General features: G+C 44.4%; 1 protein-coding gene across 1 annotated transcript; it reads right to left on the bottom strand.

The window, feature by feature from the left end:
• Nucleotides 1-34,522: 34,522 nt before the first annotated feature.
• Nucleotides 34,523-70,710, bottom strand: SDC1 (syndecan 1). Its single transcript, XM_088480290.1, has 5 exons — nucleotides 70,556-70,710; nucleotides 39,812-39,890; nucleotides 38,409-39,427; nucleotides 37,136-37,247; nucleotides 34,523-35,422 (listed from the first exon to the last, which is right to left on the bottom strand). Exons 1-5 carry the CDS (start codon nucleotides 70,610-70,612, stop codon nucleotides 35,256-35,258), a joined length of 1,434 nt encoding a protein of 477 aa, XP_088336416.1. The 5' UTR covers nucleotides 70,613-70,710; the 3' UTR covers nucleotides 34,523-35,255.
• Nucleotides 70,711-72,089: the final 1,379 nt, after the last annotated feature.

Here is a 72,089-nt window from a genome sequence, read left to right as displayed (position 1 = left end):
AAACACAGGAAACCAATCGCTATTGTTGCCAGATACAGTATATCATCCCTGCAATAAGTAATAACCAATCACAATGATGACCGTTAAAGTTTGTTTATAATAACACTAACAGTTTTATTAAGGTGACGCCTCCACTTCTCTGCCCTCACAGCCATAGGGAGAGTTGCTATACTGCAATATTATTTCACTACTTATCAGGGTATTTAGGGGTATTTACAGCATTTTAGCAAGTTAGGACCCACGAATTTGTGTTACAGTGTGACAAACTAATTACACTTTTGAAAGGATATATATATATATAGATATATATAGATATGGAAAAGGTGAATCAACATATGGTTCACCTATAGGGAGTGCTTAAATGTGGATAATAGATGTATGAAATATATCTCACAGCTGCTACCCAATATTAGCCTCTAATTAAGCAAATAAGTTATATAGAAATGGAAAAGGTGAATCAACATATGGTTCACCTATAGGGAGCGCTTAAATGTGTTTTTTTGTTTCTATATATATAGATATAGAGTATACTGTAATATATATATATATATTATATACATATATATATATATATATTTATAGACCATATCACGTTTCCAGAACATTAATACTTTTAACACTGAAATTAAGACGAATAGTCACTCTGCCACACACGGTCATAAAACACCCGTGGCAATGAACGGGATAAGAACATAGACATTATCATAGCCATTCTCTATTGTTTTGAGACAGGGTATTTATTAATGACTATATAAAATGTATTCTATAGAGGTGACATTATACTGAGGCATTAATTAAACCACCAACATGTTTTATTTATTATTACCATAAGAAGCAAAGGAACGAGTGAGGCAGGGAGTATGGTGATTATAACCCAAACATTATTATACAAGTTGCCTGATTCAGAACCGCATGCAAATGCCGATGTTTATGCAGATTGAGCGATTGTTGACCGTGCGCATGCCCGAAAGCCGGACTGCATACGTGCATCTTTTGAATACGATTGCGCTAGCGCAGAGGATTCACTCGCAAACTGAGTGTCAGGTAGTCAGCGCTTGCGGGAGGTAACGGGGTGGCTAGATAAACGCAGGGGTGTTGGCAACATTTAAACAGTATTTTTTGGGAGTACATAAATCAGCCACTGCGTCCTTGCTAGCAGCCCTCTGCGTTTCTGGAGACCGTCTGTGTCTGCGGCCGCTTAGACTTAGAAGGCTGATAAACGCCTGTTCTGCGTTCGATGTTTCCGATATTTCCGGTTTTGTGCATGAGTGGTGGATGTCAGATGCTTTCAGAGGGCGTCTCTAAGAACTGGACGGTGAGTGAGTCATTGGCAAATTTTTGTAATTGCGATCCGCGAGAGAACTCAGCTGCCATCTGAATCAGGCCCAATATTAAGTACAAAGACGGGTTATGGCAACATTTCCCTCTATCTTCTTTTATGGAATATTCCCCTATATACTGTATGTTCTGGATATAATTGTTACATTCTGGTTGCACAAGTAGTAGGCGTTTCGTACCCCCAATACAGCGCATGGACTGAGGCATAATATTTTGAAAGCATTACATATAGCACCACAAATCCACATCAGAGTCACTTGTGTTACATAAAATAGCCCAGTCTGAGAGGTGTGTTTGCACAGCTGTGGTTAATGTGTGACTAATGGTATTGTTAAGTATTTCTTACAGTAGAACCACTCCTTGCTGGAGCCTGGTACAGTGTAACCGACAGTAACCTGGAGCTTGTGGAAATGTTCCTATGTAAGTGTGTATAAGACAGTTTCATTGCAACAGCTATCAGATGTGATATTCCTGTATGAAGGCTTTCCATACACGTGTATAACACAGCCCTATCTTACTCTACACATAAGCTAACCAAACACACTATGAGGGAGCAAAGGTGGCGACTTGTAGCAGATAGCAACAGAAACCTGGAGGCAGAAGTGTATTTTGTATTGAAAGTCCGCTTATCGCTACAGCTGTGCTTCACGGCAAGAGACTTCTAACACTGGGAAGGTGCCAAAACACATCAACGCGTATTCTCCTATCGTGTATAAGAACAGAAGGGCTCTGAGTTTTATTCTTTTATTTTTTATAATCATTTCTGGTATTTTTGTTTTGGAACAATAACCACAAATCGAAATCCTGTCCCGCAGCAAGAAAATGAGTCTCAGCTTGGGGTACACACTAGACAATAAACTGGATGATTTGATGATTTTAGACGAATTGGAACGACAGATCTTCCACATCGTCTAGTGTGTACGCACCACAGCCGTAACTAGGGTAGTGCGACCAGTGCCATGGCACAGGGCACCGCAGAGCTGGGGGGCGCTGTTTGGGCCTGTCAATTTTCCTGTTAATTATCACTCTCACTTGTAGCTTCCCCTTCTTTTATCCCCAGCATCTCCGGGCTGCCCCAGGAGTACCCCTATCTCTTCCCTGGCCCTTCCCAATGAAGCCATGGCCCTTTATCAGGTGCACTATCTTATGTCCTTATCTAAAAAGGGGGGGAGCCAATGCTCTCTCTGGCACAGGGCACCAAAAACTCTAGTTACGGCTCTGGTACGCACTATTGCGCACTCCCGTGTGCATCGTTCATCGCATCGTCTGATCTGCTGTAAATGCGCGGCAGATCAGACGATATCTTTATCACCAGGAAATTAGATTTCTACTCTGTCTTATTTATCAAATGTAGAATTTCTCTATACAACAATGGCGGTTGGCTTGGTATACCTGGGAAGCAGCTTACATTACTACATGGCAGAAAGTACCAGAAACTAGAGATGTGCGCTGGACCATTTTTGCTGGATTTGGATTTGCCAAACCGCCGTGACTGGTTTTGGATTTGCATTTTTATCACAAATTGCCAAAAAAAGAAGCTAAATTCTCATAATTCGGGCCTTTTAATGCACCTAGATTATTATTAGCCTCAATAACATTAATTTCCAGTCAATTTTGAACACCTCACAGCTGCGTGGAGTCAGACCGCTTTTACGCACACGCTCTGGGGTACTACAGCGCATACATACCTGCTCTCCTGGTGGATGGCCGGGAGTCTCCCAAACATCGGGTGGTGCTCCCGGCCCCCAGCAAAGTAGGCAAATCTCCCTGCTGCCGTCACCCCCCTGCATCACCTCGGACTCACAGCCTCAGCAGCACAGCCCCTTAGTGATGGACACAGCCTCAGCAGCACAGCCCCTTAGTGATGGACACAGCCTCAGCAGCACAGCCCCTTAGAGATGGACACAGCGACAGCAGCACAGCCCCTTAGAGATAGACACAGTGACAGCAGCACAGCCCCTTAGAGATGGACACAGCCTCAGCAGCACAGCCCCTTAGTGATGGACACAACACCAGCAGCACAGCCCCTTAGTGATGGACACAGCCTCAGCAGCACAGCCCCTTAGTGATGGACACAGCCTCAGCAGCACAGCCCCTTAGTAATGGACACAGCCTCAGCAGCACAGCCCCTTAGAGATGGACACAGCCCCAGCAGCACAGCCCCTTAGAGATGGACACAGCGACAGCAGCACAGCCCCTTAGAGATGGACACAGTGACAGCAGCACAGCCCCTTAGAGATGGACACAGCCTCAGCAGCACAGCCCCTTAGTGATGGACACAACACCAGCAGCACAGCCCCTTAGTGATGGACACAGCCCCAGCAGCAAAGCCCCTTAGTGATGGACACAGCCCCAGCAGCACAGCCCCTTAGTGATGGACACAGCCTCAGCAGCACAGTCCCTTAGAGATGGACCCAGCCTCAGCAGCACAGCCCCTTAGTGATGGACACAGCCCCAGCAGCACAGCCCCTTAGTGATGGACACAGCCTCAGCAGCACAGTCCCTTAGTGATGGACAGCCTCAGCAGCACAGCCCCTTAGCGATGGACACAGCACCAGCAGCACAGCCCCTTAGTGATGGACACAGCCTCAGCAGCACAGTCCCTTACAGATGGACACAGCCTCAGCAGCACAGCCCCTTAGTGATGGACACAGCACCAGCAGCACAGCCCCTTAGTGATGGACACAGTGTCAGCAGCACAGCCCCTTAGTGATGGACACAGCGTCAGCAGCACAGCCCCTTAGTGATGGACACAGCCTCAGCAGCACAGCCCCTTAGTGATGGACACAGTCTCAGCAGCACAGCCCCTTAGTGATGGACACAGCACCAGCAGTACAGTCCCTTAGAGATGGACACAGCCCCAGCAGCACAGCCCCTTAGTGATGGACAGCCTCAGCAGCACAGTCCCTTAGAGATGGACCCAGCCTCAGCAGCACAGCCCCTTAGTGATGGACACAGCCCCAGCAGCACAGCCCCTTAGTGATGGACACAGCCTCAGCAGCACAGTCCCTTAGTGATGGACAGCCTCAGCAGCACAGCCCCTTAGCGATGGACACAGCCCCAGCAGCACAGCCCCTTAGTGATGGACACAGCCTCAGCAGCACAGCCCCTTAGTGATGGACACAGCACCAGCAGCACAGCCCCACAGCCTCAGCAGCACAGCCCCTTAGTGATGGACACAGCACCAGCAGTACAGTCCCTTAGAGATGTACACAGCCCCAGCAGCACAGCCCCTTAGTGATGGACAGCCTCAGCAGCACAGTCCCTTAGAGATGGACCCAGCCTCAGCAGCACAGCCCCTTAGAGATGGACACAGTGACAGCAGCACAGCCCCTTAGAGATGGACACAGCCTCAGCAGCACAGCCCCTTAGTGATGGACACAACACCAGCAGCACAGCCCCTTAGTGATGGACACAGTCTCAGCAGCAAAGCCCCTTAGTGATGGACACAGCCCCAGCAGCACAGCCCCTTAGTGATGGACACAGCCTCAGCAGCACAGCCCCTTAGTGATGGACACAGCCTCAGCAGCACAGTCCCTTAGAGATGGACCCAGCCTCAGCAGCACAGCCCCTTAGTGATGGACACAGCCCCAGCAGCACAGCCCCTTAGTGATGGACACAGCCTCAGCAGCACAGCCCCTTAGCGATGGACACAGCCCCAGCAGCACAGCCCCTTAGTGATGGACACAGCACCAGCAGCACAGCCCCTTAGTGATGGACACAGCCTCAGCAGCACAGCCCCTTAGAGATGGACACAGCCTCAGCAGCACAGCCCCTTAGTGATGGACACAGCACCAGCAGCACAGCCCCTTAGTGATGGACACAGCGTCAGCAGCACAGCCCCATATTGATGGACACAGCGTCAGCAGCACAGCCCCTTAGTGATGGACACAGCCTCAGCAGCACAGCCCCTTAGTGATGGACACAGCCTCAGCAGCACAGCCCCTTAGTGATGGACACAGCACCAGCAGTACAGTCCCTTAGAGATGTACACAGCCCCAGCAGCACAGCCCCTTAGTGATGGACAGCCTCAGCAGCACAGTCCCTTAGAGATGGACCCAGCCTCAGCAGCACAGCCCCTTAGTGATGGACACAGCCCCAGCAGCACAGCCCCTTAGTGATGGACACAGCCTCAGCAGCACAGTCCCTTAGTGATGGACAGCCTCAGCAGCACAGCCCCTTAGCGATGGACACAGCCCCAGCAGCACAGCCCCTTAGTGATGGACACAGCCTCAGCAGCACAGCCCCTTAGTGATGGACACAGCACCAGCAGTACAGTCCCTTAGAGATGTACACAGCCCCAGCAGCACAGCCCCTTAGTGATGGACAGCCTCAGCAGCACAGTCCCTTAGAGATGGACCCAGCCTCAGCAGCACAGCCCCTTAGTGATGGACACAGCCCCAGCAGCACAGCCCCTTTGAGAGAGACACAGCCTCAGCAGCACAGCCCCTTAGTGATGGACACAGCCCCAGCAGCACAGCCCCATAGTGATGGACACAGCCTCAGCAGCACAGCCCCTTAGAGATGGACACAGCCCCAGCAGCACAGCCCCTTAGAGATGGACACAGCCCCAGCAGCACAGTCCCTTAGCGATGGACACAGCCTCAGCAGCACAGCCCCATAGTGATGGATACAGCCCCAGCAGCACAGCCCCTTAGTGATGAGCACAGCCCCTTAGAGATGGACACAGCCTCAGCAGCACAGCCCCTTAGTGATGGACACAGCACCAGCAGCACAGCCCCTTAGTGATGGACACAGCCCCAGCAGCACAGCCCCTTAGTGATGGACACAGCCCCAGCAGCACAGCCCCTTAGAGATGGACACAGCGACAGCAGCACAGCCCCTTAGAGATGGACACAGTGACAGCAGCACAGCCCCTTAGAGATGGACAGAGCCCCAGCAGCACAGCCCCTTAAAGATGGACACAGCCTCAGCAGCAGAGCCCCTTAGAGATGGACACAGCCCCAGCAGCACAGCCCCTTAGAGATGGACACAGCCCCAGCAGTACAGCCCCTTAGAGATGGACACAGCGACAGCAGCACAGCCCCTTAGAGATGGACACAGTGACAGCAGCACAGCCCCTTAGAGATGGACACAGCCTCAGCAGCTCAGCCCCTTAGTGCGGGACACAGCCCCAGCAGCACAGCCCCTTAGAGATGGACACAGCCCCAGCAGCACAACCCCTTAGAGATGGACACAGCCTCAGCAGCACAGCCCCTTAGTGATGGACACAGCCCCAGCAGCACAGCCCCTTAGAGATGTAGACAGCCTCAGCAGCACAGCCCCTTAGTGATGGATACAGCCCCAGCAGCACAGCCCCTTAGTGATGGATACAGCCCCAGCAGCACAGCCCCTTAGTGATGAGCACAGCCCCTTAGGGATGGACACAGCCCCAGCAGCACAGCCCCTTTGAGAGGGAGAAGTGTGACAGGACTGGAGTGAATGGCGCTGAGTCCCGGCCGCCGCTCCTTATATGGCATCCAAAATCCGTGAGAAGCCGAAGCCAGGAGGATGACGTTCGACCTGACATTTGGCATGAAATCACGAGCAAGGACTCAGATGCGGTCCGGATTCAAGGTTATCCGGGCTACTCATCTCTACTAGAAACTTGAACATTTTAGAAAAAAAGTTCAAAAATGTTTGCAAAAATATACGTAATATATATATCCATACATGAGTGCTTGGCATGCGATGTAGTCATTTTATCAACATACAATGTCAACATCTGAATGTCGACATTCACAATGTCGGTACTGACATGTGACTGTTGACAGCCAGAATGATTGAACAAGATTTTAGCGTTAGGGTTAGGCTTACAGTTTGTTTTACCATAAAATTCCATAGTTGACATGCCGACTGATGACATGTGAAATGTTGACCTTCCGAATGTTGACGTTCAAGCCATGTCAACATTCAGATTTTTGACATGATATCCCACACCCGCTTGGCATTGTATTTTTATGTGACTGGTAGCTGTATGCATAGCGGAATAGTAATTAACATTACTGCCTCACAGCATGTTGGTCAATTCCCAAGGCCCTATATGTGTGGAGTTAGTATGTTCTCCCCATGTTTGCATGGGTTTCCTCCCACAACGCAAAAAGATACTGGTAACTGCATTGTCTTCTGCCGGAAAATGAACCCATGTGTATACAGTATGGTTGCCCATTTGATAGTTAACATAGGGGAAGATGTATCAAGCCTTGGAGAGAGATAAAGTAGTAACTAATCAGCATCTAACTGCCATTTAGCAAGCTGTGCTTGAAAGATGACAGGAGCTAATTGGTTGGTACTTTATCTCTCTCCAAGATGTGATACATTTCCCCCATAGATTTTAAACTCCACTAGGGCCCCGGAGTAAGTGACTGAAAAAATATCTGCAAAGCGCTGCAGAATATGTGCGTGCTGAATAAATAGCTGTTAAATAAATAAATATTACAGTATTTATTGTTATCTGCCATTTCCTGAAAAAAGGTAGCCAAGTAATATTATTGCAATGTCTGTCAGCGGGATTGCTGACAGGAAAACTGTTGTGAGTAAAGCTGCATACACCCACAACGAATTTTTTAATGATTATCGTTAAACGATATCGTTTAACGATAATTGATGGCAAAAATCGTTCACTTTCTGAGTCAAACGATGAACGATTATCGTTCATGCGCGTTCACGTTTGTAGTTTGTCGTTTGTAGTTTGTCGTTCAGTCAGACTTGTCAACTCAACGATTTTCATTAAGGGAATATGCAAAAATCGTTTGTAGTTCATAAAAATTGTTCATGACATTTAGCAAATGAACAACTTTAGTAAATGATTTTAGTAAATTTTTTCAAGGGAAAAAATCGTTTACTCAAATCATTCATTAAAAAAATCGTTGTGTGTGTATGCAGCTTTAATGGAGCATACACACGGTCAGATTTGTCAGACTTGTCAGATTTGTCAGATGAACGACTGAACGATTGGACGATTTGAACGATTTTACCAAAGTTTTGAACGATTTGAACGATTGAACGATTTTTGACTGCATTAAAATGAATGGAATCGTCCAAGTCTGACTGCAAACCCATCAGATGTCAGATATCGTTATCTGACAAACGGGAACGCGCATCGTTGATCGTCCATCGTTCAGGCATGTCAGATATGAACGATTTTCCTTCAGATATGAACGACTGAACGATTTTTAAATCGTTATCGTTCATATCTGAAGGAAAAATCTGATCGTGTGTATGCACCATTAGGAATACTTTCTCTGCCACAATCACATTTTAATCTGATATATCTTCATTTCTGAAGAGCTTTGTAAACTTTTAAGATGGCCGCCTGCAGCACTATTGTCTGCTCAGTTGTGCAATTGGCCTAATATCACAGTTGTGTGAGGCCCTAAAATTAGTCTAATGCTCTATTAATAAGCCAACCAAAATCAATGGGATTATTGTCAGGCATGTTGGGAAAAATGATCAGAAGATGCCAGTAATAGGCGGCCTGTGCGTGCAGACTAACATTCGGACCATGTTAACAGACACCCAGCCCCTCGGGCCTTGGGCCATATGGCAAGATTTCAGTCAACTTGGCCACCGACGCGTGAGGCGAAAATGGAGTCTGACTCTATATTTATGACTGTTGTTTGTCATTCACTATTACTACTATAATCCCCCTTTTTTTTTTTTTGTAAATGTATTTTATTGAATATTTCAATATAAGAGACAAATACATAAAACATAACTATAACAAAAACAAAAAGGCGTTACTGATGGAGAAATCCTGTGGAACAACATGTCTCAAAATAGAGATAATGCAGATTCCAAAACAGATTCAATACAACATAAAGACATCAGGCTTTTACAAATGTCAAGAATAACAGAGCAATGGATTTCTATAAAGTTGTTACCATAAAGCACAATAACTAATTGTAAAGCATACAATCTCTCATCAGCAAAAATCATACATAACAAATAAACTTAGACTGTACTAGACAAACCGAACAAGACAAGATAGGGAAGGAAAACTACAATAGGAGAGCAGGGAAATGGGGGAGGGAGTATAAAATGTGGTCGCTATACAGATGAATAGTCTCCAGTATGTGTATGAGAATTCATTTGTTAGGATTACTGAACATTTCTAAGATGGAACCAATTAGTATTTTCAAAAAGGCTTAATATGCGATTCAGAGTGAAAGTATGTAGTGATTTTATAGATTAATTTCTTGTAGAACCTTAATACTCCTTTTTCAACCTCTGGTAGTGTTGCTTGTCTTTCAAAATAATGAATTTTTTTAAATAACATAATCTTAACTATTTCCAGCAGAGGGGTTTTTTTAGAAGTTCATTTCAGCAGAATCATCTTCCTTGCAATGGTAACTATAATTCTTAAAATAGGTAGCAAATGCATAAGGGGTTGTAAGGACTGCCAGTTCCGAAAATCTGCACATAAGAGTGCTAAAGATCTAGAGATAGGTGAAGTCTATAGGACAAATTTATAAAATTGATAACTTTGTACCAAAAACGCTTCATTTTTTAACAACTCCAGAAGTGCTTATTGAGCTGTTCATTTTGAACTTTGGCCATATTCTTCCGCAACTATATGTATACGTTGGCCTTGAGAAATATAAGCCCTATGGATAGTGCGAAAATGTACTTCCTGGAGGTTGGCAGAGGGGAGATATATTAAAGGAAGTTCCATTGAGGTCAACAGTTCTGCCGAAACGAAGTTCTCAGGGAAATCTTGTAACCATTTATCATTCAACATTTTTTCATAATTTTGTTCTATTAACAGTCATAAGATCCCAATTAATGAATTTTGTTTTATATGGAATGGATGACACACAAAATAATAATAATAGGATAACACCATCATTATTTGATATACAAATAGGAGTAGTTATATAATTTATATAATATCTTACTTGTAAAAACATATAAAAATGAGTATTCGGAAGGCCGAAAGCTGTTTTTAACATTTGAAAGGGGAAGAGCTCTCCTCCTGGATCGAAGACATCTTTGATTGCAATAATACCCTTGGATTTCCATAATTTGAATTGAGCGTTTTCAAAAGCTGGAGAAAAACAGGGATTACCACCTAAGGGAATATACTTAGAGGAAGTGTGCTTCCCAGAATCAAGTTTATTAATTTTTATCCAGGAAAAATAAGTGTCCTTAACAAGATTATTACATTTTACTATTGTAGGCAATATGGCTCCAAGAGAGAATTGGGAAACCAAGGCTTCTTCAATACACAAATTAGTAAAAGTAGACCGGTTTAAAATCCAGTCAGAGATATATCTAAACAAAATAGCATACATAAACAATTTAATATTGTGAATGGCCAACCCTCCTTCACTTCTCTTCAGACACAACTTGGACATTGAGATCCTGGCCTTTTTCCCAGACCACAAAAATTTTGAGAATATTTTTGAGCAGTAAGTCAAATCCGAGGTGAGACTCAAAGGTATCATTTGTATAATATACGACAATTTGGGAAAGATAACACTTTTTATAACTGCCGCACGACCCAACAAAGACAGGCGTAAGGAAGCCCAATCCTCTAACTGTTTGGTAATTTTTTTTAGTAGAGGGGAGAAATTAGCTTTCTATAAATCAGACAATTTGGAGGGAATGTGTGTTCCTAGAGATTTCGTAGGAGATGATAAAAATTTTAACTGATTTAACTGGGTGCGAATTGATTGTGGAATAGGTACTCCACCTAAAGGTAACATTTCAGACTTCTAAATTTATCTTATAGCCCGTAAAAGCTTCAAATAGCGAGATAGTATGAAGGAGATTAGGGATTGAAGGGAGTGGGTCTGATATAAAAAGCAGCATGTTATCTGCAAATAGGGTAAGTTTGATTTCTTCATTATTAATTGATATTCCCTTAAAGGATGAATTTGAGAGCAGAGCAACAGCTAACGGTACTATGACTACTGCAAAAAGAAGAGACAAGGGGCATCCCTGGCGTGTTCCCCTGTGAATATTAATTGGCGCAGATCCATTACACAGGATTTGTGATTGGGAGCTAGTGTATATTGTCTCTATAAGAGTAATAAATTCGATTGGGAAGCCGAAGCGAGAAAGGGACTCAAACAAATGGTCCCAAGAGACCATATCAAAAGCCTTTTCAGCGTCTAAGGCCATCAAAACATGGGCATCCGAATGGGCTTTAGATTCTACCCAATGCGCTGCAGCTAAGACTTTCCTGATATTACAAGTTGAATGGCGACCCCAGATAAATCCCGTTTGATCTTGGTGAATAAAATTAGGAAGAAGCATTTTAAGACGATCAGCAATATTTTGGTAAAAATTTTTAGAATCGACATTTAATAAAGATATTGGTCTATACGACCCAGATAGTTCCACGCCCCTTCCCGGCTTCGGCAACATAGTAATAAGGGCTGAATTGAAACATTGGGGAATTTTACTGTTCTCCAATATATAATTAAAGACATTGGTAAGTGCTTCACTGGCTCGGCCCGAAAGTATCTTATGAAAATCGCCGGTGAATCCGTCTGGACTCGGGGCTTTGGAAGGTTTCAAATGTGAAATACAAGTTTGTACCTCTAATTGAGTAAAGGGGGCTAATAAAGTGGTTGTTTTAGTGGGATCAAGTGTGGGTAATGAAGTTGTTGTCCAAAATAGGTCTTTCGCTGCTGAATCTAAGTGAGGTTTAGTGTATATGTTGTCATAAAAGCCTTGTAATATAGCTAGAGTTTGTATACTGTAAGTGGTTCTAGAGCCATCATCCCGTCTCAGTGATTGGATTATAGGAGTTGTACGTGAACTACGCTAAAGATTTGAGAGAAGTTTACCCACCTGATTACCATGTTTATGAAATCTAAAATCTTTTTGAAAAGAATATCTGTCACCATAAAATTGAAGAATTTCATCGAAATGTTGTTTGGTAAGCGAGTACGCCAACTTTGTTTGGGGGGAGGAGGATTGTTTATAATTTTGGTATGAGACAGTAAGGTTTTGCGGGGCCGTGCGAAACTTCTCGGTTTATTGTTTACGAGATTGGGTAATGTATGAATTATAGAGCATCTAATCACAGATTTTGCTGTTTGCCAGAAGAGAAGCAGGTCAGGATGCGTGGCGTAAATGATCAGTTTTATATTCCTCCCAGAAAGATTCCACCTTGCTGCGGAATTTGAGAGAATTTGCCAAGTGGGTTGGAAATCGCCACTGTCGATATGTTCCTCGGTCTATTGTAGTTGCAAAAGAAAACCATACCAATACATGATCTGATACGCTTACTGGTTCAATTTCAGTGGATATAATTCTTGAAAATAATAAATCCGACAAAAATAAATAATCAAGTACCCTGAGCTGCTGATAGACAGGTGAATTCTTTGTCAGTGGGGTGTTTGGCCCTCCATACATCAATAGTATGTAGCTGGGAATTAAGCCAAGTAATACCATTTCTAGGAAGATGAGAACCAGTAGGGGGAGGAGTATTTCTATCCATAAACTGTGAAGTGACCAAATTAAAGTCACCCCCTATTATCATTTTACAAGAGGAATAGGGTATTAAAAGATTAGATATCTGTGTAAAAAAGGATTTTTTTGCATAAATTGGAGGGCGTAAACATTGCAAAGAACATATCTGTCATCAATGAGCATAATGTCAGCCAATATAAATCTACCTGCTAACCACCTTGTGGGCGGACATATGCAAAATCAGTGAGGTGTGGACGAAAATCGTTAACTTCTAATAAAAAAATTACATAATGTGTAGCACAGATATTGGGGCTTTCGATTTGCCGAAAAATCGGACCGTTTGCCGACCCAATTAACAAAAACGAACAGTGTGTACATAACTCTGAGGGAAACATTTTTTGTGGGCTTTTTTTATTAGGGGGCTGGTCACTCCAATTCACCAGTCACTCAGAACCTTATTACATGTTTTACACACATCTTTTTTCTTTTCTGTTAGATCAGGATTAAAAACAGCCCTAAACCACTGGTTCCCCCGTTTCTACCCAAGATGTGAGGTTCTCTACTTAAAATAAAATACCTGTCATACCATTGGCAAAAATGATTTCATCTGCACAACCTGAACAGTAATGAACATCATCATTATGCAATGCGATTAAATAGTACAATACGCAATGTAGTCGGCATCTCGGCGATCAGAATCCCAGTGCCGGAATCCCAACAGGCACCGGGATTCTGACTGTCGGAATGCTGCATCCTGACCGCTGGGATCCCGTTCCCAACCCTACATTACATGTTTTCAATAAATCCAGTGCTATGGGGGCCTATTTTATGAAGACCTTTTTTGTGGAAGATCTACAGAAAACTGCCGTTTATAGGCTATAATATTGTATACATTTTTATTTTAGAGAGTGATCCTTCGGAAATTGTATTTACTTATACATTGTTTCTATAATTAATTTCTAATTGACCCGATATGCAGTGATAAGAAATTATAATTATCATGGCTAAAATGTAGAGATGCATAAATATGCTCTTTTATAAGGTAGACATTGAAGTGTGTTTCACAGAGTCTGTCATGTGGTGAAATTAGAGGATTGTCAAATTGCTGAATTAGATACATTTCAGTATAATTATTATCATATAGAAACTAACATCAGATATCATGCATTCTTTTTTTATATATTCTTCTATTTAAAGATGTACATAACAAACCCCTTTCAGACATACAACCCGGGAAATTTCCTGCTCAGACCCGGGAATTTCTCCTGTGCAAATTCCCGGGTATTTGGTCGAGACCCCCATTACACACTACAGTGTCTACCCATTAAATTCCCAGGTAGACCCCTTTCAGACAAGAGCAGGGTTTTTCTGCTTACCTGCCTCTCCTCTGCTGTCTGCTCCTCCTAGCCTATCCCCTCTCTGGCTGATGATGATGATGTCATCATTCAGCAATCAAAAGCCGGCCAATCATAATGCAGATTTTTTTTAATTTTTTTTTTAGAAGTTTTAAAAAATTTATTTTAATTCCCTGGTGGTCCAGCGGGAGTGCGGGTGGCCCGCCATGGCACAGCTGGCCGGTGCTGGGGGTGGTGAGCAGCAGCGCTGAGCGTCCTATAGGACGCTCTGCGCTGTCAGCTCAAAGCAGCAGCGCTGAGCGTCCTATAGGACACTCTGCGCTGTCAGCTCAAAGCAGCAGCGCTGAGCATCCTATAGGACGCTCTGCGCTGTCAGCTACATGCAAAAGCTGCTTGGTGCTGCCCGGGAGTAGTAAATTCCCTGGTAGCACCATTCAGACAGAAGCAGGGTAATTTCCAGGGACTTAGGGCCTGATTCAGAGCCGGACGCTCTGACCAGAGCGCTCGCTCTGAATCAGGGCCCTCCTTCCTCTTATTGGAGCGGCCCCCTTTGGTGCGAGACCTGGAGCGACAGCTTGGCTGTCGCTCCCCGGGTCTCGCGCATGCGCACGACGGAGCTCCCTCCGTCGTGCGCATGCGCATTAGGGCACCATCGACCCGCTTGCGAGCGTCCTACGCTCGCTAGCGGGTCTGAATTAGGCCCTTAAGTCCCGGAGAAAAACCCTGGTCGATTGCAGGGGCGGCTACCCGGGAACGTGTTCCCGGGTAGGTACCTTTCACACAGACATGAGACCCGGTAATTTTGGCCGAGGCAGGCCAAAATCCCGGGAATCTCAGTATGTCTGAAAGGGGTATTATAGACAATATACATTTAACCAAGTACATCCAGTTTTTCCAAATAATATTATTATAAGCCAATCAATATAAAATACCCAAAACAAAATTAAATAAAGGGGGAAAAAGATGGAAAGAGGGGGGGTGAAAGTTTTCCAGGTCTCCAACAGATAAAGCAATCAAAAACAATCAATTATTATTAATATTATCCTTTATTTATATGGCGCAACAAAGGTTCTGCAGCGCCTTACACAGTAATAAATGAGCACAAAAGAAAAATAGTTAATAGTAATATAAAACAATGCAGGACAAGGACATGGTTTATACACATAGCTGCATAACACAAGCAGCAGGGCCTCAGCAACCAAATGTTAGGTGCCAATTGAGGAGTTAAGAGTAAATGATACTATGAGAAGGGGGAGGAGAAGCACGTGAGGAATGAGGGCCCTGCTCGTGAGAGCTTACATTCTAAAGGGGAGGGGCAGACAGACAGGGGTGACACAGATGGGGTAGATAGTGAGGAAGGAGCATGGAGCAGTGGGTTAGGATATGTGCTGCGGAATGTGTGTATATAACATGACCTGATGTCAAACTTAAATTCTTCATACATCTATCTCTATGACAGAAAATAGATTTTAATTATGTTATTTACTTAAGAGATGCACAAAATAAAGTTGTAGCACTTTAATTATTGTGTGTTACATTTTAGCATCTAAATACATAGTAGTGAATACTTTAGTCCCAGCTGCTGGGTGCTATGCCACGCTCTTGTGAGTGGGTGCATCTCACATGCTAGACCCACCCACAAATGGGTGTAGCCTTGCCCAAAATGCTGTGGTCCCACAGTATGTTGCTGTATCTGGATCAAGAATTTCTCTTGGCAGCCCTGGAGGTGGCAGGCAGAACCAGAAGGGAATGGGGCTTAGTGGTGGGGTAGCAGAGGCCATGGAGGGAAGGAGGTGGTTGAGAGTGGAGGAACAGGAAAGGCGGGGGAAAGAAGCAGAGTGTGGAAGCAGACTGATAAGAGAAAAAAGGGGGAACAGCAGGTGGAGGAGACAAGAGGGGGAGGATGAGGGTGGATAAAGTAGAGGATTATGTGGACACCGAATAAGGGGGGTGATTGAAGTAAGGACGAGGTAATAAGTGAGATGAAAACTGGAGTGGAGGCTGTGTGATATAGAGACAGTGTGATATAGAGACAGTGTGGATAAAAGTTATTAAAGGATCAAAAATGCAGGTAAAAGAACAGCGCTGCTAATGTATGAGCGCAGCTCCGAAAGTGAAATATAAAGAGAGATTTGTGAGTAGTGGGTGCAGGAATTAGTTATTAAAATAAAGAATGTTTAAAGTGGACAGATGCGATGCAATGAAAAAAGACACTACAGTACAAACAGGATGTTCAGTAGTATGAAGGCAAAAATTACAATGTACCGAGCCGATCCAGTCAGAAGTGTTTTGAACAACAAAGATCCATCGACAAGAGCAGCAGCAGATAGGGAAGTACTTGCAATGTTCAAGCAGTGAGTGCAGTAAGGAGTTTCCTGGATATGCATACAGCAGCTGATGGTCAATTTGGTAATTCACAAAATTATGTTGCTTGTTGTCGTTGAAAAAGTGTGCTGGTTTTGAGGATGTTTTCCTCCAGTTTAACTCCGGTGTAACTCTGTCTTAGTTATCAAATTGTAATTACACTTATAATCTAACACTTTGAATCTAACAGACTAATGCAGCCTGCGTCTAAGCAGCCTTACTATTGATTGCAGTTTAGTTTTGTTTGATGAAATGTTATCCTTCTGTTTTCCTGCGGTTTAACGCTGAAATTTTCCCTAAAATCTATTTTGCACTTGTGAAATCTGCTAACTACAGCCAAGGCTAACAGCCTAATATAGTAACCAGATTAAACCACTAAAACTTTATATTTAAATTCTAGCCAATAAAACCATGTGGCCATAAAATTAGACAGAGAAATTTCTTCCATAATCATATATATATCTAAACAGAGCAACCAATCTTTAGTAGTTGGGGGTGATGCTGACCTTCATTTAACTGGTATGACTGCCTTAGCGGCACTATTCATATGTTGTATATACTATATTTTTATACTTGGAGATAGGCCAAGATATTATACTCAAAACCCCAAACTCCGGTCCATCAGGGACCCCCCCTCATCCACAATATCCTTAGTAATTTGGATGATATGTTTCCAGTAAGAGGCCAATGAAGGGCAGAGACACCAGATATGAAGAGGAGAACCTAGACTCCCATTGCATCTCCAACATAAATTGGGAACACTTTATTTAATATACAAGGCAGTGTCGGACTGGGGCATTAAGGGCCTACTGGGGGAATGCAGTGATAGGGGCCCATACTTAGGGGTGTGGCCAGCCTTCAGAGGGGGTGTGGCCAGCCTCCACAGAGGCTTGGCTAACCATTAGAGAGTGCATGGTCTGGGCCCCTTTATATATATAAAAAAAAAATATATATATATATATATATATATATATATAATGCTGCTAGATCATGCAGGATAATGTACAGATTAATAACAGCAATGCATTGCAGAAAATACATCATAGTCCTGTGCAGTATAATGTAACGTATGCATAATGTATCATTCAAGTGCACAGTCTGTAACCTGATCCCTAGAGGAGGGGGTGGGCCCTCAGGCAGTGGGGCCCACCAGGGGTTTCCCCTGTATCCCTGTGGGCCAGTCTGACCCTGATACTAGGACATCGATACCATCTGGTAATAACCTTTTAGTGTGTCTCAATAACTGATGAAACATGGGAGCATTGGAAAGCTTTAAACCATTGTTTTTCCGTGAACTGAATATTCAGATCATTGTGCCAGACACTTGTAAATTCAGCTAAACAGAGAGACAAAAACACTATCTATAAGAATCTTAGAAATGCTAGAAATAGAGTGACACATAGGTTCCTTTTTGGGAACATAGCTGTTCAAAGGGGGTCAAATCTCTAGTCAAAACTCCATACCTATTAATCTTCCTAACATGGGACATCAGTTGCATATAGGACCAGTATTCCGACTGAGGAAGACCCTGTTCAGTCCTCAAATCTGGAAAGGAACAGACCCCTCCTGAGTGAACTAACTGACCTAACCTCAAAATCCCATGAGAATTCCAGAGTCGGAAAGTACGGTCCCCTACACCTGGGGGGAATTCAGAGGTACGCAAAGGGGAAGTCAAAGGAGATGGGACAGAGGAGATTAAGGTTTGAATCCTCAATTTCTTCCAAATTTTCAAAATAGAGGTGATAGTGGGATGGTCAATTGATGGTATAACCTGGGCCCAGGGTAGGGGTTCTAATGGGATAGGGCTAGAACACACCTCAACCAAAACCCATTGCTTAGCAGAGTTAAAATTGGACCAATTGGCGATCCTATTTAAATTTACGGCCTGATAATAGTATGGGAAGTTGGGGTGTTGGAGTCTTCCGATATATCATGCATTCTGATTATTTTATTATTCACAATGGTCAGCATTCCTGGGCTGGTGGCACAATCTGATCAGCAGTCTGATGTCCTGGAGGTACTGTACATGGATGTAGGTCATCAGGTCACACATTGATCTTTCAGTCTGCTTTATGTTAGGAGCAAACAAACAATTCTGGGTTATCTTCTCAAAAACATATTTGTTTTGGCTCTGAGACATCAAAAAATATCGCTTCAGATCAGCGCATAAAAGAAACAGGATTAGTTCTACCCTTGAGCAGATAGGCAGTTCTGGCTATATTACACGAGATGTCAAATACTGGGTCAAAAATAAACCGTAGATATTATACATTAAATACAGCTGCCACATATTACCCTTGTATAAACCACATAGCAGCAGCACAGCTTTCATATGTTACAACTGTCCCGAAGCAGAACAGTGGATTCGCAGCCCTTGAAAGGGGTGGGATAGACATGAAAGTGATCTCCCCCCCAAAAAACAAATGGGCAGGCGGCAGGTTTTGGGTGAATTGAGGGTTTGGATATTTTGTCCAGATTTCACGTTTAAATTAGAGATGTGCGTTTTGGTTCTCCAGAAATCCGAATCCACCCATATTTCGTGAATCCGGACAGATCCGAGTTGTGGTTCTGATCTTCCAGCGGTTCATAATATGGATTCAAATCCAAATTTTGGGTTTTAGTTTGAAAAAATTTACAAGATTTTAGAAGTTTTTAAAAACTTTACAGATTTTTTTTTTTTTTTTAAACCAGATCCAAAAACTTTGAGGGTGAGTTTGCAAAACCAAAACACATAGATAAATCCAGATCCAAAACACTGTGTCAGTGCACATCTCTAGTTTAAATGTTGGGAGGGAAGTAACTTGCTTACATCCAGGAGCGCCTAGAGGGGGAAGTGGGGTGCAGATTAAACTGTTTAAGGGGCCGGCAAGGGTCCCGGGCCAGCCGTGCATGGGGAAGAATTCATTATTTGTGGGGAATTAGGTGATCGGGGGGGTGGGGGGCGGCTGCCGTAGACACGACCCCATGATTTTTTTTTTTTCTATCATTGTTTTCTACGGCCCTGCTTACACATAGTTGAGGCCTTCATTACATGTTCTGTTGTAATATTTTTAAATACTCAGTGAATCAATTCACTACAAGATCTTTCTCAGCTGCCATATAACATGTGTTTGATGAAGATAAATTATGCAGATAACAGCAGAATAATCTCAAAATTAGACATGGGCAGATAGAGAGGCTTTTACTGCCAACCAATAACATCACGGCCAAAGTGAGAAACTGCTAGTGATTGGCTGAGCAGTCCCAGCCTTCTGTTATTTTGCTGCAAGGGTCATAGCGAGTGATCTGTCTGCCTCAGTAAAATGAATTGGCAGGTGCCTGACGCGATAGGTGACAAGTAAGCAGCGGGTCCCGCCCCAGCTGTCTTGGGCTCTCCTCCACCTGCTCCCATCCCTGGCTCCGCCTCCTCACATCCCAGACTCAGCTCCTCCAGACCCTGGTTCCGCTTCCACATTCCCGCCTATCTCCTGAGAAGACGAGGAGAATTAAGTTTAAAGGACTGCAGCCGCCCCCCAGCAAGCTCACAAGATAAAATAATATGAGATAAGAAGAGTGGAGGAGAAGCGCTGCAAGTGAAAGGAAGGGGTGGCGGGAGGGCACAATATTATATAATATATTGTATAAGGGGTGGGTTTGGGAGTTCATTAAAAAAAAGTTTTTTCATATTGGGGAAAAAAGTAGACTAAGCACAACAATGTCTATAATGTTTTGTGTGTGTGAAACTGTTCTATATAGAATGACATGTCATTTTATGTGCGATATTGTGTGATAAATGGTGTAGATGATAAATGTAAGGAAATCATTCAACAAACATAATATACAGGGAAAAGAGTGCACAGTATGCCTGCTGTCTAGTTCATGTTTTTCCGTGTCCTATCAGAATTCAACTGTTCACAAGCCCCTTAAATGACCTCAGATCTCCCTACATGCCACTTGTATTCCATCAGACCCCTCCACATGCCTCTTATTTGCCATCAGCCCCCTCACCACCTGTGCTTAAGCATGGATATCCTTAAAACCTGAACTGTTAGTGTATCTTGAGGACCAAGTGTGAGAAACACTGGACTAGTCTATGACATTGGAGTGGTTTATTTACAAATTTATAAATTAATTTCCTATGAAATTTACTGTTTATTGGACATCTGTGTATTGATCGTACAAATGTAGTTTTTACAAGTGTAAATTCCTAAGAATCTGCAAGCTAATATAATAGTTGTGTTGGTGTAAATAATGTCTGTGTTATAATAAAATGTATAGCTCCACAAAAGTCCACTCATCTGATAAATGATGATACTGCAAACTTTAGTGTTTGATGTTAATCACTTGGCTCACAGTCTGTCAGCACGGTCATTGTGCTGCCTTATCAAGGACTTTCTACCAACAAATAAAACCATATCCAGACAGCTGTATACTTGTCGGAAGGAGGTTATAGCATTATCTTGTGGGTCATAGATCAAATATAAATGCTGATACTTGCAGTTTTTAAATGGATAATGTTGAAGAATGTATTTACCGTTGACAGGTACAGGACCGCTACTGTACGAGGTGGGCAAGTATGAAGGGGACGGACAAAATTTCAGGTTAATATGGTTGGAAAAAGATCTTAGGGAAGGGTCAATTTTCTTCATGCTCGAGGTGCTAATATTCTAGTTAAGGCTCTGAGCAAATATACAAAAACGGGTTTGGTATAAAAAAAACTACATGAAAAAGATAGACAATGTCTAGATAGACCCCACATGGTAGACAGTCAATAGGTCGGAAGTGAAAAAAAGGTTGACATAGATGAGGATATACAGGTATAAAAAGTTGACCGGCACAAAAGGTTGACACAAAAATGGTCAACACATTTTTTTTTTTCTAACCCTAATCTTCACCCTAAACCAGACCCTCCTGTAGATGCCTAACCGTCTGGGTAAGTGTCTAACCCTAACTGTCGGAGTAAGGGCCTAACCCTAACTGTCTGGGTAAGGGCCTAACAGTAGGGGTAAGTGCCTAAAGGTGCATACACACGTAACAAATTTGTAACCAACGATTTTCTATCAGATTATTTGTCAGATTATCTATCAGATTTTCCCTTGAAAAAGTAAACGATTTTTAAAGTGTAATAAGCGATTTTTACAACGATGAACGAAAAATGTTCCTTCCCTTAATGAAAATAGTTATGTTGGACAGTCTGAAATGGACGATGAACTACAAACTACAAACGAGAGCGCGCTTGAACAATTATCGTTCATCTTTGTAACTCTAAAACTGAACGATTTTTTGAACGATAACGACGTCGTTAACGACAAATCGTTCAAAAAATCGTTACGTGTGTATTAGGGGTGAGCGGGTTCGGATTTCTGAAATCCGAACCCCCCCGATCCGAGTCAGGCTCGACTTTTCCCGCCTGACTCGGATCTGAAATCGAGGCAAAACGTCATCATCCCGCCTTCCGGGTCTCGCGGGTTCTGGATCCTATATAAGGTACCGGCGTCGGCACCATTTTCTCACTCGGCTGTGGACAGTGAAGAGGGAGGGTGGGAGTTAGGGCTGGCTGGGCTGTGTAGTGTAGTGTAGTGCAGAGTAGTGTTGTGCTGTGCTGCTGTTGTCCATAGGGGCTGTGTCCGCTACTTCAAAGTCCATAGGGGCTGGCTGGACTGTGTTGTGCAGTCAGTTGTCCATAGGGGCTGTGTCCACTCCAAAGTCCTGTGCAGTGTCCCAGTCCTAAAGGGGTGCTGTAGTGTTGTCCAGGGGGTGCTCTGTCCGTCAGGGGTGCTCCCCACAAGTGCTATAAAAAAAAATATTTTTTCTGTGTTTGTGAATTGTGTGCGCAGTAGCCACACGTGCATCAACAAAGTAGTGCCAAGCGTGCGCCTGTGTCATAAGTAAAGGGCCGGCTGGCTTGACCGTTAAAGGGTGCTGTAACCCCCAAAGTACACTCCAGTCCAAACCAAATAAAAAAATATTTTCTGTGTTTGTGAATTGTGTGCGCAGTAGCCGCACGTGCATCAACAAAGTAGTGCCAAGCGTGCGCCTGTGTCATAAGTAAAGGGCCGGCTGGCTTGACCGTTAAAGGGTGCTGTAACCCCCAAAGTACACTCCAAACCAAATAAAATAATATTTTCTGTGTTTGTGAATTGTGTGCGCAGTAGCCGCACGTGCATCAACAAAGTAGTGCCAAGCGTGCGCCTGTGTCATAAGTAAAGGGTCGGCTGGCTTGACCGTTAAAGGGTGCTGTAACCCCCAAAGTACACTCCAGTCCAAACCAAATAAAAAAATATTTTCTGTGTTTGTGAATTGTGTGCGCAGTAGCCGCACGTGCATCAACAAAGTAGTGCCAAGCGTGCGCCTGTGTCATAAGTAAAGGGCCGGCTGGCTTGACCGTTAAAGGGTGCTGTAACCCCCAAAGTACACTCCAAACCAAATAAAAAAATATTTTCTGTGTTTGTGAATTGTGTGCACTGTGGCTGCATGTGCATCAACAAAGGAGCAGTGCCAAGCGTGCGCCTGTGTCCCATAAGTAAAGAGCCGGCTGGCTCATTTCTTAAAGGGTGGTGTGACCCACAAAGTGCACTACTCTCCAGCAAAAATAAAAAAATATTTTCTGTGTTTGTGTGCGCCTTAGTCGCACGTATATATCAATATAACATAAATGGAGGACCAAACTTTCTCCGATAAAAATAAAATAGGGAAAGATCAAGAACCACTTCCTCCTAGTGCTGTTGCTGCTGCTGGGAGTTGTTCATCATCCCAGAGAGGAAGTAGGAACACCACTACTTTTACTAAACAATTGACCCTCCAACAGTCCCTAGCGATGAGGATGAAGTACGACAGCAGTCATCCTGAAGCAAAACGTATAACTGAGGCCTTGACTGCTAAGTTGGTGTTAGATGTGCGTCCAGTATCCGCCATTAGTGCAGTGGGATTTAGACAATTGATGGAGGTAGTGTGTCCCCGGTTCCAAATCCCATCTAGATTCCACCTGCATCCTCAAAGCAGCAGCGACAAGCGTGCGTCTGTCTGTTAAAGGGTGGTGTAACCCTCAAAGTGCGCTCCACAAACAATAAAAAAAATTCTTTTTTTTTCTCTTTGTGAAATGTGTGGGCTGTAGCCGCACGTGCATCCTTAAAGCAGCAGCGACAAGCGTGCGTCTGTCTGTTAAAGGGTGGTGTAACCCTCAAAGTGTGCTCCACAAACAATAAAAATATTCTTTTTTTTTCTGTCTTTGTGAAATGTGTGGGCTGTAGCCGCACCTGCATCCTTAAAGCAGCAGCGACAAGCGTGCGTCTGTCTGTTAAAGGGTGGTGTAACCCTCAAAGTGTGCTCCACAAACAATAAAAATATTCTTCTTTTTTTTTTTCTGTCTTTGTGAATTGTGTGGGCTGTAGCCGCACTTGCATCCTCAAAGCAGCAGCGACAAGCGTGCGTCTGTCTGTTAAAGGGTGGTGTAACCCTCAAAGTGCTCCAAAAAATAAAAAACTATTTTTTTTATGTGTTTGTGACTTGTGTGCGATGTAGCCGCACGTGCATCCTTAAAGCAGCAGCAACAAGCATGCTTCTGTCTGTTAAAGGATTACATCGGTGATAGCATCCAAGTAGGCATGTCAGACAGTCCCGTACCTGTACTGGCAGGAAAAAGAAGCAATTTGGAGGTCCCTGTACAAACTGGCTCTATTTTATCTGAGTTGCCCCCCCTCCAGTGTGTACTCCGAAAGAGTGTTTAGTGCAGCCGGGAACCTTGTCAGCGAAACGCGTAGGTGGTTGCTTCCACAAAATGTGGAGAATATGATGTTCATAAAATGAATTATCAACTCTTCTAGGGAGACCAGCCTCCAGAACGTACAGAGGGTTCTATGGTTGTGGATTCCAGCAGGGACGAATTAATACTCTGTGAGGATGAGGATGTACACAACACTGAAGAGGGTGAGGAATCGGTGGATGAGGACGACATCTTGCCTCCGTAGAGCCAGTTTGCGCAGGGACAGATTAATTGCCAGCTTGTTTTGTGGGGGCCCAAACGAACCAATCATTTCTGACACAGTCGTGTGGCAGACCCTGGCGCTGAAATGTTTGGTTTGTTAAAGTGTGCATGTCCTGTTTATACAACATAAGGGTGGGTGGGAGGGCCCAAGGACAATTCCATCTTGCACCTCTTTTTTTTCTTTGAATTATGTACAGTTTGGGGCCTAGTTTTTCAAACTGCCATCCTGTCTGCCACTGCAGTGTCACTCCTAGATGGACCACGTGTTTGTGCCGCCCACTCGTATCTCTTAGCATAGTCATCCAGCTACCTCGGTGCAACCTTTTGGATATAAAAACACTATTGTGAGGTGTTCAGAATAGACTGGAAATGAGTGTAAATTAAGGTTATTGAGGTTAATAATAGCATAGGAGCAGAAAAACACACAAATTCTGTGATTTTAGCTGTTTTTATGCTTTTTTTAAAAAAAAATACAGATCCAAAACACAAAACCCAGAACCCAAAACACAGAAGGGTGGTTTTGGCAAAACCAATCCAGATCCAAAACACGAAAAGTGGCCGGTGCACACCCCTAGTGTGTATGCACCTTAACCCTAACAAAAAAAAATGTATTGACAATTTCAGTGTCCACCCTTTTGACCCTATCAACCTTTTGTACCTGTCTATCTTCATCCATGTTGACCGTTTGTGCGCCAACCTTTTGTCCCTGTCAACCTATTGACTGTCTACCATGTGGTGTTGACCTTTTGTGTGTCGACCTTTTTAATGTAGATCTATCTACAAAAACAACTATGATACTGCAGTAAAAATGTTGGCACTACCTCTGTGGGGCTGGTATGTTATCTCAGTGTCCGAGTCATCTTCCTCCCACAGTCCAAAAACATACTGATACAAAATAACCTGTATTTGAGTGGTAAAGAATTCATAGTCTGTAGCCCCCAATGGTATAATTCCCCAGTCTGGTTCTGATGTCACAGAGTGAGCACAGTGCAGTCACACAGTCTATATAGCAGGTTAGTGTGTGATTGGATGTTGACAGGAGAGGATTGGAGATAGGTCACACTAGGAATATTTATTATTATCCTTTATTTATATGACACCACACGGTGTACGCAGGGCGTTACAGGATGATACACAGTAAGAACAAATCACTTACAGTACAGAAAATGGACATGGTTTAAAAACATCGCTGCATCAGCAGTCATTATGCCCAAGGGATAGGTGCCATTGTAGGCAGTGGGGAGGAGATGATGGCATAAGTGAGGGAAGGTGTGACGATTAATCGTAAGAAATAATCGCCAGAAATTTTATTTTGTGAACTATGCAGGCGATGTCCTTTAATTGACCTGTGTGTGTCTAGAAGGGCTGAGGTATTACCCCACCTCTTTGAAGTTAGGCATTCAAGGAAGAGGGGTTGATAATGATCTATGTCTGTTCCTATGATTTGAGGAGTGTTATAGAACTGTGTGTCCTTTATTTTGATGTTCTGGCTAAACATGGTATGTCAATTGCTATTTGGTATACTGTCAGGAAGGCCTTAATTTTAAATCAAGTGGATAGCTTATAGATAAGAAAAGAAGAAATATCCCTCACAGCGTGAGGTCATGTGTGACGAACTATCCTTTTTATGACCCCTGAAGCCAGATCAAAAATCCAGAGCCAGATCTCTGTTTACAAGCCCAATACTTCACTTCTAAAGATTCTTGTTGTTTATAAGTAGAGATAATAACTGTTTTTCTGACCAGTGGAGTAACATGTGAAATTGTCCTGTGTCATTTTGAGACGTCACATAAGTTATTGACAGCTGGCAATGGGAGAATTAAACAAAAAAGGTGGGGGCCATGAGGACTTCTGGAGGCATAAGAGTGAACCTCTCCCCTAGCCAGTGGTTCAATTCTTGGGGTTCAGACGGAAGTGCATCAGGATATTCCTGCGGGTGAGATCCCCCATCCCAGCAGTAGTGCTAAGAACGTTAGTGTAAGTTGTCTTTGGGACTCAATTATTTCTCTTATTTTTTTTTTTTAAGAAAATATTTGCATTATAATCAGTCATTTTATTAATATTTTTGTAACTAAGCCTTGAAAATATTTTTTGGATTAAACACATTTAATCTAGCATATTTTCAGTGATTCTTATTGAACTTGCGTGTCTGGATAGGCCCATGCTACATATTTGTGTGTAATTTGAATGTGATTTATTATTAATCTGTTCAGAGATCGCAGAGCTCCGAAGAACCATCTGCGTGGTAACAGAAGAACAGTGTATTTTGGTAAGTGACCACGGTGCGCCGGCATCACAACAAAATGATCCAGATTGTTGTATCTGCAAGTCAGCCCGGGTTCGTGACAGAAGGCAAAGCACATGAGGGAAGAGGGGCCCTGCTCGTGAGAGCTTACAGTCTAAAGGGGAGTGGGAGACAAACAGGAATGACATAGAAGGGGTAGAAAATGAGTAAGGAGCATGGAGCCGTGTATTAGGATGAGAGCTGGAAAGCTTTGATGAAGTAGTGGGTCTTGAGAGCCCGTTTGAAGTTTTGTAGGGAGGTGGAGAGAGTTCCAGAGGAAAGGAGCAGCAGTCTTGGAGGTGAGCATGGGAGGAAGTAATCAGTTGAGTGGAGAGACAATGGGTGCAGTGTGTGCAGTGCGCGGATGTCTCAGTCCTGCCCAAAATGCCGGAAAATGGCTGCCGGGGAGAGGAGGGGCCCCCCTCCTCTCTTAGTATGCCCCTGTGAGACAGCATTCATTTGTGGAGCAAAGTGGGTGGGCGGACGGGTGTTAAGGTCAGAGATGTAAATGGAAGAGGATTGGGACAGGGCTTTATAATTAAGTGTGAGGAGTTTGAATTGGGTTCTGAAGAGAAAGGGAAGCCAGTGTAGGGCTTGTAGGAGAGGGGAGGTAGATGTAGAACGTATGGAGAGTAATTTGAGCCGGGCAGCAGCATTGAGGACAGATTTGAGTGGATTGAGGTGGGAGTCAGGCAGACTAGATAAGAGGAGGTTACAGTAGTCTAGTTGGGAGATAACCAGTGAGTGGATGAGGGCTTAGTTGCTTCCAGGGTGAGAAAGTGTCTGATCTTGGAGATATTTCTGAGATGGAAAAGTTTCTGTGGAGTAGTGAGGACAAAATCCAGACTGAAATGAGTCAAGGAGGGAGTGGGAGGAAAGAAAACTGGTATGGCGGTTGTAGACAATGCATTCAAGGAGTTTGGAGGCAAAGGGGTAGAGAGAGATGGGGATTTTTTTTTTTTTTACTTTGATGGGGAGGTATGGTAGATGGGGGCAGTCTGGACTTACCACCAAGGACCGAACTGTTGCCTAAAGAGAGTGGCCACAGCAGCCTGCCTGTTAGAAGCAGTCCTTAGCTCACAAGCTTTCCACCAATAATTATCACTGACAGTGTCTGACCCTAAGTGCCACCTCTCCACCAAATCTCTCATCCAGACAAGGATGATCCATTCCATTACAGGTAATTATTGCCTTTTATTTAAAATAAACAGTGCACAGTGATTATGAGGGGGCTGGGGGCAAAGTATGAGATTCTACGGCAGTGGTCTGCAACACGTAGCTCATGGTCTATGTTTGGTAGCTCACCTAGCTGCAGAGTAAACTAGGAGGAAGTGACCTCGGGCACATGCTTCCCCCGTGGTGTCGACACCATGGGTGGAGCCACAGGGAAGGCTGTCGTATGATTGCAGCAGCTGTGCTTCCACCCACGTCATCTATTCTACAGCAGAGCGAGTGACTCCCACCCAGCCCTGCCTACACAGTATCTTTTGCTCCTCTACTGCGCGTACATCCTTGGAGCCGGTAATTAACAGTGAAATGTAATTTGTAAATAAAATGTAAGCACAGGCGCAACAATCTCACTGTAATAATTGAAAGCATTGTTTTCTATGAAACTTTTTTTTTTTTAATTTTCCTTAAATGACCTTCAATTGTTCAGTTATTAGCCAGATTTTTCTTCTATTTTAGTAGCTCTTCAGGAGGTTTCATTTACTAAAGTAGCTCACACCCCGTTGGAAACCAACTATTCTACAGCATTTGCAACACAAGACACAGCTTCTGTCCCTACCCATATGCAGGATTAGAGTGGCGCTTTTACTGACCTCACAGCAGGCAGATAAAAGGACATTTATACTGGGATACACTCCGGTCCCATAATAAGCAAGCCATTTACACCAGATGCAACATGCAGGAGACAGACCATCATTTAAAACACAGACAAAAGTGTAAAGGCACACATCCACTAGATGATTAAATTGAGCGACTGAACGATATCTTCATCATTCGATAATCGTTTGCAGATCGTATAAAAGAAAAAAAAAAAAAAAAAAAAAATCAAAAACCGGCCTGCGATGCGCGCTCCTGCTGGTCATTTAGACATCTATCATCGTACAAAGATGTTGTACAACCTGACGATATAATCAGATTCAACATGTTTGCAGATGATTGATGTGCCTACACTGAGCGACTGCTCATCACAGACTGACAAACGACTGCACGTTTACAATGTCGTCTAGTGGGCACCTTTGGACAAAAAGAAAGCACTCCTTACCAGACACCTCTTCCCAGTAAGAATAGCCGGGAGCCTGCGGAGAGCTCGCTACTTTATGGGCTCTTATCCCATTATTCAATAAAACTAAAACACAATGTATTGGGGATCCGGCGTTACACTAATCTAGGGGTCCTGTTGCCACCGAAGCTTTAGTCCTGACGGGTTGTGAGACCATTGGGTCCATTTACCAACAACCACGTGGGACGATAACTACTGTTTCCCGATTCAGCATTGTTGCACATGGTCTTATCCCCATAAGAAGCCTATCTTTAGATAGTGTTAGCTGCCAGGGCCAAGCTCTGGAATGCTGCACACGGAAGCTGCTTTTGCGGTCGGATATTGTCGGACTGCGACAGATATTGCATTTAGGGCATGTTTAAATTTTGCTGGTATTTCCCACAAAATAGCTGTAATAAATAGGCCCCCATGGGGTTGTGTACAGGCTGCCAGCACTCAGGATCCAGACACCAGCATGCAACAGGGTTAGGGTACAGACACATGTTGATAAGTATCTTAACCTCAAGCCTAACCTCCGGCCTAACCCACACAGTCAGGATGCTGGTGCAAAGATTCTTACTGGCAGGTATACGGCTCCGGCATTCTGAGCGGCAGCATCCAGACCACATTTCCCCCGTCCATCATATATAAATATACAGTGGGGCAAAAAAGTATTTGGACAGCCACCAATTGTGCAAGTTGTTGCACTTTAAAAGATGAGAGGTGTCTTTACAGTTGAAGTGTACCTATGGTGGAAATTAAAGACAGAATCAGAAACAAAAATTCCAGAAATCACATTAAAAATCATACAAACTGTTTATTTGTATATTCTTGCGGAAAATAAATATTTGGACAAATCAAGTGTTTCATGGTGCGTACACACTGGGCGATATTACTGAGCGACTGCACGATTACGACATCGTAATCGTGCACTTTTATGTCGGAAACGACCAGCGATGCGCACTGCCGCTGGTAGTTTCCGACATTGTCCATCGCCTGAACATGCAGCACAATCTGACGACCTCGTCAGGTTGCTGCATATTGGGGAATGGGGGAGAGAGCCCGGCGCTGAACGATATTGTTAATGATATCGTTCAGCGGCTGTGCTCAATGTCATGAACGACATTGAGCACAGTCTGCCGGGCACACACTACACGATATCGCTCAGGGAGCATATCGTCTAGTGTGTACACACCTTCACTCAATACTCTAAAGTAACCTTGGTTGGCAATTACAGAGGTCAAACGTTTCCTGTAGTTCTTGACCAGGTTTGCACACACTGCAGCAGGTATTTTGGCCCACTCTTCAATGCAGATCTTCTCTAGAAGTGTCATGTTTTGGGGCTGTCGCCGGGCAACACAGATTTTTCTATTGGGTTGAGGTCTGGAGACTGGCTAGGCCAATCCAGGACCTTGAAATGCTTCTTACGGAGCCACTCCTTAGTTGCCCAGGCGGTGTGTTTGGGGTCATTGTCATGCTGGAAGACCCAGTCACGTTACATCTTCAATGCCCTTGCTGAGGGAGGGGTTTTTCCCCAAAATGTCACGATACATGTCCCTATTCATCCTCTCCGTAATAGGGATCAGTCATCTGTCCCCTTTGCAGAAAAGCGTTCCCAAAGCATGATGTTTCCACCCACATACCACAGTGGGTATGGTGTTTTTGGGATGCCACTCATTCTTCTCCCTCCAAACACGGCGTGTGGAGTTTATACCAAAAAGTTCTATTTTGGGCTCATCTGACGACTTCTCCCAATCCTACTCTGAATCATCCAGATGGTCACAGGCAAACTTTAGACAGGCCTGGACATGTGCTGGCTTAAGCAGGGGGACCTTTCAGGTGCTGCAGGATTTGAATCCATGATGACGTAGTGTGTTACTAATGGTAACCTTTAGGACTGTGGTCCCAGCTCTCTTGAGGTCATTGACCAGGTCACCCCATGTAGTTCTGGGCTGATCGCTCACCATTCTCAAGATCATTGACACCCCACGAGGTGAGATCTTGCATGGAGCACCTGGTCGAGAGAGATTGTCAGTGATCTTGTATTTCTTCCATTTTTTAAATAATTGTGCCAACAGTTGATCTCTTCTCACCAAGCTGCTTGCCTATTGTCGAGTAGCTCATACCAGCCTTGTGCAGGTCTACAATTTTGTCCCTGGTGTCCTTAGACAGCTCTCTGGTCTTGGCCATGGTGGAGAGGTTGCAGTCTGACTGTTTGAGGGTGTGGACAGGTGTCTTTTATACAGTTAAAGAGTTCACACAGGTGCCATTAATACAGACAATGAATGGAGGATAGATGAGCTTCCTAAAGAAGTAGTAACAGGTCTGTGAAAGCCAGAATTCTTGCTGGTTGGTAGGTGTCCAAATATTTATTTTCTACAAGAATATACAAATAAATTGTTTAAAAATCATACAATGTGATTTCCAGAATTTTTTGTTCTGATTCAGTCTCACAGTTAAAGTGTACCTATGATGGAAATTACAGACACCTCTCATCTTTTAAAGTGCAACTACTTGCACAATCAGTGGCTGTCCAAATACTTTGCCCCACTGTGTGTGTCTATATGTGTACTGTATTTAAGTCTCTCCTGTTTTACATTCCTCCCCTGGAATGCTCATTGTTCTATCTTATGTCACCAGGATGCTCAATGACAACCTCTAGGATGCTCACTGTAGTGAAAAGTGACATCACACAGTCTATGTAATCGGTTAGTCTGTGACTGGATGGTAATATCCGACACCCTAGTCGCATTAGGAGTCCAGGAGGAGAAGAGGGGGGGGACGTGGCTCCAGCATACGGGGGGCATCACCAGACCCGGTGACTCCTCTAATCACAAATTAACCTGCTACATAGACTGTACTGTGCTCACTCTGGGTGAGATTTATCAAATCTTGCAGAGCGAGAAAGTACCAACCAATCAGCTTCTGTCATTTTTCAAGCACAGCTTGTATGCTGACAGAAGCTGATTGGTTGGTACTTTAGCGGAGATTTATCCAATCTTATAGAGTGAGCACAGTACAGTCAGTATACAGGCTGTGCTTGAAAATTGATGGAAGCTGATTTGTTGGTACTTTGGGCCTGATTCACTACTGATCGCAACTGCAATATTTATGCACGCAGTTCAACTGATAAGTAAGCGCAATGGATTAGCATACTATCTGTAATGTTTAGCAAGACTGTAAAACTATTGGTACAATTGAGTACCTTTGCAGCCTCATGCACACTTGCACAAGCTCTGGCCTTACTCAGGAGTTAACCTCGTTGCACGCTATGAGTCCTCAGGATGCATACAGTATCGCAGTGGATAATTTATGCACACCCTTGCAATGCATCTATTGACTCCTCATTCTCTACAACTGTAAAACGCATTCAGTCAGACCACATTACCCTTTTTAAATCAAATTTCAACACTTTCATGGGCACAGAAGTGCAACGAGCTGCAGCCCCCTTTCACATTGGATTAAAGTGTGTAACTTTCATGCATCAGAATGTACCATTATGAAGTCCAAGCAAATGATATATATTGGCTTTGAGCCATTTAGTGCATACGAGATGCAGTTTCATTTTTAGGTAGAAGAAACTCTCAATGAACCCCACAGTTTGACACATGGCCCATAGGAACTGCTTGTGTACAGACCATACTTTAGTGGGGCAAATATCCACCTGCAGATGCTGGCTCTAAGACTGGAAAACTATGGCAGAGGTCCCCAAATCCACCACTACAGTCCACATTTTAAGGATCTGTGCTTGAGCACAGGTGACTTAATTAGCACCGCAGTCAATTTGTTTTAGGCACCTGGGCTCAAGCATGGATATCCCTAAAACCTGGACTGTTGGGGAGTAATTTGGGAACACCCGATCGGCAAGTACTTTAGAAGACAAATTTAAGTGTTACTACAGAATACTGCACTTAATCATGGATTTAGAAAATTTCCCAAAGAAGAAGAAAAAAAAAAAAAAAAAAAATCCCTATTGCATGTTACACTTACATTACACAAAAATGAATGTCTTAAAATGGGCATGTGGTAGGATTTATTAAAGGTCTCTACAGCAGAAAAACATTGTTACATTTTATAAAAGGTCGGAAGAGTGTGGCAGTAACAGTGGAATCAATGAACGAGTCATAGAGACTAAACATACAACATTGTTCCTGAAAGGGGAAAGAAAAACCGCATCGGTCAAGATCAAATAAAAGTAACTGATTGCCCATTTCTCACCTATATATCCCTGAGTTGTAAGCCCTTTGGTGTAGTGTAACTACATTTAGTTTAACGGCCAACACTGGCAGACTGTGGCTGTGGGAGTTTGTTACACAACCTGCAGCAGAGCCACAGTTCCAAAGACTATTATACAAAACTTAGGGACAACATTCACAAAAACAGAATATAGCCAAGGATTTGTTTAACCTATTTACAAACAAACATTTATCACAATGGAAACTAAAGCCACTGTTGTGCATGTATGCAACACTAACGATTTGCATGTTTATATGCACCATTACAGCAATACTGCATAATATAAGCCTTATATCAAGAAGGCGAGAAGTGATTTTTTTTTCAGGGGCTATGAGGGAAAACCAAGCACTACCAGTATACAGCGTAAGCTTGGACTATGGCTTATGGGAATGACCTAGGGCAGTGAACATTTGTAGTAAAGATGAGGACTGGAGTATTAAAGTAAAAACAAAAAGTAGTGAGTGTTACACATTTTAGTACCTCACCCAACAAACCTCATTGCCTCCTGCACTCAGGCATACAACGGGATGCAGAACTTCCAGCAGAATACTCACACATTGCTAAGGCATTGTTACATTAAGTTAAACTGACAATACTCAAACAAAAAAAAAAAAAAAAAAAAGTCAGATTATAGAAATACAACAAACTTCAAACTATACAGAGACTGATCACAACACTAGGGAGTCTATTCACCAAGCTGTTAGGAGACAGTGAAAAAGTGATAAGGTGCCAGCCAATCAGCTCCCAACTGTCATCTCACAGGCTGCGTTTGAAAAATGACAGTTGGGAGCTGATTGGCTGGCACCTTATCACTTTTTCACTGTCTCCTAACAGCTTGGTAAATACTCCTTTAACACTTAACACTCCAGACAGTCACAACAGTATAAGGGTAACAGCAGTGTTCATGGCACAATTTGCAAGGAGGTTTAAAGCCCCCTCAGGGGGAAAAAAACAAAAACACACAAGCTTGCCAGTCTAAACAGTTTTTGCACTTTATAGACAAAACCACAACAATTGCATTAGCTATTCACACACCACCATCTTCTTTGCCTTCATTTGCAGGAAGGAATAGGCTGAGATGGGCAATGTAACCTCCCCAAACATTAAACTGCATCTCCCTCAAATTGCAAAAAAAAAAAAAAAAAAAAAAAAAACAACTTTACAGCAGAAAAACTAGGTGCACAAAAACTAAACATTGGCACCATATAAGACTTAAAATGAACATATGCCAACCCCCCCGCTATTGACATGACAATTTTGCTGGAGCATTAATTTTTAAATCTTCGGAGGGATTTCCCCAAAAAAAAAAAAAAAAGTTCTGCTAATGGATTAGTGCAATAGAATAGACAATTAAAATAAAAAGGTGCACATTCAACGACTGAGTATTTGGGACAAAGAAAAAAAAAGTTTAAAAAGTTCAAGCAGGTCTTAAACATAGGTATATAAATAAGTAGCAATTTAAAGCTCTACTTTGTAAAAAAAAAAAAAAAGTGTCCTGTGGCTTAATTACAAGATAGAGGTGCCATTCGAAGAACCCATTTCTGGGTGGTTTTCTACACCGTTACATACAGCAATCTTGTCAGAAATGTATTTGTTCAACTTTACACATGTAACACTTGCAACATAAGTGCTATCATGGAGTTCAGGCACTGTACCATCGTGGGGAAACAAGAACATACAAATTCTTCTACCTAAATATATACAACGGTAGCAAGGCATTGAGAAATGATGCTAAGTTTTCAGCAGAACAAGGTTGGAAATAGATTTGCGCCGAAAGAACTTTCTGCATCTAGAATCAGTCATGTTCTATGACCATAAGCCAAATCAGTCTTTTACCCCTTGCTGAAAACGCAACGAGTCCATAATAGTTTTACAGGCATTGCGCTGTAGAGAAAGGCACTTTGGACTTTTGCCTTAAATAACGTCCGCTTTGAGTCCTTGGAACCCAAATCTGCACAGAGTTAAAGCTACAAGTGGAGAAGCCGAGACGGTATCACAAATGAAAGCAGAACTGGAGCGTTGGTCTTATGCGTAGAACTCCCGCTGTTCCCGTGGTTTCTGATATCCCCCGTTTGACTGTTTAGGTTCCTCCAGAGAGTAGCTTCCTTCATCTTTCTTTTTCATTCTGTACAGCACGAACGCAACCAAGGCAGCAGCGAACACCAAGCCAGCCAGACCACCTGCAATGATTCCTGCGAAGAGAGGATGAGTGATAACTACAACATTAGACAGATCACACAAGATTGAAAAAGTGTCCAAGACATCAGACAAGGATAAGTTTGAAGGTCTCTTAATTGCTTAGACAAGGAGTAGGCAACATGTGACAAGCCATCTGCTGTGGAGCTAGACAACTCAGCATGGCCTGCCAGTTTTAACATGCCCCAACAGCTATGCACAGGCTGCCTACCCTGGTCTTAAACTCGTTAGTAAACAATGACCTCTAGTTCTGAAGTTATGCCAAGCCGACATAAATATCAAAAACCTTAACAAGTGGCAGGAGCAAGTCAGGACCACCATTATGATGCTCAGAAGTGGTTACAGAAAACTTAAGTTGGGTACACCCAGCCGACAGTGATGCGTGTTGCATCACGCAGATGCTATGAATGACGCTTGTGATCAGGGGTACACTACACGAGCCATACGATCGGCGTCGGAACGACATCTTCTAGTGTGTACAAAGCGCAAGGCTGCGTGTGATACTTCGGATGAGCCAATAGTAAATCCTGCTAGTGGGATTATGTGAAGAGCATGAAGCACTCAAGCTGAATGCTGCCCACCCCTCAATAGCCACACAGCATGCTCTTATGGTTAATGCCCATCAGAATTCCATGGTTTTAAGTAATGATGAAACATCCTTCAAATGCAGCCTGGACGTATAGGACAGACGAGGGATTGCCACAGACTTTGAAGACCAGTGTTGGCTAGCTAGTTAAAAGCAGATTAGTAAAATCACTGAAACATGTCTGAAGTATTACATTCTATGTAGCCGATTACCATAGTGTTTATATGACCACCATGATCATTTCCTAATATGTAGCAAGCCACCATTTTAAAGAGACTGTACAGCTGGGCATCCACTATACAATTTTCTGTCAGATATCTGTCCATTCTGGCTGGTTGGAATGAAATCCTGGTAATGTATGGGAGCAAATGATTATGGTTTTAAACTCTGGGGGGAGGGAGAAAAAAATAAAATTGTTCAAGTTGGTTAAATGTGTGAACAACCATATTTGTCCATTTTCCAGTGTTTGTGAGAAATGGAGGACTCATTTGCTCCCATACATTACCAGGTTCTCATTCCAACCAGATTGGACAGATCTGAGATCTGTAAAGCTGGGCATCCACTATACAATTTAAGGGGGAGAGTGTCAACATGTTGAAGTACTACTTCTAAGAGTGGAAAAGTTACTCATACAAAACCAATCAGCTACTAGCTAGCATTCATCAAGTACATTCTATAAAATGCTAGGTATAAACTGATTGGTTTGCCAAGTGAAACTTCTCCTTGTCTTCCTGTTTTGTTAGGTTACTTACATATCCCCCTTAGCAGGACAAAGCTTGGCAGTAGTTCTGGACAGTATTGCATGGCAAATCAGAGGCAGGAACAATGTCACAGCAGCTTAAGCAACATCAGATATTTAATATATCTATTCTCATTACAACATGGCCCTGAAGGTATGAGGACCTTCATCTTTAAGGGAGCTTGAGATACTTTCACCCTTCAGTTACTAGCAGAAAGCTGGTCTGCCAAAGTACTTCATGGGCAGAGTGCCCCATACCTTCCCAAATTAAACAATGCTGATTTTGTAGAAAATGTGGAGGTGGTAGGGTAGGAGTTTACCATATAGGAGCAGTTTCCTAGACATTTTATTTTAGGCTCCAGTTTAGTGGATGGCGTAATTTACCTGCCAGAAGCTCCTTCCTCTCCATTATTCCATGAGAAGCATCGGTGTCACCCTCAGTAGGTGGACGTACTCTCTTAATGACTGGAGGAGCTGTAACTTCAATGAAGAAATCCTACAGGGGGTGGGGGAAGAGAAATAATATAAAGCTGGGAGTGGATAAGACAGATTGTTCTAGCCAACAGATAAAGATTGCAATGCTTGATACTAGTTTCATGACAAAGGGTGGCTAGGTAAATAAGCCAAATAGAAGTTTACTCATACGCCATAACTGCAGTGCACTCGGCACTTAGTAACTAGACCCCCTAAGCGGTTTACCCTGCGCTAAGCCTTGGATGGAGATAAAGTGAACGGTGATAAGATACTAGCCAATCAGCTCCTAACTGCCATGTCACAGGCTGGGTTTGAAAAATGACAGTTAGATTGGCTGGTACTTCCATCTCCATTCACAGCTTAGTAAATAGACCCTTAAATGTGAATAAAATCCCACATGAGTGATCTGTGCGGGACTGGTTGTCCAAGCAATTGAATATTTCCCATGCATTTAGACTGGAGCTAGAAACAAGTGAATCTACCCCATAAGGTCACAAACATCACCAGGAGAAAGATCTGTGGGCATCCACCATGAGACAAATGCAGGAAGAGTACAGAGACTAAGAATGTAGTCTAGTGGCATCTATGCTAACAGCTGATTTTACATTCATTGCCCATCACACATGTCGATTAGAGACAGTCCTAATCAGTTGAGAAAGTTTAGAAGTATTTCAGACATCTCATTGGTTCCATGTTGATTAAAATAATGAGATCCCCATTTTTTTTGCCTAACAGAATTGGATGTTCATTATTTATAGGATGTGGGTAGAGACTTCTGAAGATTAGTGATTTTTTAATATAGTTCTGAATAGCTTCTATTTGGCTTATCTGATACAGCTGGTCATGTGTCAAGCATTGATACAATGTATTTGCCTTGCCCACAAAGGTTATTGGTTTTACTTTAGAGCTGGCCAAAACGAGCGCACTATACAAACTGGCCACGCAGAGATCAGGCCAGGTCTGTCAGATATGGCTGTAGATACACATAGAAGTATGCACTCATCTGTAGGAGTACCATTCAAGTATTCTGACTATGTACATTTTAACTTAAACCATCATCTCCAAATCTACAGTCTGAGTTTGGCAGCAAATTAGGCCCAAGACAACTGACAGGTCATAGAAAAACAAAAAACCAAACAAAGCACACACACCAAAGTGAAGTGCTCTTTATAGACTGGCTTACCGGATCTTCTCCTGAAGAACCACCTTCCTCTTTAGAGTCTGTGGAATCCTCATTTTCATCTTGTACTGGAATTACTGAAGCTTTGTCCTGCAAAGTTGAGCTAGTGGAAAAGTCAGCAGGTTCCACATCTTCAGTAACATGTTCATCTTCATTGATTACTGGAACAGCAGTTGTAGTTTTAGCAAATGGAACATGGGCATTCCTGCCCTTTGGTTCTTGTGCGTGGACTATATGGGGCTTATCAGAATCCGTGGCACTGGGTGTAGTTGTAGGATTGTGGTGGTGATGACCATGATGGTGGTGCCTATTATCTTCAGATTGTGTTGTGGGCTCGCCTTGGAAGACATCCTCAAAAGGCTCAATCTTTTCAACTGGCTTTGTGCTCGTTTCTTCATGATCAACATTTGAACTAGTGGTATGGTCATGATCTTTATCTGTAGGAGAGCCAGGAACTGTAGTCACGTCAGCGTTCACAAAGATAGGAGCCTCATCAGTATCTGCATTAGGATCTTCAAAATCGGCATAATGTGTACTAGTTGAACCAGAGGTGGCATCTTGTTGTATTAAAACAGCAGGAGTGGTCACTTCCTGGAATACATTCACCATTTCTGAATCTTCAGCAGCTGTACTTGTGGTAGGTTCTACAGGCTGTACGTGGTTCTCTTCAACCTTAGCTGGAATTGCAGTTTTATTTTCATCATGGCCTTCTGAAACCAGAAGGGTTGTACTAGGTGTGGTTGTATGGTGGTGGTGGTGATGTTTATTTTTGTCATCAATAAACTCCTCTGTAGAGGAGTCGTGGGTTGTTGGTACTAGTGTAATGCCTTGAGTAGACTGGCCGCCAGCAATTTCATCAACAACCTCTTGTAACTTTGTGGTCTGCATGAGGTTTGTGGTATCTTCTACTTCAGATTCCACTTTGACCGAAATATTGGGCTGCTGGACTGTAGACGGCATTTGTGTAGCCATGGATAACGGAGACGGCACAGGTGTTGAGAGGTCATTTTCAGTCTTCGACTCTGAGTTCACCCAAAAAAAATATACAAGTTAGTTCGTTTCAAGTATTAGATCTAATAATTTACAACACAGTTAATAGGAGGTGGAGAGAACGAAGGATAGAGTAAGCCCTACAGTAAAGCCATCAACAACAAGTATGGATGGGGACAACTACTATTCCCATATCACAGATTAACTGGCCAGCTTGCAAATCCCTCTAACTGTGCCCACTCCTGGCCATGTCCAAAGATCAGATGCAAAAGCTGACTGGGTACAGGTGTGCAGCCTATAACTAGTGTCAACTATAAGTTGACAGTTAAATCAAATGAAGCAGCTGAAGTTTTACAGGCCCTGTTTAATGCATCAATTCCATAAAGCATCTGCATTTTAAATAAGCATTTCCTTACCATAGGATCCTGATCCGGAGTAGTCACCATCATCCCCAGAGCCGTCAATGTCTTCAGGAGCAACAGATTTCACATCATTCTAAACAAAAACAAAAATCTTTAGCTACATAAACTAGTTAGTTTTGTTTTTATAGGGCGCCTCAATGGATCTGAATCACCATGCAGAAGGTGCAAACTTGACCTTTATAGAAGGTTGATACATCATCCCCTAAAACCTTAAAGTTCCCTTTACAAAAGCAACGGCGCTCACTTGACCGGTTGTAAGATATTGTTTTAAGTCACATGGAATGGATCCAAGGTGCATGCTGGTCCACAAAGTCAATTCAGAGCAGATGTGTAGTTTGCCCTTTATTTCTAGATAATGTTAATAGGTTTTCATGCACAAAATTAGATACTAGGAATGGGTAGGACTACTACGTTACAGTATTGCTACAGGTTTCATTGCAGGAAAATGGAATGCCAAGTATGTTCTGTATGTATACCACCCATTAATATGGTTACATAAATACACAGAAGCATTGCCCATAGCATGTGCAACTACACAGTATAGACAGTCAGACAAAACACTAAACCAGTTCCTTGCGTAGCCACAGCAGGATACACCAAAGCATAGGTCAGCTTCTAGGCAAGAAAGTCAGGAGATCATTTACCAGAATTACTACCATTTGGCCTGACCTATAACCACCTGCATGTGACCGAATACACCAAAACTGGTCTGAAGCCAGACAGCAGCTTGTGATGTCAAAATAAAACCTCTACAAGTCAAACCCTAGCCCGAGACTGAGCACACGACAGCATAGCTCAGACGAGAAGGTTACATTACAATTCCGCACACAAATGTATGCGCAGTTTTCTCCAGGAACACGTCTTTTTTTTTTTTACACAGAAGTCGCTGCCCCAAAATAGCCATACAAATGTAGTGACCACTAACAGTCTCCTGTGTAAGTAATATAATTGTACAGCTTTTTCAAGTTTACATTTCAGGGCTAGAAAACTGCACAGAGGGGCTCAGGTTTCAAAATCCATCATCTGGATTTCTGTAGTAGCATCTAATTTTGATGGAAAACTGCTTCATCAATTGCTGAAAAATGTGACTTTCTTCTGCTGGGTTTGCAGCAGAACCCACCCCATCAAGATACAAGTACTTAAATCACATCTACAGGAAGGGGGGGGGGGGGGGATGGGGGTATCGGTATGAATGATCGCCAGACCTAGAACAGGGTTAAGCTGCATACACAATGACTTAGTAAATGAACGATTTAAATAAACTACAAACAATTTTTGTATATTCCCTTACTGAAAATCGTTGAGTTGGTCAGTCTGACTGAACTACAAACATGAATGCGCATGAACAATAATTGTTCATAGTTGTAACTCGAGAAAATCGTTCACTTTCTAACGATTGAACAATATTGTCATAGATAATCATTCAAAAAAATTGGTGTATGCACCTTAAGTATTTGAACTGTACTTAACTCTCCTCCCCCGCAGCCTAAACCTAACTGGGGGGGTTCCTAACCCTAAGCCCCCCCTGGGTGCACCTACCCCCCCTCCAGATATCGGCGCCCAGCTTACCTTCATTCAGTATGCCAAGTGTCGGGCTGCCGGGGTAGGGATAATGATAGGTGTCAATACAGATTCCCATCATTAGTCCCGTTGGAAAGCCGGCAGTCAGCATTGCGACCGTCTGCTTATGGACAACATACCCTACTGGAGGGGGTGGAACACTAAAGCTAGGTACAGACCTTGCAAACTGATGGATCACAGCCACCATTGTATAATGTGTACCTGCAATACATAATTTGAGGAACTGCATGATCACATCATCCCATCTAAGCTGCATATCAGGATGTGTAATGTGACACAATGGTGGATCAAGGCGCGTCCATGCTGCACATTGACCCATTGCAAGGGCGGAGTGTTTCAGTGTGTATCCAGCTCAATACCCCTTTTGCATTGCAATGCCAGATTGCACCCGGGATTTTGTTAATGCGTCCATCCAGAGTGTGACCCCTTTCAGACTGGTGGCCCAAGCCAGCACTTGCAGAGCTCGAAGCGCAGACTCCTATGCTATGAACGTGACCCGGGTCACATGGACAATGTGTTTCCCATTCACACTGCAATGCGAGCCCTGCTAGTTACCAGGGTTGAAATGCTGGGTTGCTGGAACCAGCTTATTTCAAGCTGGCCATTTCACACTGCACATCTACAGGTTGCTGCAGGTTCACGTGAAATAACCTGGGCTATTGCTTGTAGTGGTATAGGATTTATTCACACCGTTCCTCTTTACAAGATCAAACAAGATGGTTAATTGTCAAGTGTTTTACTGAAGCAGTAGTTCCAATCTTAGTCTGCCCTCTTATTTTAGTTCTACCAGACTTGTGCAGTTCTTATTCTCAGTCATATTAAAACTGCAAGATGACAATGATCTCCTATACATTGTGACCTTTACCTTTTATAACACCAAGGAGAAAACCAACTCAATCAGCAATCTATAAACATGATATACAATAAACTCCAAAACACATACAGGCACTTTGCGAATCATCTGTACTTCAGTATTACACTATACACCATCTATAGGACACTTCATGTAACCCTGTTTGGTCAGTAGCAGGGGGGGGGGGGGGGGGGGGAAGAGAAGCAAGTCCCACATTTTGTGGTCTTTCCAGACAGCAAGTGCCTGCCTGTGCTGCTGATCAGATGCCAGAAGGTCATACAATTGATTGTCTATTGAGCTTTAACCATTCCAGTGCCCCAGGCCCTCTGATTTAGATAGGGATCTGCTGTCTATCTGCAGACACAGCAGCCTGACAAGGCTTTCCATGGAAGATCTGGATAGAAGTTGCGAAGCAGCAATGGTGAGGAAAGCAGATCAGAGACTCGCAGAGCACATTAACAGGAAGAGGAAACCCCCAATGCTGAGTGCCACACTCCAGCCTGCTGCTCTGCAAGCCATATGGGAAGGTTACACTGCACAAAGAACTTTGCATCAATTTACATAACTGCAGTCTGCATTGCTCAGAGGTAAGACTCATACTGAGCCACTGACATCAATGCAAAACCGCCAACACTATGGAAATGCAGATACTTACAGGAGTACAAACAGAACAGTTTTTGGTTTTAAGTTACAGTGCATCATTGATCTCTAGAAGAATCAAATTAACTAAACAGTTAGGCGTACGTACTTGGAAAACTGATCTATTAAGTACAGATCAGGAAACAAAGTTGGACGCACACTGTTTTTCAAAGAGCTGTATGACTACAGTGTTGCTACATCAGGAGCCACACGGCACTAGCAGGGACCCTGCTCCTTCCATCACCCCCAAGATTGCCTTCCAGTCCTATGACCCTAGGGGGAAGAAAAAAAAAAGTGATCACAGCATGTCAGCTTGTTCAGTACAAATGACTGCCTGGGGCTCTCAGCCCACATTATGTTGACATCACTGGAGAGGTGATTGTATGCCCCACCTCTGACTGACAAAGTGCAAACTTCCTGTGTATTGCAGCTATCCACACAGAGTCCATGTGTATTGACAGAACCTGAAAGAGCAGGTCAGGAGCAAGCATCCTGTACTATCCTGCATAGGAGATCACACCAGCCATAACAATAAGCCTCTGTTAAGACAAGGTTAGGAAAACATTCCTATGATACCCAGGAGGCTCTAGGTGAGAGGTTCTGGATCAGCATTCACCCTGCAGAGTAGGTCACGTGGAGAGTGTAAGCTTTGACACTCCACTGTAAAAGGACCACAATGACTTACAGCTACATTACATGACAGAAAGGCTTGCAACCGACAGGAGTTCAGAAAGTTGTTCTTCTACGATGTGGATTTAGCGGCGAGAGCACAAGACTGGTGTAACCACATAATCTTACCACAGCAGCAGTGACTTTAACCAGTTACTGTGGCAGTGTATATAAAAAAAAGTTTGCATTTTACTCCAGGCTGCCATTATGATTTATAGTTCTACAGTCTTGTGCCATGGCAACCAGTCACATGTAGTGTGCAGAGGGGCTTTGAAACACCCTTCTGAGCTCTGTACTGTAAAATACTCTCCTTCTGGCTTCCGTCTCCACATCATAGCTGTGGGTTGGTGAGTTACTGGCAGCCATGTATATTCGAGATACAGCAGGCATTTACAATCAGCTGAATACTTTAATATTGTATATGCTAAACATGACACCCCTCATCTGACAGAAGGTTTAAGAGAGCTACAACTGCCTCCGCAATCCTCCTGCTCAGCAGAATGTTTGTCTCAACCACCACCACAATGTACATATTGTAAGTTTTGCAGCTCTTCACACATACGGTGCAAGGAAAAGCTAGCAATTCTAGAGCGACACATTGCCTTTAATTGAAATGGTGCCAAAAAAAAAAAAAAAAAACACGACCTTTAGAATTACTATTAGGACAGCCAATAATTCAATAAATAAACCACACAAACCTGTGGTATTGCCACATTAAACGGTGCCAATCAATAAAGTGGTGCCAATCTTTAAGTGGACCAGACCAATATTGAACACTCAAGCTTCATTCTTCCAATATGGATTTCTAGAACCGAAAAACCAGACACCCAACAATCCACGGTCTCCTAGTTTAGGAGACCATAACTTCGCACCCTAAAGCATTGTAGTCAAATTTAGCATACACATGTACACACCAAGACTTGCATTAATCACAAGGTGTACAGCTCTATATTAAAGTCACATTGCAGGTATTGGTATACAGTAAATACACATCCCACATTTGGATACAAACAGAAGAATGTTTGTACCCAAGCAAATGAGAACTGCTTAGAGGTAAAACAGACTATTACATAGCAGGTTGAAGCAAGTCAGTTATAAATAAAAAAAAAAGTACAAGGGACAGGCATTACAGTTTGCATAAACAGTTATTAGGACTAGGATCCAGGCCCCATTTAGCTACAAGTGTAGCAGAGCAGCTCTACCTGAAAAGTAAATATTCATAGCAGACTTTAAACACTACTGCTTTAGGTGCGCACATTACCTGGCCTCTAACTGCAGAGGTAAGCTCTACTAAGGTAAAGCAATGTGAAACCACCACATTGTGGAAAGTAGAGCAGAAACAATCAGATTCCAGCACTGTTCTCACAAGTAGGAGACCATAAAAGTCCCTAACGACAATCTAAATACATAGACTCGGCAGTCACAATACTTAATGAGCTTTTAAAAAGGCTTTGACTTCAGGGCACAGGGTAATGAACAGATCTTAAAATTGTGAAAGATTTAATAGATTTTTCCTACTTCGTCCAAAAAGCAGTCACATAATGGGGAAAATCCAGACGACAGCAGCTGGCAGTCTGCTACTGAACACTGAGTCTCAGCCCTACATAGGGAACTTGGCCTCAGTTTCAGCACACCCCCATTCATGGTGGTTACTGAAACAGGAGAGCACATTTTCTCCTAAGGATTTACTGTGTGAAGCGATCTTGTTGCATAATCTCTACGTATAGGAGCTGTTACACACCCAGACATACCATGGCCACAAACTAGTGAGCCCAGTGAGTTACACAAATGCAGTGAGGTGAATGGCTGGAGAGGCACACATTGAGATGGATCTGAGCCTGTCTCAACCCCTACTCAATGTAACTTACACACTTGGGATAGGCACAAGAACATCTGAGAGATTTAAGGAGTAAATAGGGTTGAAGTTGCCTAAAGGATACATGAAAAGGGGCAGACTAGATGGGCCAAGTGGTTCTTATCTGCCGTCAAATTCTATGTTTCTAACTCCTAACTACACCAAGCTTCATTGTTCATTGAAATTCCTACCTGCATCGGTCTTCCCTTGCTGCTGACTCCGCTCCAAGCTCTAAACATCAAAGGGCACTTCCTGGTCACACGACATCCAAAGTGTCGATCAGTGCTCAAGGCACACCCCCTTGCTCAGAGGCATGCCTCTATCAGCTCTTCCTGTGCAGCTTACTGCCTGTGGTGTGCGCACCGCGCCCCGCGCCCCCCCCCCCCCAATCTCTGCAGTGTTTGACTATACAGGAGAGGCTGAGCTATTGCTGCCTCATCTACTTACAATCCTAGGTAGCACAAAGCTGGTGAGTGACCTATAAAAAATGATAAACAGGAGGTTTCCAAGTTACATATATTATTCTAATCATTTTTATATGAAATCGGATTATGACAGGGGAGACTGCTTCCACTGCCTGCAAACAAATGTTAGACTTGAACTACAAACTGAACACCAGTTCACTGAAGCCTTGAGTAGCAGCTAGTGTTACAGGATGCCCCTACGCACTTGGAAGAGCCAGAGTACAAGAGAATAGTCCAGAAACACATTCGCTTTAAATCTGCGCTTCATAGCCATGATTATATATCAGGTGGACTTGTTTTATGACCCATGGCTATGACAAAACCCCTCTCTGGTTACACAGTTAACCGAGCACTGAAAAGCCTTGGTCATACAGACAGGGAGAGAAAGAAAAATAAAATACATGATTAAATAGCTCAGGATGTTGCCTGTGAAGTAGCGATTAAGTCCTGAATTCAGCTGGGTTTTCTGGCACTGAGGACTAGTGAGCAGAGGTTGTGCAGGAGAGCTATATACATTCTAACACCAATCATCGTACATACGTGTGTGCATTTTTAGTGTTTACTAGGAGAAAGCATGAACAGGTCAGATCTAGTTATTCGGCAAGGCATACTAGAAGAGGCGTTTAGGGACATTTACAAGCTTTGAGACAGTATCTGACTTGATTAAGGTGCAGCATGAGAAGTCTCGGAGGCATGAGCAGGGAAAGCGACAACTACAGCGTCTTCACTGCTACATTAATGGTGCGTACACACTGGGCGATTAAAGTGGACGACTGAACGACAACGATATCGTTAAGTCGTCCACTTTATCGTCCATTTTTAACACAAAAAAGATGAACGATGATGACGACGCGCGTTCCCGCGGGTCGTTCGTCATCCTCGTTCATCGGGCTGACATGCAGGCCAACCTGACGACCTCGTCAGGTTGCTGCATGTCAGGGAATGGGGGAGAGAGCCCGGCGCTGAACGATATCGCTAATGATATCGTTCAGCGGCTGTGCTCAATGTCATGAACGACATTGAGCACAGCCTGCCGGGGACACACTACACGATATCGCTCAGGGAGCATATAGTCTAGTGTGTATGCACCTTTACAGTTTTGTAAGCTCAATATTTGAGTGATAATTGCATCCTGGCTAGTACCCTGGGGTCATGCTACCCGAGAGGCATCATCCAAGCCATGCAGAGTCAAGATTTGAGATGGTTTGTTTTGGGGGAAGAAATAAAACAGTGTCCTGTAATTAATGAGACAAGCTTATACCGACCCTGGCATACAAACTAAAAAAGGGAAATCAATCAATTTTTTTTTTGGAGAAGCCAGCAGGGTGTCATTACATGAGTGTCGCAATCGCATCTTCTGTCTCCCAACTTTCCCCACAAGACAGCCGCCTGTAATTATATATTATTGCAGTCAGACAAGTATAACAAACCAGCATTTGCCTCACGCTCATTTCATGCTGCCGGTTTCTCATTATAAAGCGACTTAACCCTCTGATCAACAGTAAGCTGGAATAAAAACCAAACACTGACTTTTAGAGAATTTGTTAAACAGGTTGTGAAGGATTCACTATGCAGATAATATAATATATATATAGTCACTTTCCTATATATTTGGACTAATTAAATAATGGCCACAGTTTTGCAGGTCTCCTTATGTGTTCTGTATTACAAGTGTCATTCACATGACCGATTTTAATAGGGCTGTCAAAGCCAGTTCCATACAGATCTCATTGGTAATTGTTTTATTAATGACAATGGTGTGAACATTGCAAAGCCAGTATGGCAGCAGTGTCTGGGATAAGATAATAGAGTAACACGCTTACTGCATCGGTACCAGCTCTAATATGGCCAGGATGGGTGTAGTACTATGAATTGCAGTCATACCCCCACAGCTTCATTTCCACTAATGACAAACCATTGCCAGTCACAAGACCTGGCAGAGGCAACAAACATGCCCTCATTTACCAGTGTCCTCTGGGTTTCTAAACAGACTAATAGCTGCATTTAGCAAAACACAAGACAGAAGATATATTGTGCATGGAAAGAGTTCAAGAGCAAGCAAGACACTAGAGAAACACTGAGGGGGAATTAAATTACTTTTCAGCTCCCTCTTGCGCCCGATCTCCTGTCTAAAGTGACTGGGAGATGTTTGTACAGATGGGCGCTAGAAACTGGCTGCCCATATGCACCAGGTTTAGCCACAGAGCAGCCAAACCCCTATGAAGCACTGGGCACGCTGCCTTTGGCCACTTAAGACAGACTTCCGGCAAACTTCTGCTTGCCACCTCAGGACTCCCACCCATAGGCAGAAACAGTTGAGTAGCTCACGACGGGCACCCAAAAAAAAAAAAATAATAATTTAACCCCCCCATGGAACCCTAGCAGCACGTTTTCTACATCTACCTGGATCACAGGAGTTAATAGACCAATACTAAAACTACAGGTGGTATCAATTATTCCCAATATCATGAGAACAGTGTTTGCAAAACTGCCGTAAAGACTCAGTCCTCCCAGGACCCAGCTCTAACATACCCAAATAATAAACTGCATCAGCACAACGCTTGGTAAAGACAGGCAAGTATACCAGTCTGGTAATTGGGTCATTCGGAACAAGTCATTGGAGTCTAGCATGTATTCTGTACGTGCAGTGTGTGGTATGCAATATGTGCCATAGAGGATGTAGTTGGCATCATGGCAATTGGGTTTTTCTGCGCCAGTATATAGACCATTGGCATCCCGACAGTTCGGGATCCAGGCACCAGTATCCTGAAGGAAGTTAGGGATAGGCATCAGTAGTGTTCCCGCTAAGTGAGGGCAAAATGTGACCAGCCCTCTTCACTTGTGGGTTGCAGTGTCCTGTGGGTGGGGAAATGTGCGGCAATCCTGTCACCGCTGGTGAATAGATGCCGGTGCATGCACTCGGCATCTATTCTCCACGTTAGCAAAATTGTCAAAAGTGCCAAGTCTTACAGACGTGCCCCCTTTTCAATGGCCACGCCCCTTTTTGGGTGCGCACGGCAGTGCCTTCTCTAGCTGTTGCCCTGCCTGCCGCTGGAGTTAGAGGGAACACTACACAAGGTAGGGTGCGTTAGGATTAGGGTGCTGGGAGGGGAGGTTCGTTTTAGGATGCACAAAGAGACTGCCGATTAGTTTGATTTGTGACACTTATAACAGCGTGCGACAGTCTGAATCTGTACACAAAGTGCTGCAAATGCAGCATATACAGACTCTGATTAAAGAAAAAAAAAAAAAGTTGCATATCAAATTAATCAGTGCAGTCTCCTGGTGCATCCTAGTCACATTACAACCAAGACTTACTGGTCAAAAAGGAGATGCCTGGCACCAGCAAAGTCGCACAGTACCTGGCAGCTCATTCGCACTATGCGTTTCACACTGCATGACATAAAGGGCGGAATTCAATTCTTTCCAGCCCCTATCGCGCCCGGAGCTATTCAATTCTTGCTCCTGTTGGGCACGATGAGCTGCCAGTGCTACATTTCAGCTCGCAGCCCCTGGGGGATGAAAGCTGAAATGTGTGAAGTGACATGTTTGGGCGCCCAAACACTTTTCGCGATCGCGCCCAGCACTTTGGTCGGGTTTAGCTGCTTTACGCGGCTAAACCTGACCTCTATGGGCGCAATCAGCACGAAAATCTTGGACAATTGCATAGCGGCCCACGATCTCCTGTCACTTTAGACGGGAGATTCGGGCCGCGAAAACAATTGAATTCCGCCCATAGAGTCTAGATGTAGGAGGACACATCTGTATTGCATCAGCGACCTAGGCTTGGGCCAGATAACTCATGATTCAATTTCCTAACAAGTGGCTTCAATTAACCTGGGGGATAGTCAGTAACATTGACTAGGTAACTGACCATAAAGAAGCCATCCGCACTCTGACATACAGTTTAACAAGTGGAAGTCTATAGACAGGCGCTTAGGGTTACAGCAACCTCCAGCTACCTGTAGAAGAGCTTTTTATGTGCTTTCCAGATGCAAAAGTGGATGTGCAACAAGTCCTGACCATGAACTTTGCTTTCCCTTCATCCAGACCTGGTGACTAAAGGGAAGTTGTGATAAATACTATGGCAACAGAAAAACAAGAATGAGTCCACTTGTGGAAATAAGCAGTGCCCCCCACCTCATCAACTCCCTCTGCAAACAGCTGGCAGCATCCTGCAGCAAGCTACAGTAGGAATGTACAGACTACATGCAACAGGTCATTACAGCAGAATTCTGCCTCTATTCTAACTAGACACTCATATGCAAAAGGAGAATAGCTCCTGAACAGTCATTTGGATGAAATTTAGTTTAAACAGTCCAGATAGACTAGAGACCCATGTACCAAGTGTTACGGCTGTAAATCAGTGTTCTGCCACAGTGAAGCAAGGCTCTCCACTCCTTGCCAGTGGCATATGTACATAGATACTGTAGCATACTCTACCTCACAATGAAAAACTGCTGGCAGCATGGCCGGCGGTTCGATTCCCAGCAGCCCGACACTGCAACAGACCCCGGCAGCAGCAGGATGACCGTGCTGGAAATCCCGATTGGCCTTAAGTATTAACTAACCTACCCCCCGTAACCCTCCCTTAGGGGTGCCTAACCCTAACCTCCCCTTCCCCGCTGCCTAAAACTAAGTCCCTCGGGGGGGTACCTAACCCTAACCATCCCCCCCCCGGGGATGCCTAACCCTCCCTCCCCCTAGCCTAACCCTAACCTCCCGGGGGGTGCCCAACCCCAAGCCCCCCCCCCCCCCCCCGGGAGCCCTAAACCTAACCCTCCCCCCCATGGCTGTCAGCTCGTGGCGCCCAGCATCCCTTTGATCGGAATGCCGGCCGCCGGTCTCCAGGCGTCTGAAATGAGCGGTGTCTACATCTAGTCGGCGGGTATTTCACCATCGCCGGGATATGACAGTCGGGAAGCCAGCTGTTGGTTTAATGTCAGCCAGCTTCCACATTGCATCCCCCCCAAATTGGCAAACATCGGTGTGCTCCTGCTTCTGACAAAGGCCAGTTTATCACATAGGAATGCTGAGAGAGAAGGTATGAGTAGTTCCATCAGCAGATGACCTAGCTAATATTCTGTATGAAATCCATGTAACAATTTCTTATTTTAACAAGGGTTAAACAATTCGCCCCACTAATACCTAGTTATACAGTCCAGTTAGACACTGCATCCAACAGAAGTTTGCAAACTGAGTCCAGTAAGAACTGAAAAAAACATTTCTAAATATTAGTTCCTGGAGAACTCATGTCAGCTTATAAGTCAGTTTGCCACCAAGGTAAGAGCCTGTAGGTACACATTAAACTATAATTTCGGTCGTTCTGACCGATTGGTTGGACAGATTTTCAAAGTCAGCCAACGTGATCGCTCTGAGTCGGGCCATGCATGCTCCCATTTGGTTGTCGGTCGTATAGTTGGACGTACATGGAGCTCAATCTGACAATGCGACCATTTGGATGCTGGTCGACATAACATGCAGTTGCTCACCAGATTGTGCGTTGTGTATGGGGACACCACAGTATGCCGTCCGTAGCATCGTGGTTCCGGCTGTGTACTCGCCTTAACAGCTACCGGAAAGCTCGTGCAGCCAGCCTAGACTGCAGGCCATGTTTAGCAGAGATGGACCATCTCAAGCAATTTACAGGCCACTATGAGCTGCATGACAGTCTAGTAACCTCACACCTCAAACTTATTTACAGAGTTTAAGCACACCAGCTACCACCCACCAGACTAATTGAGCCATATAAAGTTTTACAGCATACAAACATTGCTTTCCTGAGTACAGGCATTAAGGCAGTCTACTTGTGACGGGGAAGAGGCAGAGTAGCCATTAACTAGGAACCGGGTCTATTCACTCAAAGCAGGGTTTCCCCAAACTCAGCCCTCAAGGCACCCCAACAGTCCAGGTTAAGGATATCCATGCACAGTTTGTATAATTAAACAGATGCCAATTAAGGGGTTGGGTACGGGAACCCGGCAGTCACAATACAGTCAGCAACACCCTGACAGTCAGAATCCTGACCTAACTAGGTGTACCCCCCCCCGCAATCCTAACACTTTGGGTCAGGATTCCTGTGACCGTATTCTGGGTGCCAGCATCCTAACCACTGGGATGCCAACTACATCCCTAATTAAGTCACCAGTGCTTATGCATATATATCCTAGGGCGCCTTAAGAGCAGAGCCTGGGAACCACTAGTTCCTTAAAGCCTCAGTGACGTCACAGGGCCCTAATCAACCAACAGGTTGAATTTCCACATATTCAGCTCACAAGCAGCCAGGCTTCCCTCCTGCCATGACTTCTGTTGTGTGCACTGCCTGTATCACACCAGCTCCATCACTACCCACCAGCATACAGGATAAGGCCCACACATTTATGTCCTGCCTTTACTACTGCAGCTAAATGGCAGTCCTACCTCACCCACAGCTTCTCTACACACCCCAATACCACCTCCCTGCACTGTCACGCTCTACACTGGTTCCCAGTTTTCTAGGAAAGCCAGACCAAGCCTTCATCCTCATGTCACACCTTCCACCCATTGCCAAACACTGGTGCCTCAACTCTCCACTGAAAACCACTTTCCATTCACTACCCACAGCCCATGACACTACCCACCTACAAGAGGCCCTTCCACTGCAACTGCCCAGTGCAAAGTTTTAAACCGAAAAAAAAAAACCACGCAACCTGTTCAATGCCCATCAGGTCTCACCATCTAGTGAGACTCTTGCTGGCCCAACCCACCTCTGCACACATTCCCAGTTAGTGCAAGTCCTGCCAACCCCCCCATTACACAGATCGCAAGCTCACATGAGCAGGGCCCTCTATCCCATCTTGTTTACTCACCCTTCATACACCTGTATTACGTCCCTCTCATGTTCTGTACCTTACCCATAAATGCATTAAGCCAATCATAGGATACAGATTCATTTTTAACCAAATGGCAGCCTTTGGCCTCTCCCCAAACCCGAAGCAGAGTGCAGCACAACTAGCGCAGATAACCAGCATACATTACATCTGGGTCACTTGGTGGTTGGCCTTTATACAAGTTACTGTATATGGTTCATTGTGACACACCCAGGTTAATGTTAAAACATGTCAGATGTACATGAGCTTTCTGCTTGAAACCGTGTTGGGCTTGGCAAGCCATTAAAAGAAAAATTAAACAGGATCCCAGAGAAGATAACACTTCTCTGTGCAAGCCCCATTAGGCATCTCACAAACCATCTCAGATTTTAGCAGATGTTCTCTGTACAGTATCCCCACACATCTATACAATATAATGTTTGTGGTGGACTTGGCAGGCTATTTCTGTAGAAAGGTAGCCCCCTTTTCTAAGTATTCTCTTATTTTGTGTTCTTTACTTACAAAGTTCAAGTCCTACTGGGAATTTGCAGTGTTCTGATAGGAACTTGGGGAGATGTATCAATGCCATTTAAATGGGACAAGTGGAGAAGTTGCCATGGCAACCAATCAGCTTCTAGCTAGCATTTATCTGGTACACAGGTTCTCTAACTCTGTCCTTAGAACCCCAAAAAGTACATGTTTTCCAGGTCTCCTCAAAGAATCACAAGTGAAATAATTAGCTTTTAAAATGTGTCAATACACCTGTGCACCTGCTGGGTGACCTGGATACTGTGAACTGTGTGGGGTCCTGAGGACAGAGTTTGAGAACCACTGATCTAGTACATTCTAGGCAAAATCTAATTTGTTGCTATGGGCAGCTTGGCCACTTTAGGTTTGATACAACTTCCACCAGTACTTAGAGCAGGGATCGACACATTTTTCTAAAACCTAGGAGCCAGACCCCCTCCCCTTCCCCTTCCCCCAGGGCAGCATTACTGAGCACCTACACCCCAGGCAACCAACCCCCATGGCCACACCACTAACAGGGTACCCCCAGGTAAGCCACCCTCCCACAGCCACTTTGAGCAGCTAACCCACTTCTCCAGGCAACCAACCCCCAGACATCACCCCTCTGCAGCCAAAAAACCCAGTCAAGCAAAGCCACCGCCGGCCGTGGCCTAACTAGAGTGGTGGGCCCAGATGCAAGAATATGCTTTGGGCACCCCTATGCAGCTCCCCCAGTAGTAACTCCTATGCAGTGCCCCCTTATACAGTGCCCCAGTAGTGGCTACACCCCTGTACAGTGACCCCCAGTAGCAGCCACCCCCCTATGCAGTGCCCCCAGTAGTGGTGCCCATATATAGTGCCCCCAGAAGTGGTCCCCCTATGCATTGCCCAGTAGTAGTCACCCCAATAGTCCCCCTATACAGTGCCCACTATGCATTGCCCCTAGTAGTGGTCCCCCCATACAGTGTCCCCACAGTAGCGGCCACCCCCGTATGCAGTGCCCCTTACAAAAAAAAAAAAAAATATGCAGATTAGCTAATCCAAGCTCCTGCCGACAACCGCCGCTGTCTGCTCCTCCTGGGCGCTCTGCACTATGGGAGAGACGTCATGACGTCTCTCCCAACCTGCTGCGGGGTGAGCTGGAAGGCGAAGCTCATGAGTGAGCTCCAGTCGGCTCACTCAGTGGATGACGCAGCAGCCAATGAGAGTGACAGACTCATCGGCTGCTACAACATACAGCCGGCGGCGGCGGCTGTGTGTTTCACTGTAGTGTGGACTGCGCTTGCGGTCTGCACTACAGGGCCCAGGGGGTTGCTGAAAATCTGGTCACCATGGCAACCTGGCCCCCAGGTTGTGTCGAGCCCTGACTTAGAGGCTTTCGGTAATCAGACTGTCAAATACCTCCCATCTGCTCTTAATGTATAGAGTGTTTTTGGAGGAGATCTGGCAATACAATAGCAGCATGCAATGGCCCAGTGATGGGCAGACAGCCCCCAGGGAATAGAGCTCTCACTTGCAGTAACAACTCCCATCTGTTTTGTTAAAAATACCTGCTGATCCAATACTTAGATTGGAGGCATTTCATTGATTAGGTGTATTGATCTCATTTATTAGAGATTAAAGTGAGATTGTTTTATTGCACCAGATCTCCCATCTAAAGTGGCAGGAGATAAAGCAGAGAACTTTGGGCACCCATGCCCTACTGCACCACAGAGTGGCCAAGCCCATCTAAAGACCTGGTTAGCGTGCCCAAACCATGGACTTGTTGCACATCTCAATGTGCACCCTATCCCTTGCATGAAGGCAGATTGCAAAAGTGCAGAACTGAGAATTGCATTCTTATGGGTTCAAATGCTCTGGACAGAACAAATGCTCATGTTATTATGGAGGAGTGCGACTGAATACACCAAGGAGGAAAAGGGCTGAGTGGGACATAAAATGTTAATTAAGGCAGACGTTAAATAAGCACCACCAGTGCCGTCACCTTTCCAAGCCGTAGCAATGCTGCCAATTATGACCATTAAACATGCAAATTCAGTCTGAGCACGCCAGGTCTTAAATCACCGCCTGGTGGGAAAGTGGTTCCAAGAGGTTTATTAGTAACAGACCACAAGTGCGGCTTCAGTGCTGCAGCCACAGCTCATTAAGGAGCTTTAATCTGCATTAATTACTTTTACAGTTCAGAGGAAACTATTTTTTCCCTTCACTTTATACTAGAACAATTGCCAAGATGTAAAAATGGCCTGGGGGGTGGGGGACTTCATGCTGCAGGGATCACAGCAGCTGTAAGGCCTTGTTTACACAGTAAAGTTATTAAAAACGCAAACGTTTCATCAGATTTGGTAGTCACTTATAAGGTCTATGTATGAATGCATGTTACAAGACAGCACAAAAGGAAATTTTGCAGTTGGACCCCATCAAGACAGCAGAATGATTTTGTAAGAGTGAGGGACTTTAAACAGAGGCTGGGGCTCTGGGTGTATGACCTTGGTGGTGAGTTATGGTTTAAGTTCTGGCTCAATGGTTATAGGGTCATAGGTACATTCTTCCTAGATTCCTGACTGTTTTAAGTTTGGTTATAGTTTGTGCACGTTTGGGTTCTTGGGTGGGTTCTTGGGAGGATGTGTAGCACGGCCAAGTCATTTTAGTTGACATAAAAAACTTGTGCACTTGGGGCCATATTCAATTAGGCGGCGAAAACAGGCTATTGGCGGTAATTTTAGCGCTGATTATGTCATTTGCACTTATCCCCATATTCAATATCAAAGACTTTTCACAGGTGAGAAATGTCTGGCAAAAATCAGGGAAAAATTTACCACTGAATAGGTGGTGGAAAAAAAATAAGTGCAGAATTGAGGTGCAGACAAAAATAGCCTGCTCCCCTTGGAACGTCCGCTAAAAGTAATGTTAAAGAAAAAAAAAAAAAAAATTGGGGAACTTCTAAACTAGCAAAGTCTACTCCAGGGGGTGTTCCCAAGCATGCGGCATGTGTTTTCTAGAATGCGGGTGGATTTTTGAACTTAAAAATATGCTCACACCCATTTTCATGTACCCCAAATTTGATGGGACTAGTTTTTTTTGTAAATGAAGCTAAATGCTATTCAACACTTCTTTAAAAATGCAAAAAAGCACCTGCTGTAGCCATTTAGAAACCCCAAATACCTTTTGCAGGCCAATTTGGGGGTACCCATAGTGATCCCCATGTCAGACTCTTGGAGGGTGACAGGCAGATTTCCCCAAAAAGTGACAGGACTTTGCTACTTACCTTTCCGCTGGGTCCCATTAACGCCAAATCCTAATTTAATAGGGGGATATGGAGGCACGTACCTGATACTTTACCCCTGGAAAAATGGCTGACAAAGTCTGACCTCTGACCTTTTTGCCTCTAATTGAATATGGCCCTTAGTTTGGCATGACATTTGCCTTGCCTACCTAGGGCCTATCTTAGGGGGGGGGGGGGGGGGGACTTCTAAGGAAGGGTGGTTCCAACAAGTGTTTGCAATCAAGCATCCAATCATTTTGCCACCATATCTTCTCCCTGTTAGTGCTGGGAGGGAGCTCCCAAAGCTATTCAATGCAATGTTAGGGAGACTAGGGGGGGATTTCTCCTGAGGGTGCAAGGAGAACTCCAAGTGCTGGCTGCGAAGCGGTTTTCCAGCTTAGTGAAGCGCTAACAGCTGGCAATTTAGTCAGAATGCCAGTCACACGACTAAACGGAATTGGTATGAAATACTACCGGCTACATGGTTCAATTCCCGGCAGCAGCAGCCTGACAGCTGAACAGATCCCAGCAGCGCTGGAAATCCCAAACGTCCTGAGGTAAGTAAAAACTAACCTCCCTAACGGGTGTCTAACCCTAACCTCCCCCCAAGTGCCTAACCCTAATCCCCCCCCCGTCCCCGCTGCCTAAACCCAAGTCCCCTGGGGGGTACCTAACCTCGCTCCCCCTAGCCTAACCCCAAGTCCCCCCCAAGGTGCCCTAAACCTAACCCTCCCCCGCGGCTCTCTGCTTGCGGCACCCAGCATCCCTACGATTGGGATGCTGGGCGCCTGTCTCCCGGCGTCGGGAAAATGACAGACGCCTGTCATTTAACCCACGCCGGGATAAATCAGTCGGGAAGCCGGCTGTCGGGATCACGTCAGCCAGTTTCCCCGATTGCATCCCCGACTAAACACCCAGGTTTAACTGCAAGAACTGGCATTCTCAGACTTAAGCAATTGTAGTTGCAGATGCCCCAGGGCCAACTTCCCGGCACTATTCACCTCGCTCTTCGTTCAATGCCCCCTGCGTCTCTAAATGTGACAGTAATTATTGTATCTGGTTAATTGGTTACAAAGGCCATCACCATGATGTGCATCAGATACAGCCTTGGAACAGGAGCTGAACACAAGGCTAAAATCACTGTGGGGGAGATTCAATGGTTTGTGCTGGCGGCTGTCAGTGCCGGGTGCCTAATTCCGCAATTCAATTGTTGTTCTGTTCAGGTGCAGGCATTTCTGATCACCCCCTCCTGAGGAGGCGAGCAGAAGTGAATAATGCTGCGTACACACGTTCAGATAAAGGGAATGATTTAAACGATAAGGAACTTATTGTTCACTTTAATGCCCCTGCAAACGATGGTCGGTGTGGGCACAAATGGTCATAATCGACCATAGTCCTGGAAAACTGACATACATTGTCGATTGACCATATTAGCCTGCTTACTATAGGGGCTGGCGATTGTTAAATCGCAGGTAGTTCCAAGTTAAGCCAAGTGTTGGATGATCGTTATCGATCATCCAACACAAGCAGAACAATCAGATAATTTGATAGTTGTGCAGTCATTGCGTGTTTACGCACCTTAAGTCCTGGTTTTGGGCACCCAAATGGCAATTGGGCGCCTAACCAGGACTTTAGACTGGGTTAGCAGTTTTGTGGCTACGCCTTGTCTAAGTTAGATGTGACAAGAATGACAATTTTCCCAAAAACAATTGAACTGCCCCCCTGTGACCATGATTTCAAATTTCACATCTATTTATATACATTTAACTTACATTATTTTACAACTAGCGCATAGGAAACCCCCCCCCCCCCCCCCAGGGCAGATCAAGCAAGGGTTAAATATGCCCTGTAGGTGGCAGAGCCCTGCAGCAATGGGCACCACAGCAGACATTGTGGGACATTTGAATTCATATCTACACATTCTGAGACGCAAAAATCTGACACCTAAACCTCATCCCTATTGGCACCCTGAAATAACAAAAATAGTCCATGCCTATATCCCAGCAGTCACTACTACACAGGAGGCCAGGCATTCCTTCTAAACAACGCTCACAGGTACCAGGGACCCTACTGCATTAGCATATACATACGTCAGTGCATGACACTAAAAGGAAGCCACTTACTGAAATATATTACAAGATCAGAAATGCCCACACTAACACAAATCTAGTATTTTAGGCTTAGAGATCCTTTAGTTCAGTGCAGATTAAGCCAACCAGCCTTCAGAAAGAAGCACCACCAGCTATTTTACCAATAAATGGCTAGTAAAAAATATCAAGGTTACATTATCATACCCTAAAGCCACGTGCAAACTAGCAGATACTGGCACGACAGTACGACTAAGACATTGTAATCGTACAGTTGTTCCCCCTTCCCCCTGCAGTGCCTACACTGAACGATCAATCATCTCTGAACATGGCCAATCTGTCTTTATTGGCATATTGACCAGCATGTACAGTAGATGGATGTTGGAAACGACTAGCAGGAGTGCGCATCGCTGGTCGATTCTGAGATCGTGCACAATTACGATGTTATAATCGTGCAATCGCTCAGCAACATTGCTTAGTGGATACACGGCTTAAGCTAGCGCAGTCTCAAATTATGATTATACATATAAAATGCATCAGGTTATGATACAACACCACCATGTTTATTGCAATCCATAAAGGATCTCAAGATTGGCCAATATATTTCGTATAGTGTATACCCAGCTTTAGAAACTGAAAAGTAAAGTGCAAAATGCCAACAGCCTACAAGCACCTTTTATAGGGCTATGCCTTCTGCCCTAGAGACAAGCCACTTAACACCTCATTAGTATAGATAGCCATCTGTGATGCTCATTGATAATGGACTAAATTACCTTATCCATGGGAAACTCCAACTGCATCCAACATAACTAGAGAACCAGCTCATGACATCACCACATGAATCAGATCAAGCAGGATTGCCCCAATCATCCACGCAGCAGGAGTCACATGCAATCTACAGGTTATTACTCGTTACGGCATCATCACTGCGGACGCCATGTGAACATAACCTAGTGCTCCATACACTATAGACAGGTCTCACTACTTGGTACTATTACTCTAGTCTCAAAGCAAGTCCCAGCCACCCCCCAAATATGCAACTCTGGAGCGCTAGGGTCAGACAGTACGCTACAGGCACTGGTTGTTTCAGAAGAGCAGCGAGAATTAGATGGTTCAGAAGTGGATGTTTCTGCACGTCTGAGAATACCCAGAAACCTTTTCACATGCACTTTCCTAAGGTGATATTCCCAGGAAGACAGATAGTAAAGATCACACAACTCAACTAGTTGAGATTTAACTGACAAATCCTGTTCCCAAATGTTCTGCAAAGCACACACCAGCATAAGTAAATCTGGCTAGGATACGAATCATGCCAATGTTAAGGTCCCCATACATCAGCAATTGATTGCAGCAATTGTGCAAGTTGCAATAGATTGTGGCATCTCCGCAAATAGATTTAAAAAGGGAAAGTTTATACATAATCGATTGCAAATTGCACAATTGTTGCAATCAATTGCAGATGTATGGGGGCCTTTAGAGTGGTGGGAGCTCCAAACACCCACAAGCTGGGCACCAAACCATGCAAGCTATGACCACATTATAGGGCAGCATCTTTACGGTACCCCCTAGGCCAAAAGATTGAGGAACGTTATCAAAAATGATGCAAGTTGTGCTCGCATGTCATCCTTATGTTCAGTTATGTGGTGGACAGGGTCAAACTTCTATTTGTGCACATATTTCATGTTTGATAGCCACCAGCCTATCACATGGACCATAATTTGATCTTGGATCACCAACCTATGGCACCCCTGCATGTACTCCACAGCACCCAGTTTGAGAACCAATGTACAAGGCAAAAAAAAAGGGCAGGTTCAATTGTCGGGCACCCCTGCCAGGCATCTATACAATTGGGCGCTAGATGGAGCAATTCAATTGTCGCTTCATTTAGATGCCTGAATCAGTTGGTACAATGGGGGGGGCAGACATTTATTCTTGCAGCCTCCCAGGATTTGAGAAGTGTGCAAAGTTCATTGTTTGGGCACCCTAACCCAGTGGTTCCCAAACACTGTGCTGTGGCACCCTGGGGTGCCTTGGGAGACTTGCAGGGGTATCTCAGGTTAGTGGTCCAGCACCAAAACAAACTTATGGTCATTGTAATGTAAGCAAAGCACAAACCTGTCCATCACATAACTGACCCCAAGGGTGACAGGTCAGCACAATTTACTTCACTAGATTTTTTCAGAATTACAAACTTTTGGGTTAGGAGTGCTGTGAAAACAATGGACACTCTAGGGCGCTGTGATCCAAAAGAGTTTGGGAACTACTGTCCTAACCACATCTTTAGGATCGTTTTAGATGATTTGCACAGTTGAAGTTGATGCTTTGAGGTGCTTTAAATAACTTATAGGCGCTTGAATAGAATTGAACACAATTGAATTGCTCCGTCAGGCGCATATTCATATAGAAGCCCAGCAGGGGGCGTGCAAAACATCTGTAACACCCACAAAGGAGAAGAGTGTTCTGTGCATTTTTCAGAGGCAATTGAGCAGCTGAGCTGTAAGGTTAGACGTTTGTTTCTTCTGTAGGTAGCGTTCACTAAGCAAATAGGAAAATGTCCCAAGCAAGATAGGAAACTGTGTACAGACCTGTCTCAGTACAGCAAACAGATTCACTTGGGGAGCAAAGAAATGCTTCCAGTTCTCCCCTGGAACTGCGAGACTACCTACTGCACAAGTTGTACAATCCATTTATTACAAGAGGCTATGGGAGCATTTATAGAGGGAGCAGACTGCCATGGTCAGTGTAAAATAAGTCAGTCATTTGTTTACATTTTAAAGCTACACAGCTATTTCTCCCCTGGCCTCCCTTACATGGATACCAAATGTATTACACTGGTATGCAGTACAGATAGTTTTGCAGAGAGGCCTGCAGCAGACACTGGGAGCAGGACTGCACCCCATGAAGTCACACAGAGCAGGTCAGAACACTGCACAGGAGTTATGTACACCTTGCTAGACTGGGCAGGTGTTCTCAGCTGGCTGATCTACATTCAGTCCCCAGAAGAAAGGAATGAGCCTCTGAAACCCTATCCCATCTGCACACAATACTGTAAGAGATTCCAGCCTGGGACATGTTTACACAGAGCATCAGGTGAGGACAGTGCATTGGAGCTACTGGGGAGTTCTTTCAGCCTGCCAGATCATTTTTCACATTAATTCAGTATGAGCTATAGCAGGGCTTAGAAGTGGGACAAGAGCACCCATATACTATCACTGTGACAGGATTACACAGAGATCCAGAGACATGCACAACACCTCACACACCTGTCTGCTGCAGTTTGTTTCTTCAGTAGCTGCATTCAGAGACAAACTCCGCTGAAGGGTTGCACTACACAACAGATTCTGCAAAACAGCCGCCTCATCTCAAATTATCGCAAAGGTGGTTCCCAAACTCTGTCCGCAAAGCATCCTAACAATCCAGGTTATGGCTTCCTGTGCTAGAGCACAGATAGTTAAATCAAGTTGCCTGAGGTACTAATTAAGCCACCTGTGCTCAAGCACAGATAGGACGGTTAGGGTGCCTTGCGGACAGTGTTTGGGAACCACAGCAGTGTTCTCCCCAGAAATTCTCCAGCCGGGTGGGGGCCTTCACAATTATGCGCGTGCCGGGAAAAGGGGCATCTCCCTTACCATTCCAGTCCAACCGGTCTCAGGCTGCTCCCCCACTAGCTCTCAGTCAAAAGTCCCTGTTGTGCAGTGCCCCCTGTATGTGTGCCTTTATGCATTGCCCCCTGTTTTTTTTGCTTTGCCCTTATGCAGTGCCCACAAGCTGAAGTAGTGCCCCCATGTAGTGCCCCCAGACTGGCCCCTTATGCAGTGCCCCCAGGCTTAAATAGTGCCCCTAGGCTTTTCTGGGCTGGCACCAGGACCTTTCCTTAACTTGCTCGCTGCTCACACTCCCTCGCTCTGACTGGATCTAACTAGATCCAGCAGGCACGCGGGGCAGGCTCCTCATGTTGTGGGTGAAGTCACCCGCGCACTGCATCACTGGGAACACCTGATTCTTTAGCCACGGTCACTTCAGAGGCCAGTATTCCACAGCAGGGGTCAGTGGGGGAAAGTGCCAGGTGATGCACCCACAGAAAACAGCCTGGGGAGAACACTGCACTGTATTAGGCGTTTACCAATCACTTGGATAAGCAGACTCCAGTTACCTGCAGTGGAGAAAAGGAAAAAAATAAAGACAAAGTAGGCAGTATGATGCACACTATGGTGAAGATTTATCAAAGCTTGGAGAGAGATAAAGTACCAGCCAATCAGCTGTTAACAGCCTGTAAAGTGACTGTTAGGAGCTGGTTGGTACGTTACCTCTCTCCAAGCTTTGATGAGTCCCAAGTCCTTATGAACGAATTTCACAAATTAGGCATAAATGCCGAACAGCAACCGCAAGACTGCCAAGATCTCTAAGAGTTAGTGCATACAGGACGCTCTATAAAGTAGGTTCTCCCACTGCATCAGAAAACACTGGCACCATTTCAGAGAATCGGTTTACAATTACACCGTCCCTTCTACATTGCTGCAAGACACTTGTAGAAACCTTACCACCTGTGTTTGCAATGCAGGAGTAGATCACTTTCATAAAGTAAACAGAAATATGGTTTAATTTTGCCAAGGAGTGACCTATTGAAGTACACCACCACCACACACTAACCTGAACAATGTTTAGCCCATCAACTACCAGGAACGAGAAGTATCACTGAGCAACTACATGAAGCACTGGCTTGTGGTGAAGCCTCACCAGTATTACACTAGCCACATACCAGGCCAATCCCGTCACTCACACTAAGTATAGCTCAATGTTTAAAACGATATACTGTAATGTAAGGGGTGAATTTGGCCAACATTTTGCCACTTAGTTAGGGGCACCAGTGGTTCTTTAGTGTAGTGGGTAGATGCACACTGCAGATCTCCATGGCACCCAGATATAATGCCACATCCAGGGATAGAGTGGAAAGATCTGTCAGTGGTGTTATGGGCCTGGCTTGTGCTAATCCTGAGTCTGTGCCATCACCAGCTCAGTACACAGTGGCAGCCACCACAGTGCAGGAGACCCGAGTTACCTTGTAGTCACTTCCCACCAATGTCCCAGAGACATTACCGATTATGCATGGTTACGTCAGACTTTACATCTAGACATTTTTACCAACTGGTCTGGTCCATAAAAGCCTCTCACCTTTCAGGAAGCAAAGCTTGGTCTAGAAGGACCACAACTATATTAGGGAGTATGAGCGACCGTTGTGGCATGAGGCAGGCCAGTGTTTGTCATGCTTGCCCTTTGTACCAACCCAAGAGCTACTAAGCAGAGGGCAGCAGTGCGTGCAGTACCGCCTTCTGAGTCACTGCCCTACACCCATCAGTACACACTTCATGTACACAGGGAGTATCCAACTTTCTAAATATAAAAATAGATCCATTAAGTTATCAAATGGTTCTTCAGTGTTTGAATATCTGGAATGACCAAAGAGTCTTATTTTCAGACTTAAAACAGTTTGTACTAGTGCTCTCTATCCCATGGCAACACATCCAGCAGACAGACGGGAGCAAAATTAAACTGCACATGTTCTTCAAAACTAATGACAATGAAAACATTCTCCTGCAGAAGAGTGGAGGTTAACAAATGTCATTTTTGGTTTTAATGTGTTAATGCGATGCCCATTCCTCTAACAGCGAGCCAATCAGATCACTGTTCACAACATTTCAGACAATCTAGTGGGAGGCAGTGTGCAGTCCACTTAAGTTATTGGGATGTTATGTAGTCATGATCAGGGGCATTTTGAGAGAGGAGGGGGTCCCGTGTGCAGACTCAGTGCAGCCCCCCCCCCTCTTTTCTAGAAGTGTAGCAGATTTTGGCTTAGTGCCAGAATCTACAGAGAATGAGTGAGTCACTGGGAAAATGGCTGCCGCCATTATCCCAGTGATTTTTGCAAGTATAAAGACTATATGGGTGCAGGGTGTGGGCCTCCCAGGACCCAGGGGCCTGTGTGCACTAGACACCCATTAGATATAGGCCCCTGGTCATGATCCAGACAGTCAGAATACCGATGTCACAATACAGACAGCAGTATCCTGATGGACAAGCTCAACGTTGAGTATTCGAGTTAGGCTGCAGTAGGGGATTGTTTGGATTGGGGTTAGAATACTTAACAAAATCAGGTGGTATTTTGACTGTTGGTGGGATACCGCCATCTGTATTCTGACGGTCAGAATTCTGTACCTAACCAGAGTTATTATGTGAGGACAAGGCTGCATGGGCAGTGCAATGATTGGATTGGGGAGGGCACAGTACAGCAGGAAGCTGGGGACTGGTCCTGCAAAATGCGGGGTCTCTTGAACATAGTGCTCCCACCACAGGTTGGGTCCAGTATCCTAGTGGTCAGGATGCCGACAGTGTGGCAAACAACTAACCCTCCCCCTAACCCACCTTTCCAGCAGTCTCACCCGCCCCCTAGTGCCCAACACTCAGACAAAATGTCAGCAGTAGGGATTCCGGTGCTGGGATTAATAGTCGACAATATGACTGTTAGGGTGCAGACTACATAACTCCATTTGTTCCTGCATCACTATGATGGGGGTGTCAGATATAGCTGGATAAAATAAAAGTCCAAGTTTCTTTTAAACTTATAGGGCTCGATTCAATTGACTGCAAATTAAATAGCCTGGAGCTATACAATTCTGCGTAGTTAGGTCAGGGAATGCATGTTCTTGCGACTAAACTTCCCAGCATGATGCGGTTTTCCCGGCCATAAGGGCAGAAAACGGCATCGCGTCTGTACTTGCTGGATTTCTGCTCGCACACCTGGAAGGGTGCGCAAAGAAATCCTTAACAGCGGGCTGAATTGAATACTCCCCCCAGCGCCATTTAATTTGTGGTCAATTGAATAGAGCCCAAAGTTCCCAGCTTATTCAATTAACAGATTTAACTAAAGACAGGCACCCGCTTTATATTACAACAGTGTACTGCAGAGCAAGTAGTCACCACATTTGGAAGATGGAACAAGGGCAGCATTTTTTTTTTTTACATATAACATTGGCATTTTATTGTACAGTAAGCAGGCCCCATCCCAGCCTGGAGGTGCAAACACCAGCGGCTCTTCCTCAGATCACCTTAACAGGACAGACTGCAGGACTCACCTGTAATCAGAGTGCAAACATCCTGCCGGAGAGGGGGGAGAAAGGTAAACAGATTCCACAGTCCAGTATACCAAGCCTGTCTCCACGTGTGCATCAGCCTTACCACATGGGAATCACTAGCCTGGCAGACACTACAACCATTTAACTCTCATCTGGACAAATACAAGTCCACAGCCATCTTTCTGATCCCTTGGTCAATCATGGCCGCTCAGAAACACCATACATAACCTTGCATGATTATTCAATCACTAGGTGGCATAGCTACATCACTGACTAGGAGTTCTCAACTGTAGGCCTCAAGTACCCTGCAACTGGTCAGGTTTTCTGGATTTCTTTAGTCATACACAGGTGAGTTAAGCTACTTAGCTTGGTGGGCGATTATCTCACCTATTTGCATAGGCACAAATCCTGACATGACCTGTTGGGGTACTTGAGGACTCGAGTTGAAAACCACTCAGTCTATGGAAAAATGCAGAAAGGCAAGTTGCCAGCTTCCAATCAGTGCACACAAGTAGCATGTCTGGTTACAGGAACCTCCTGTTCTCACATGTTCTACTTTAAGCAAATATGAAAGAAAAAAAAAAAAAATTTTTTGCAATTAACTGGTTGATTTCTCCATCATTAGTTTGAAAAAAATAAATAAATAAATGTTATGGGTTACCCATTTTCTAGATAACTAATGTCACATGTTAACTTCATAACAGCCAGAACTTGTGGGAAAATTGGGAAGTGTTGATGCATCACTTCCCATCACATAGGGCTTAACACACCACTTTCCTCAAGGTTAGAGTTCAGATTTATCCAGACAGGTTGTTGGACATTGCACAATGATGGAACAGTCTATAGGCCCCCATACATCAGCAATCAATTGTGGAAATTCTGCAGATTACAGATTTTTTTTATACAATGTATGGGCTTCACAGATCGCAACCAAAATATGATTGGAATTGTTCAGATTGTCCAATGTGTTGGATTTCATAGATTGGGGCTGTAGATTGCTAGTGTATGGAGACGATCAGCAGATTTGCAGACAGTTACTAGTAAAGGCCCCCATACATCAGAGGTTGATTGCAGAATTGCACAATGGCTGCAATCGATTTTTTTATACACATTCGATTGCAGAATTGCACGATTGCTGCAATGGATCTGATGTATGGGGGTCTTTAGATGGGCCTTTCAAGATTAGCAGATCTGTGCTTGGGCTATCGATCTGCAAACCACTGAAAGATCTGTAGTGTATGGACGCAGTTTGCTAGATTGGGAAATCCTAAAAAACCGGGCAATAAACCTTCAACTTGTTCAGTTGTGGTTTTCAGATTGCTGATGTAAGATTCATCTTACGGCCCCCATACAATTTCCCTTGAACTCCCTGGCAATCCCAGCCACACAATCTCACGATACGATCTATCTGCAGTTTAGGAGGGAAGGTCATTGAAAGAACACTTCTACAAAATGTCACTGAAATGATGCCGGTCGGACACACGATGCATCACATGCGCAAACATACACGGCACAATCGCCATATGATCACGATAGATATGATGGGCTGCACATCTGACCAAACAATACGTTTAAAGGGCTGCGGGAGCATGCATCATATTGTACCTTAAAAACACTACACGATTCATCATATACCACATCGCAAATCGGGCTATCGGCATAAAAAAAAAAAAAAAAAAAAAAAAAGGTGCACTAATGTATGGCCAGCATTAGTTTCCAGGTAAACAGGAAGCATCCATTTTCTGGGGTGAGCCAATATTCACCACCAATCCACAAGAAAGCAGAGAACAGAGGCATGAAGCACCTCATGCCTCAGTTATCACACATCAGAATTATTCTTTAAATTGCACCATTTGTCCATCCACAGAACTGCCTCCACCAATGGAGTTTGTCTAGTGGGCATACAGGAGGTGCTCCGACAGCAGGTACGGAAGCAGATAGTCACGCACGTTTTATGGCGTTACGTGCAAACATTTAAGCTTTAACACAATACAAGCACAGTATCTGGCATGAGACAAAATATGCATAATGGGTTCACTATATAAATAAATGAAACTACTGGTCCAAAATGAAGTGTATACATGGACATCATATTCTGCGGCACTTCACATTAGGGAACCAAGTTGTAGTAATGTCACTGGGTAATGAGGCAAGAGGGCCTGGCTCCCACACCTACCAACGTGATCTACTGACCTAATACCACAGGGACATAGAGACCTGACTCACCCATGTTCCAGCAAGATGCTATTAACACATGATCTAGCAATACAGATCTAAATTAGACAGAGGATAAAGCAAATACCCTTCTTTAATGGCATGTTTTGCCATTACACACATCAGGAGGCCAGGGTTAGCACACCTAACATAACTAGCACTTCACTGACCTAAGATTTACCATTCTGTTACCACTAATCTCTACCAGTACGTGAGACCATAAGAGCTCCTTTATTAAGTTTGACAAACTCCAAAAAAAAAAAAAAATAAAGCACCACAAAGCCATAACCCTGAACCAGAGAAAAAGCCATTAATGCATACCCAATGTAATATATTTATAATACACTTTGTATTTTAAAGTTAAATATTGGGGTGTATTTATTGCTTTTGTCCAAGTCACACTATTTAGAGGACATAGGGCGGAATTCAATTGATAATCCCCCCTTCACACCCGACAGAGCTATTTTATTGTTGCTCCTGTCGGGTGCGATCAGCTGCTAGCGCTCAATTTCAGCTTGCAGCCCCAGAGGGGTGCGGGCTGAAATTGGCGAAAAGTGTCCTGTTTGGGCGCCCAAACGGCACTTTTTGTGATCGCGCCCAGCACTTTGGTCGGGGTTAGCCGTTTTATGCGGCTAAACCCGACCACTTTGGTGGCTGGCACAATTGAATAGCGGCCCGCGATCTCCTGTCACTTTAGACGGGAGATGTGGGACGCGAAATAAATTGAATTCCGCCCATTGCTAGATAAGACTATATACACACACAATATATAAAATATTTATAGGACCACAAGTGTTATTGTATAAAGAAGTCACCTTGGATTAGTGACCTGCAGAAAAACTTACAGCTTCATGCTTTCATACATCACAAATCAGCTATATAGATTTAGGTTTTCCCTAACAAGATGTGATTTTACCCTGTGATCCGTCACATTAAGGACCACCCCACATTAATAAGCCAACACTGGGGGTAGTGGTGCTCCAAACCCCAGGAAACTTAATTCTAAAAGCTCCAAGAACTCTGAATAAAATCCATCCCCTTCTGGTGTTATAATGCCAAACACACACTGGCAGCCACATTACACGTGTTCACCTATAACTTGCACAAGGAAAGAAAAAAAAAAAAACATTTTAAAAACAAAATTCTAAATTCAATAGCACCAGGAGGGAGTATTCAATGCAGCGCACTGTTAGGTCAGAGAATGCCCAATGCAGACATTCTCCCACTAAACTCCCCAGCATGATGCAGTTTCCACAGCGCTAAGGGCAGAAAACAGCATTGCACCTGCGCTTTAGTGAGATTTCTGCTCACCCCCCTGGAGGGGAGCAAGAATACTTCACAGCGCACTGAATTGAATAGCTCCAGGAGCTTCCTCCCGGCACGAATTAATTTGCGTTCAATTGAATCGAGCCCAAAAATTTACTTATGACTAGAGTTCCACTTTTACTTTCAAGAAACCTCCCCCCTCACCTAGCAGCACCAGGTACAGTATTAGGAGAGCACATGGGAATACACAGACCTCACACCCCACCCACAATACATTTCCTACTCTGGCAGCAATAGAATAAGCCATGTATAAAGAAAAATCAGGATAGAGATTAGCCAAGGCTACCTGACCACCAGCCCTGGGCTAGCCAACAGAGGTTTATCCGGCCTAAAGGTGGCCACACGGTACGATATCTTAAACGATATTGCCATTTCCAACCGATTGGAATGACAAATTGTTTAAAATCTGCCGTGTATAGGCACGATGAGCGCTCCTGCTGGTCGTTGTCCGGGGTCTGATCTTTTGAACATGCAAGAAAATCACAACTGCTTCACGATTTCCCACACATCGTTCCATGTGTACGCACAAACGATTCGCCACCACTTTTCCTGGCAAACTCCCCCGCAACCATTTTGAGTCAGCCAACGGGGAGACTGAAGCAGCATCATGAAGTGGTTTGCTGCCAAACAATTTATCATTAACAACCTCTCTATCACCTGTACAATCGTTCCAATATAGTTTGCCCAGGAGCATTCAGGAATGAAATCATATCGATGCCTACATCGTTCCGTGTATAGGGGCCTTAAGCCAGCACAGTCCTAAAGAGCTTTATCATCCAACAGGTAAAAAGTGGCAGCAATCCACATCAGGGGAGGGGGGCAGCCAGGCCATAAATCTCTATAGCTCTGTAGTACAAAGGACCTGAGGGTCGACACCCCACCCACAGGTAGCCCACACAGCTTGAAGTTAAGAGATTAAGATACATTTCCCCACCACAAACTGGCACTGAATGTATTAAAAGCCCAGCAAGGGGCAGTGAGCCCCAAAAAAGTTCAGGAGACCACCCAGAACACCCCCCACCCCCCTGCCCTTGATAACGTGAGAGGTAGCCAAGGTGCACCCACAAGATACAAAAAAAAAAAAAAAAAAAAAAAAAACGTTAGTCATCTAACAACGCAACAAAGCTCCTCATGGAGGTGTGAGGCACGGGTGTGGGGGGAGAAGAGGTGTGAGGCACCTCCACGCCCGGGCACCGTACAGATGAGCGGTTTATGGCTAGCCCAGGTACATGGCGGGTAACCGTCCGCTCACATCGCAAAGGCCAGTGCCCCCCCCCCCTCGCCAACACAAGACACCTCTTACCCCCAGGGCCAACGCGCTGCAGATCCCCAACACGAAGAGCGCTGCTAGCATGTCCATCTTCCCGCAGAGCAGTCCTCCTCTCACTGGCTGCTCCCTCCACACTGCTGGGATCGCGTCCTGCTCTCACTGGGAGGAGGGGGAGAAACCTGTAACAATCCCACTTCCACTCAATCCCCTCCCTCACTCACCCAGCCAGCTATAAACTGTGACCGGAGGGCGCCACCTACAGCGCACCTGCATGTACTCAGCTCTGCAATCAGCTCAGCTGCTGGTGCTGCCAGTCCTGTACTCTGTGCTGTTGTGTAGCTTCACTTAGTACATGACCCATTGACTCCCTCACACATGGCGGGGCGGCAGTGGTAGGAGCTCCCACCATGTTTTACAAAAATATCTAACATTTTTCCCCTCCCTAATGCTTCACATGTGGGGTGGAAACTTTGATTTATGTCACTTGCACTGTGCAAGTTGCACAGCAATCAGTTTGTGGGATCAGGTATCCTATCAGCTGTGTGTTATTCACATATTCCACATTATACTGTAGTATTATGCCTCTGTAGTTATAAAGGTTCATTATAGTTATTTGGGGGCTTATTTATTATTAGTAGCCTTTTCGCAGTGATTGGATTATTTTGTTTTTCTTATCACTACCAATGGCATCAAGATAAATTGTTTATTCCCGGCAGTTACGAAGAAAAAGTTGCGCGTTACTCGGCCGCTCTGCTATTAGAGGCTGACGCATCGCACTCGGAATGCGATGCATCTCGCCGGTCTTCGCATGTATGCATGACCAGCACAGCAAAGGACCGCTCTCGCAGTATGGAGGGACTTCCGGGTCTATGCGCAGAAGGGAGGGATCTGATTGGATCCTTCTTACAGCACTCTGCGGGAAGAAGCGCATAGTAGGCTTCTATGGGTAATGCCAACAGGAAGATGGCATTACCCACCGCAACCAAGCTTGGGAGTGCATCATATTCTGGGGCTTGGTGAATATGAGAAATGCAGTCAGACCCGCATTTTCAAGGTTTGACCGCATTTCTCATCTTGCTGCATCCCCCCCAGAGTGTACAGTCCAGGTTTTAAGAATATCCATGTTTGAGGCCAGGTGACTTAATTATTATTATTACCAGTTATTTATATAGCGCACACAGCAAGCGCTTTACAGAGAACTGGCCATGCACATCAGTCCCTGCCCCAGTGGAGCTTACAATCTATGTTCCCTATCACATGCACACTAGGGTTAATTTGTGTTGGGAGCCAAATAACCTACCTGTATACTTTTGGAGTGTGGGTTTCGGAAACCCACGCAAGCACAGGGAGAATATACAAACTTCACACTGGTAGGGCCATGGAGAGAATCGAACCTATGACCTCAGTGCTGTGAGGCAGTAATGCTAACCATTACACCATCTGTGCTGCTAGTAGCTTGATCAATTTGATTTAACCATCTTGGCTCAAGCATGGATAGCCTATCTTGGCTAAAGCATGGATAGCCTTAAAACCTGAACTGTAATAGCAAAGTTTGATAACTTTTGAT

The sequence above is a fragment of the Taudactylus pleione genome, unplaced genomic scaffold, assembly GCF_031769625.1.
Source record: "Taudactylus pleione unplaced genomic scaffold, aTauple2 ptg000252l, whole genome shotgun sequence".
Classification (NCBI taxonomy): domain Eukaryota; kingdom Metazoa; phylum Chordata; class Amphibia; order Anura; family Myobatrachidae; genus Taudactylus; species Taudactylus pleione.
Note: the sequence above shows the minus strand (reverse complement) of the source record. Positions and strands in the feature narration are given on the sequence as shown.

What these genes read in the sequence shown, in the direction of transcription:
- SDC1 (XM_088480290.1), bottom strand. Translation starts at nt 70,612, where the DNA reads ATGGACATGCTAGCAGCGCTCTTCGTGTTGGGGATCTGCAGCGCGTTG. An exon ending in GCAGCGCGTTGGCCCTGGGG is followed by an intron (nt 39,891 to 70,555) that starts GTAAGAGGTGTC and finishes GTTTTTGTTTAG; the next exon opens with AATGATGTGAAATCTGTTGC. An exon ending in GAGGAAGGAGCTTCTGGCAG is followed by an intron (nt 35,423 to 37,135) that starts GTAAATTACGCC and finishes CTCTCTTCGCAG; the next exon opens with GAATCATTGCAGGTGGTCTG.